The sequence below is a fragment of the Rhinolophus sinicus genome, chromosome 3, assembly GCF_057876585.1.
Source record: "Rhinolophus sinicus isolate RSI-liver-muscle chromosome 3, RSI-T2T, whole genome shotgun sequence".
Classification (NCBI taxonomy): domain Eukaryota; kingdom Metazoa; phylum Chordata; class Mammalia; order Chiroptera; family Rhinolophidae; genus Rhinolophus; species Rhinolophus sinicus.
Genome location: NC_142503.1, coordinates 117,328,152 through 117,400,240, shown reverse-complemented (window position 1 = coordinate 117,400,240; position 72,089 = coordinate 117,328,152). Strand labels below are relative to the sequence as shown.

Below are 72,089 nucleotides of genomic sequence, written 5' to 3'. Positions count from 1 at the left end.
CCAGAGAAGTAGTAAATTGAAAAGAAACTACATAGAACTTTCTAAATATAGAATATGTATAAGCTTTTAAATCCATAGTCCTTCAAGTGTTGCATGCATACACACACACACACACACACACACACAAACACACACACACACACACACGTGTAAGTTGTTCATGTAAATCTAAAGGGTTTGCAAGAGAGTTCGCTCCCAAAAGTAGTTTTCTACTGTAGTAATTAAGAGAAAATAGTGAAAGGAGGAAAATGAATTCTGAAATGCAAAAAGCTTTTGTTAAATGGCAGGTTTAATCAGTAAGAATGCATAAGTCAGTTTTTAGATGGTGTGTCTTAGCAAACTTGATTGGATTCAGGCTGGTAAGTTCCGGCTGTGAATTCTGCACGAGTTGAAGGATGTGCAAAAACTGCAGCATCAACAGTTCATTTCAAAAAGGTTCCAGGAAAGAAACACACACACACACACACACACACACACACACACACAAAACAACCTGCAGTAACATTTCAGCATTAGTAGATGGGGTTGCCATGGGCACCAGAGAGAAGCTCAGAATAAGGACTGCTGCCTGCGGTTATGGGGGATGGGCATAAGCCGAGACACAGTATATGGGGGCTTGGCATCATCAGCGGAATGGTAGTGTCTTCGTTTCGTGGGGACTCAACAAATGTCGTGTTCAGTGGAAGAGAACAGGTCTATACCCTGGTGCTATGCTGGTGAAGTGAGAAATAACTGATACCCTTGTATTTATAGAGAGATAAGCTGAGGTTCCTTGCCCAGGTAATGTGAGAATCAGTTGGGGACCTGATGCAGTTGCTGGGTCCTAGTCTTGTTCCCGTGTGCTATAGCTTAAGGAAGTTACTGGACAGGTGTTCTTCCTGGTTGCAGGTTAGCGCAGGTCAGAGTTAATCCCAAACTGCAAAGACGGACAGAATTTGATTAGCTTATGTGGCCCTGGGCCATAACAGCAAAAGAGTGAGGAAATTACTTAGTTCCTTCCAGAGTCAAATCTGGAATTTAAGTTTATTAAGTTTTGGAATCCCTCCTCCTGATGGCTGGGACTTCCCACAGCAGCCTGGGCAGACCCCAAAGGACCAGAAGGAAAATGTGTCCTCAGGTTAGTACTGCAACCCTGGGATTGTAAAGAGCAATTCAACTTATATTCCATTTCATGAACATATAGAAGGAGCTTTATTGACTAATGATAAATTCGTAGTATAGAGTCTGTTAGTTGATCATTATAAGGAGTGTCTTAAAGACAATGAAAATGGTGGCTGTCACAAGTACAGTAGAGAAAATGAGCAAATCCCCAAACGTTGATGAATAAAATATTACCCTCTTTCCTAACCTTGGGACAAGAGAGTAGGCAAGGATCTGATTTTTATTCCTTTCTTTTAGCCAATAAGGAGAACTTTAAAGAAAAAGAAATCCATGGAATAAACTAGAAATGTGCCTCAAGACAGACAAAGGGAATGCAAAATTAAATTCTTGATGTGAAAGGGAAGGTACAATGAAGCCGTCTAGATGAGATACCTTTGGAGAAAATTTCAATTTCACTGTTTCTTTTCTTTCCTGCTTGCTTTATTTTTTTTTTTTCACAGATATGCTCTGTGGAATGCCTAAAAGCCTTTTTTTATTATTTCTTATTTTCTTTTTCCTTTTACTATGTGGTATACTTTTTTCTTAATCTCCCTTCCAATGTTGAAGCAGTTCCCATTTTTGTCGTTTTGTTTCTGACACCTAGCTGTAACCAACAATACCTTTCATTGAATCCATTCTTTCTTCTGCTCAGTTTCTCTTATTTCCTTCATCTCTCCTTTCCCTTACATCCTCCTTACCTGTTATTAACCTTTACAGTTCCAGGTGCATTGTGACTCTCATAAAGATACACTTTTCTTTTTTTTAAGCCTAACCTATTTTTTTTAATATACGAACTCAAGTTTCTATCCATGATTCTATCTAACTAAATTCATGGACTCAGTCTTTTTAGCAAACAGGAAACTCTTACATTAATTTATTATATATTATATAATTTTGCCTTTTTTTGAGAGTGTAAGATGGTATTTTCCTTAGTAGAATAAAATATATTTTAGCCTGGGTATAGAACAACTCTACAAACATCTTTAGATTGTATTAACCTGCTAAGTCTCTGACTTCCGATGGTCTCTAACACTAGTTTATGACATGATTTGACATGACATGAATTCCTTCGTCAAATTTTCGTATGGTTTTTCTTATAGAAGGGTGATGAATATTCCACTGAGTGGCACAAATATCTTTGTGAAGCTGAACTTGAGAGACGAACTAAAATTTAAAATTGCCAGATAATTTCAATATCTTAAACTTTTTCCAGATACTACATGGCCATGATATTTGGGTGCATGCATAATTTTTCATCATAAAAACCCAAATTTATGAAGAGTTATTTCATTTACCGTCCCTGTTCGTGAATATTTGCTTTTTGCTGTATTCTTCCATAAGTTTATATTTTGATGTTGTATTTCTCTATATAATACTCTTAAACATAAGGAAAAAATATTCTTGAAGAACTGAGGTTATGTTTGCTTGTGGATATGGAAGTTGTAAGCTTTTCTTTAAATAATATAAAATAAAGTCAGAGAAGATATAAAATCCAAATGTGCTTATTTTTAGAAAAAAGTCTTCCTTTAAATCTAACCAGAGAGGGATTTTTAAAAACTGACTAAATATTCAAAATTTATACCGTACAGAGTCTCTGTAAGTTAGGGAAGTTACTGGAAAATTGACGAATGTGGCAATATATTTTGCATTAATCAACAGTGAAATAGATTTTTTTTACAAACTTAATCAAATTGGAAATGTTTTTGGTGGTCTTTTCTACTTCAGAAATAGGCTTAAAGAAAGCACTTTTATTTTTTCTCTTCCAAGGAGAAGTTCACTTTTTATTTTTTAATATCAAATTCCTCAAAGGCTTTTTTTTAAATTTATTGGGGTGACAATTGTTAGTAAAATTACATAGATTTCAGGTGTACAATTCTATATTACATCATCTATAAATCCCATTGTGTGTTCACCACCCAGAGTCAGTTCTCCTTCCATCACCATATATTTGAACCCCCTTACCCTCATCTCCCACCCCCTGTCCCCCTTACCCTCTGGTAACCACTAAACTATTGTCTGTGCCTATGAGTTTTTGTGAGAAGTTCACTTTTAATATAACAGAACTAAAGCTTTACTTTTTAAAATTAAAACATTTATAGAAGTAAAGCCTTAAATGAATGGAAACTTTAAAAAACTTAGGGAAAAAACTTTTTGGATGTATCTCAGTGACACAAGAGTGTTATTTTTGTTACAATATAATCATTCATTTCACCCAACTTCCTTTACGTCATTAAGTAGAGCAAATTTTAAAGAAATGAAATAAATCATCTTGAGGAAAAGACTATAGTCAGAATTAAACTGAAATAGGAAATATTTAGGAAATCTTAGAAACCAATGAAATATTTAAAAAACTTTGAAAGTTATGTTTTCCAAATTCAGAAAATGTATTAGGCTCACGTATCCCTAAAAATCATGGAATACAGAACTGATCTTCACCATGCTATTCTAAAGTAGCCACAAAGCTAAAAATAGAGTCAAACATCCAAAATATTTATCCATGTACCACAGATGATTCTTTGATACACGTTATATTTAATGTCAAAATGCATATTTAAAAAACTTAGTAGAAAGATAGTTATGACAAATTATTTTTTTACCTTAAGAACAGTTTTTCTTTTTATTTTAGTATTCTCTTCCTGTATTTTCTTAGTCATCATAAACTTTCATTTTCAGCAGTTGGACTTAAACAATAATATTTTAATTTCCACTGTCTTCTAGGAGAAATTTTTAGCATAAGTGAATTGCAAAGTCTGTGAATTTGGGACATGACATTTCTTTTATTCATGAATTTGGAGGTATTATTCCAGTAAAATATGCTTTCAGGATTGCTGAGGATATCATATTCTTTTAATAGGCAACAGTCATTTTCTCCTACTACATTTTGTCTCTGTGTCAGTCTAATTATATGCTATCCGTTTGTGTCATTTCCTCGGGGATTCCCTGTCTACTATGCACCACTTTTGACTGTTTCACTTCATTCAACATACTCTCTAATTGCCATATCAAAGGTTTGCTTGAATTCATTTTTAAGTATAATGCATTTGACCATAAAATCATGCATTTGCTGTTGAGTATGCATTTATATCAAACTTACAGCTTTAAATTTCACGTGGGAGAAAAGCCTTATATTTTAATGCAGGTTTTGAATGCAGATGTACTATAAAATAAGTGAATAATCATGCCAGGTTATTTTGGAAAGTGTTCTTTTATGCAATCACTGCATTTAATACAATCACAAAATGGTTGCCCAACAGGTGGTCTTTTCAGAGTGTTAAACCACAACAATCAGAACAAAAAGGACACCAGAATCTAATGTTCTTCAGAATTTAAAAGGCTGTTCACTTTCTTTTGTTAATTTTCAGATTTAGCCATGTTCATTATTGTTGAGCCCCAAATGCAGGACATTCTTTTTTGACATTTTGCCCTAAATAGACACTGACCGAGGCTGACTCTCCAACTAGCTGTTTTGTCACACGCAAGCGGAAACTAGTTGTGAACAATGAGTGTGCATTCTTGGAACTTAAATGGCTAAGGAAAAGACCAGTTTTGACATGCTGCAAATCTGGCAAAGTCTGGGTTAACAAAAGTGTGTTTAACAAAAGATGAAGTTTCTTTTCCTATATTTTCCCCAAAAGTAAGTATTTAATTATGTCTTAACATATTTTCTTCTTTGCCTGGAGGATTATATGCCCTAATGACAAGCTCATTCACTCGCTGAGGTTATCGGGTGGCATTATGGACCCTACCATTCAAAAGCCTTCTTAGGAAGAAACTATTCTTTAACCAATAATTATTCACTTAAGGGAGAAGGATTACAAAAAATATATAATTTCATTGTAGACTTACCATTACACTGTGGCGCTAGCATTTTATAAGGTAACGCTGTTTAAGAGACTTCTCAGAAAATTAATAAATATGACAATATATTTTTCTAAATAAAAGATCAAGCGACATTAAATACAAGAAGGAAAACATTACAAAGAATTTGAATTTATAAACACTCAAATGAATAAGAGAAGAAAATATCTTTTATGCCTAAATGCCAGACTTAAAGTTCACATTAGAGTGAGTTGTTTAATGTCTTAGCATTCACTGTAAAATATGTTGCCTTTTAAACGGAGATTTTAAATATTAATATGTACAATGCATGCCATTTCTTGTATTTCTATAAAGCTAAATAACCTTCACTTAGAGAAAGAGGCCAGTGGTAGGTGTTGTGAGAAGGACATAAATGTACATCTTATGACATGAAAAAATTGAATTAGTATATGTATAATAAATTCCCATTCCTCAGCAATAAACAAATAGGAAAGTTAAAGTAACTGAAGTGTTTTTGTCTGGGTGGTGTCGCAGAAAGAAAAAACAATGAAAAAATCTTGCATTTTAGGATTTTATTTAAAAATATAAGCTAGGGAATGTCATGGGCTACTCTGGATTCAGCCAAGTCACCCTTACCTTCTGCATCAACTCTACTGTTCAAGGAACACTGATGCTCAGAATGATGAACCTGAAGATTTTGGAATTCTGATTTGTCTGCACAATCATCAAAACAAAATTGCATTACATCTGGTTGAGTTTTTAAAAACCTCTCTATATTATTGTATCTTAATCCTTCACACTCACTAATGTATGTACTATAAGTGACACTTCCAGTTTCCAAGACACACAGTCTTCAAAAAACGGAATATATTGCAATGCTCATATTAGACTGGCCTAAACAACTTTCATTCTTCAAGGATTCCAAAGCTTTCTGGTTTAGAGAATTTCAGCCTAATCATCTGAATTTCTATCTGATTGTTAAAATAGACTTCAGGGAGTGGCCAGTTGGCTCAGTTGGTTAGCGTGCAGTGCTAATAACACCAAGGTCGCCAGTTCGGTTCACACGTGGGCCAGTGAGCTGTGCCCTCCACAACTAGATTGAAACAAAACAAAACAAAACAAAAAAAACGACAACTTGACTTGGAGCTGATGGTTCCTGGAAAAACACACTGTTCCCCAATATTCCCCAATTTAAAAAAAATGTTTTTAAAATGTCCATTAAAATGAGTATGTTAAAAAATAAAAATAAAAAGTAGACTTCAGTTTCCCTTTGTAAATTTGGACTGACCTCAAAGAAATTCTGGTATGAAGAGACCAGGGAGGGGTTATGGCCAAGCCGGAAAATGGCTTATATCATGTCTGTGACTTATATCACGTCCATCCAAAGAAAAAGGTATTAGCGAATCTCTCACAGATCTCAGCCACAATGATCTTTAGCAAAAGATTAGAGATCATTTGCTTTTCCTCTCAGTTACCGAGGTGTACACATTTCCATACACATGGCCTTCTTCTGCACACATCTTAAGTATCTTCTTGACATCTCCGATCTGCTTTGTAGACTGAGTTGATCATTAGCACTTGAGGAGAAAAATTGAAACTCCCTGCCAGTCCTTCCAAAGCATTTTTAACTGATCTACGTTTTAGGGAAATAGCTTTAATTAGCTTCTGGTGGCATAAAGAAAAAGTTCCCTGCTATTTGCCTAATAAACACTGGCCTTTAAACTTGTTTATATTCAGCCAAATGTCAAATTTAAACATAGAAAAAAAATTATAAATTTGTATAGGAAATTTCCAGAAAAGAAAGCTGAAAGGTTCTGTATAGACATTGTGTTATTTCGGTGGTACTAATTATAATTCAAAGCAAGACTATAAAGTTGTGATATTTAACATAGCATATTTCTAAAGTAGAAAAAAGCCATTCATTGAAAAAAATAGGATCAGTGATATCTGTGAATTATTTGAGTAGACTATGGCTCTCTGGATTGTCAAACATATCTCTTCACTTATTTTTAACAAATGATTATAATTTTTTTATCCTCTGGTTCAAAAGTGTGAGGAGAAGTATAAGTCTTCAATGTGAAAGTAACATCAAGTAGCATCGGAGATGACTGTTCTTTTATTATGCTCTTGGAGAGTTTGCAATATATTGTGGAACTAGAAGACTGTACCGTAATTAATTTGGGTAGCTAGTCCAGCCACGTGGACAGAAGCAATTCACTTGCACTTATGAAACTGATTGGTAGAGAGAACCTATTTTACTGCTGAGACCAAATAGATTTTTCATGATATTGTTATGCTAAGTTGAACATCACACCTTTTATGTTCTCTCCATTTGTCCTTGAATAAACATCAGTACAATAATAATCTAAATGGCTTGCAAGTGGTCATGAGCAGTTGCCCATCTGCTTTGGACAGAATTATACAAATCAATTACATGAGCATAAAAGCCAAACAAATGTGGGTGAATCAACAACAGAAATGAAATGGATGATCTCTTAAGTTTTGTTCATCATATATCACCCCTTTAGTTACCAAAAATGGGTAAATTACACTCATTAACCTTGAAAAATTAGATGATTTGTACATAATAGGTTTGAAACAATACCTTTCAATTCCTGGTCATGATGAGTATTTTGTCCATCACACAGCATAGTTTAATTGAAGATCTACAAAGGGAATTGTTTTGATACGGTAGTTTCTTCCTAGAGATTATTCCATAAAATTAGCTTGTATTTGTTTTCCACTCTGTAAGTCAGTCTATAAAATCCAATTGCTCAGTTATGCTCAGGTAAAAATGAACACTGACCATCCTTCAGTACTGATTAAAGAAATCAGTACTGAACCTGTGGGCAAGAGTTTACCTTGAGGGAAGGCAAATAAAGCACTATTTAAGCTTTCTATTGGGCATTTGTCAAGAAAGTCTTAAATTATTTATCACTGACATGAAAAACCTATCAATGAAGAAAACTTGCATGTTGGAATAAAGTTAATCAAAATCTGAAACAGTTAGCTTTTCTGAAGTTGTTCTTCTTCCATAAAAGTAAGACTTATTGAGATTACTTTTCTAGTCCTGAGACAGTCGGGGAGATCATTACTGGGAAGCCCTGAGGGACGCGTTTTGGATCCTGGTTCACTGTTTCTGGTAAATTGAGGCACTTCAATATCACTACATGTTGGTTGCTTCCTTCCCTGTCAGGGAAGCCTCCAATTTACAGGATCTGGGTGGAAAATTCCAGTGGCCATCCTCTCAGAATGGCTTTGGAGAAAACCATTGGCCACCATTTCTCCAAACTGAGAAAAACCTATGCATGAAGAAACAGGCTTATATCACAGAATGACAGTATTATGTTGGCATAGAAAGAATGGTTTGGTTGCTTGATTGATTGAACTGAAATAGGCTTTGTAAGTTGATAGTTATACTGTGATGGTTAATTTTATGCATCAATTTGACTGAGCTAAGGGATGCCCAAATAGCTGGTAAAACATTTCTGGGTGTGTCTGTGAGGGTGTTTCCAGAAAAGATTAGCATTTGAATAGGTAGACTGAGTAAAGAAGATCACCTTTATTTACCATTGTGGGTTGGCATCATCCAATCTGTTGAGAGTCTGAATAGAACAAATTGGTGGAGGGAGGGCAAATTTGTTCTCTGTTGAGCTGGGACATCCATTTTCTCTTGCTCTTGGATTTTGGTGCTCGTAGTTCTAAGATTTTGGGGTTTGAACTGGAGCTACACCACTGCCTTTCCTGGCCTCTAGCTTACAGATGGCAGACATTCAGTGGACTTCAGTGTCCATAATTATGTGAGCCAATCTCATAATGTAGCTTTCTCTATCTCTATATCTATCTATCTATCTATCTATCTATCTATCTATCTATCTATCTATCTATCTATCATCTATCTATCTATCTATCTATCTATCTATCTATCTATCTATCTATCTATCATCATCTCTTATCCATCCATCCATCCATCCATCCATCCATCCATCCATCCATCCATCCATCCATCCATCCATCCATGTATCCTACTGGCTCTGTTTCTCTGGAGCACCCTGACTAATGCACATACTCAGACTGAAAATTAAGTTCGCGAACTCATCCTAGAAAAAGTACTACATATCTCGTTGCTGAATATCACTATGGTCACCTTCGAAGTACTCCCCTTGGGAAGCTATGCACTGGACACCAGCGTCTAGTACACCCTTCAAAGCAATTTTGGAACTCTTTCTGGAACGGTTGTCAGAGTTGTTGTCGTATTACCCCTGATGTCCTGTATGTCATCAAAATGTCTTCCTTTCAATATTTCCCTTATCTTCAGGTAAAGAAAGAAGTCATTGGGAACCAGATCAGGTGAGTAGGGAGGGTGTTCCAATACAGTTATTTGTTTACTGGCTAAAATCTCCCTCATAGACAGTGTCCTGTGAGCTGGTGCATTGTCGTGATGCAAGAGCCATGAATTGGCAAAAAGTTCAGGTTGTCTAACTTTTTCACACAGCTTTTTCAGCACTTCCAAATAATAAACTTGGTTAACTGTTTGTCCAGTTGGTACAAATTCTTAATGAATAATCCCTCTGATATAAAAAAGGTTAGCAACTGCGTTGCAACAAGCTCGCGAACTTAATTGTCCAATCTCATACCTAGGATAGCTCATCAGATGTTGCTAGCTTGGACAAAAGATGCCTTAGTCCCCTTTCTGTGCTGCAAATCTACTTAAAAGGACCATAGAAAAATTATTTTCTTTCTATCCCTATCTTTTTTCACTGTTTTTTGTCTCATGCTAATTTTGAGTACTTACACTGAGCTAGGCCCTCTGCTAACAGCTTTGTGTCTTCAATATTCTTCATACCCTCCCACAGTTTCTTCTATAGAGAGATATGATATAAACCTAGCATATTGGAAGCCTTGAGGTATTAGCTTGTTCTGACAGTATGTCTGGGCAATCTTTCTAATTTCCATTTTCCATCTTTCTGCATATTTTTTTTACTAGCACCTGCACACATCTTGATTTCTTAATCACTCTGGGTTGTTGCTTACCATTGTTATGTTTCCAAAGCTCTTCATGCATTAGGATTAATCCAAAGGACTTAAGCTTGGCACTGGGGGAGTTAAAACACTTGAAGAGTAGTGTACGTCCTTAATTAATACAGAAAGAAGAATCACTTATAATTTATTAAAAAATATCCAATGCTGATCCAAATAACATTTTTGGAGTAAATGGGTATGTAGTGAACAGTCTTCCACGGTTCCTCATTCACCGATTCTTCCTGCTGGTGTGAGGGCTGTTCAAAATAGCACTTCACTTTTTGGTTTATTTATTAAGATCCTGCACTCAACTATAAGAAATTAGCCTCCTAGAGGTGAATCACTTCCTACACTGCAAAGAAGAAATCTGTTCCTATAGCAAAGAAAATCCTGCACACATTCCTGAGACAGACAATAAAGAAAAGATCAAATAGGTTTATTGAGTAGCCTATGCTAAGTGTGAAATGGGACAGCTGGATATTTAAGTAATGTGGACTGTAGTGTCTGAAAGAGTGATCTCGTTACTACTCATTAGACAAGGGGTATGTCCAAGATGGGAGCATGATGGGTTTTTTTGGTGAACTTTTAAACTCAAAGCTCTTTAGTAATTGAAAAATGGAATAGCTTGAAGAAAAGTGTTTTCCCTCATATAGGATATTCTGAAAGCTAATAACATAACTGCACTGGGAGAGACATGAGAGAGCTCTAGTCAAGCCCTGTGTCAGGTATGTTAAAATCATCCTGCTGTGAATCCAAGTCTTTGCTTTAATTATCTGCAAAATGCTCTGGCAGCAGGAATGTTTCTCTTCCCTCCTGTTCTCATTTAGTGGCTGCTGGTTTATTGCATCAGAATTTTCAAAGACTGCCCCCACTCCCATTTCCGGGAAGCTAATGCCAGTTAGGCTTTAAGTCTCTCAGTAAAAATATATTCCTCCATAAAGGCCACCTTGGGGACAAAGGTGTACTGATTTATAGTTGATCTGCCTGCCTAAAGTGATGCTGTCTGAAAGCCCAAAGAGGCCAGACAGGAGCTAAGAGAATTACCTACTAAATTTGGTTTTGCCTCTCTCCCCTTCCTTCTCGTCCATCTTTTTTCTTTGCTGCTTTAACAAGTAGAAAGCCACCCATAGTTAGAAGAGTGTCATGCGGGGTTTCTGGTCCCGCTCCCCACATAAGAACGCAGGATATGGTGAGGCCAAAAAGGAACACCAACGGAGCTATGGATAGGGGGTTCATACCACTATAGTCTTGCTGGCGGCTGGGTTGGAGACACAGGAAGCAGGAGCAACACAATCGGCAATCCGCAGTCCACTTCTCTGCCACCCAACCAACCAACTTGCTAGCTGCAATCCACACTTGCTAGCTTAGCCATGACAGTTATATTAGTGGCTAATGCTAACCGATTACAGCTGATGGCCAACTGGTCACAGCTAATGGCTGTCTACTACCCGAGCCAGCATCTTTCCATGTGAGGCCGAGAGCCTGGAAACTGCTCTCTGGGACTCTGTCCCCACAAAGAGAAAGGTGCATACGTGGCTCCCACCATGTCCCATGGAGACGATATATATGCTTTCACTTCACCATCACTGCTCAACTAAGCAGTGGGGGGTTTTGTTTGTTTGTTTGTTTGTTGGCCTGCTCATATATAGTCAGTGAAAAACCTGTTAAATAAGCATTAGTTTGGATGCTGACCCCTGACCCCTAGTTTTCATAACACCTCAACAATTATTCAAAAAATACTGAGCACGTACACAATACTTTGTGGAATGTCGGATATACAGCTCTTGTTTTCTTTACCTACATAGATTCACCTGCTTCTTGACTAGCTGGCCTTCTCTGTGAGGCAGATTAACCTGCGCCAGCATTCTTCCCTCACACCCTTCCAAATCTGTGTTCCATTTCGTGAAGTTTTTGGTAGCTGATGGGCCGTTTAATGAGATGTGTCAGGTAATGCCACCACGCATATTAACCTAAAATCTCTCTGCCAGGTAGTAAGGAAGTTGGTTTCAGGACGAAGATATTTCCTGTGCCCCTCAAATCTCAGTATGTGGGTGACCATTAACTGGCCCTGGATTAACCTGTATCTTTGAAAGGGCTTGAAGTAATCATTCTGAGTGACTGGATCTTCCTCCAGAGAGAGTCTGTATGCTAGAATTGTGGGCAGAAACTTGGATGAAAGTTTCTTTGGGGGAGGGGAGACCCACTGTTCCTGTAGCAAGCAATGTTACCTTGCAGGCAGCCAACTCTACTAAAAGCAGCTGGAATTCAGAGGATTTGAATGCTGATCAAATCTCCTTGGCCAATGACAAAGATCAGGCTATGTGAAAGGGGTTGTGTTAAATCAATTAATAAGTGGACTTTTTCCTGTAACATTTTATCTTTCATATTAGTACCTCAGCAAGAAGGCCATCTCTTGAATTCTGTAGTTAATAGAAGCTATGTTTATGGCTGTACTTGTGGTATTCCAAAAAATTCAAAGTTTTTCATCTCCAAGCTCCATCTCTCTTCATTTGAGAAGCAAATTGCCTCTTTTGCTCCTATCAAAAGGGTAATTCCTCTTAATTTTATTTTTCTAATTAATTTTTCCCTTTTCCTTTAGCTGACCATTTCCCCCTTTATTCTGTTTTTATTCACCATTATCCCAGCATTTCCCCTTCTCGTCTGCTGCCTAATTTAGCTGTACTATAAATGTATTTACAGGATTTTGTCCTGGCGAGAATATGGGCTTCAGAGAAGGTGGTGAAGGCAGGGTAACCAACCCTGCCCCTCAGAGAGGACAGGACTCGCCTTTCTGAATCTGAAATCTCTTATCTGCAAATAGGAATAATAATATATAACCTCTCTGTTTATTGTAAGGATTAAAAGAGATAATGCATGAGAAGACCTTCATCCTTATCTGGTTTGAGTGAGAGTATTCACAATTATTAGTTCATGCCAGTGCTTTCTTTCTTTTTCTCCATTAAACTCTCACCTCCAGTTTAAGGTTGAGGTAAAGTATAGGGTTAGTATTAGGCTTAGTGTGGGAGTTTAGTGTTTGGTTTAGGTTTGTGATAGAGTTAGGGTTACTGTTAGGTATAGGGTCAGGGTTACAAGTTAGGTTAGGTGTTGAGTTAGGGTGAGGCATAGGGATACATTTAGGCTTAGAGTTAAGGTTATGGTTAAAAAGTTAAGGTTAGGTTTAGAATTAGAGTTAGTAGAAATTCACAATTGAATAAAATTGCAGATGTTTGCTATACATATACCTTTAAAAACTACATTTAAACAGACCATATCAGGGTATTTAAAACAGATTTACTGTGGTTTCTTCAAAAGGGCCCTTTTCTGAAATATTTACTTTGAGACCTAGAGTTTAAAGATAAGACCTTGTTTGTAATAATAACTTCTTAATAAAGTGAAATGTACTTGAGGATAGTAATCTATTCACACTGTAGCCAGAAGCCAGAGTAATTTTTCTACCTTGCAAGTCTGATCGAAACATCCCCTTCTCCTCCAACCTGCTCCTTAAGCTGATTTACAGGTTCCTTCGGACCTGGGCCCTTCTTCCCTCCCTCTCAAGGGTGTCTCTCTCCCACTACTTTCCTCCCCAATACTTGACAGAGGGCCTATGTGTTGAATGATAAGTAGATGAATCAATCAACATAGAACAAGGTGGTTACATATTCCGTACATTGAATTGAACTCTAGAAATCCACAGATGGCCTTGTTGCTGCTGCAGAAAAGTTCGTTTATTAATTCACAACACACATTTATGTTTGGCTGTTATCAAAGAAAGGTCATAATTGGGAAACTGAATCACAGTGTTTGGATTTTTTTTTAAAGGTAATTCTTCCTCCAATGGGAATTTTCTATTTTGTGAGTTATGTGTCTGGTGTATTTTTTGGAAGACAAACTTCTTTCCTATAGTTTACAGTAAATGGTTAGCTTTGAATGGAAATCAGTTATATTAACATACGTGCATGTGTGTTAAATGTGTAAGAACAGCAAGGGTGGAGAGATACAAGTGCCTATGTTTCCCCAGCTGTTTTCATGAAAACCTTCCAAACCCTTCAAACCAGTGGAAAATAAATATGCTGAAAAATAAAATTCTTTAACCACAAAATAAATCATGCTTTTATGCTGGAATTGCTCACATGGAGATGATTTTCCAGATGAGGTAGACAGGCAATAAACGTGATATTTAAGTAAGTTGTGTCGTTTGTTAGAAGAAACTGGATGTTATGAGGAATGAAAAAAATAGAGCAAGGGAGAGGAATCAGAATCTGGGGGTTGAAGGAAAGTGGAATGTACTTGCACAGGGGTAGAACCCACTGTAGTGTTGCCAGATTTAGAAAGCAAAACAACAGGATGCCCAGTAAAATGTGAATTTCAGATAAACAATGAATAATTGTTTTAGTATATACGTGTGTTCTGTGCAGTATTTGGTACATACTTACACTAAGCTGCTATGCATTGCTTATCTGAAATCCAGTTGAACTGGTGCCACCTCTAATGGCACTGAGAGTGAGATCTGAGCAAAGATAGGAAGGGGATGTATGACAGTAATCTAGGGGGAGAGTATTCCAGGCTGAGAGGTGAAGTGTGGCAGGTGCCTTCCAGACAGCAAGGAGGCCAGTATGGCTGGGGCTGAAGAGTAAAGAGATTCCCAGAGAAGTACCGGGGAAGATCATGTAGGGCCCTGTAGGCCTTTGGAGGGATTTTGTTTTCCTCTTGCGCGAACTAAGAATCCATTGTAGGGTTGTGAGCAAAGAAGTGACGTGAACTGACTTCCGATTTTAAGGGATCACTTTGGCTGCTGTGTTGAAAATAGGGAACAGATGGACAAGAGCAGAGGCAGGGGGACCCCAGGAGGATCTTGTGGTAATCCAGGGGGTTAGTGTGATGGTGGCTTAAATTGGGGTGCTAGCAGTGAAGCCGAGACATGGTTCAATTTTGAATGTATTTTTAAGAGACAACAGATTTTTCTGACAAATTGAATGTGGGTTGTGAAAGACAGGAGTTAAAGATAGAAATTAAAAGTGTTTTTTTTTGTTTGTTTGTTTTTTTTGTTTTGTTTTGTTTTTTTGTTTGTTTTTATCTGAGGGCCTGGAAAGAAGGGAGGTGCCAGCCACTGAGATGAGAAAGATGTGACTGGAACATGTCATAGGAAAAGATCAGGAGTTTAGTTTTAGAAGTGCTGAGTTTGATATGACTCAAGACATTTAAGCAGTGACTTTGAGTGTCCACTTGATATCGGAGTCTGGTGCTGGCAGGAGATGGAAATTTTGCGCTCTCTATAATCTCCAATTAGGTCAGCATTCCCCAAGAGAAATGGCTTGCCACAATCCTTTTAAGGAAAGTTTTGCTCCATCCTTTTAGTTCTAGTTAGAAACTACCTTCCTACAAACCTGTTGTTTTGTTTTGTTTCCTATTACCCTTCCAACACTCTTGAAAGATAGGGATGAGGGTTGACATTTAAAACATTTCTTCACTTTTTACCCTCTGAAATTCAGGAAAGTGGGAAGAGTCGTTTTCTCTACACAAGGCCCCTGATAGAGAGATTTATCTCAAATTTGTCTTTGAGGATCCCATTTTAGGTAATCTTGTTTCTTTTAAATTTGACTTTTGGCTGTTTCACAGTAAGGATGTAAATAGGATTTAAAGGCACATAAGTGTCTAGGCCAAAGCTTGCTGGATTCTGAGTTTATATGGAATATGTAGCCATTCCTAAGAGTGGATTATGGTCAGGACATTTGGGAAACAAACATTTTGAAACAAATATATCTAAGATCCTTACATTTCAGAGACCTAAAATCTAGGGCAAGGTTGGAAAAGGTAAGAACTAAAAGAAGACATCATATTTTAATTTACTCACAAGGGAGATTCTGATTTTATTTTATAGTATTTTGCAGTATCAAATAATTTTAAGTTACATGAAACTTTGTTAAATAACTCTAAAAGCATTGGATTAGGAATGAAGTAATTTGGTTTTAATCCTGATTCATTAACTACTTAGCCATGAAGTCCTTGGGTAAATTTTTTTTTTTTTTTTTAGGATTGTATTGGGGAAGGGGAACAGGACTTTATTGGGGAACAATGTGTACTTCCGGGACTTTTCCAAGTCAAGTTGTTGTCCTTTTCAGTCTTAGTTGGGGAGGGCATAGCTCAGCTCCGGGTCCAGTGCCGTTGTTAGTTGTTAGTTGCAGGGGGTGCAGCCCACCATCCCTTGTGGGAGTGGAACCTGCAACCTTGTGGTTGAGAGCCCACGCTCCAACCAACTGAGCCATCTGGCCACCCGGGGGCTGAGCAGCAGCTCATTGACTTCATTCTAGTTGTGGAGAGCGCAGCTCGCTGGCCCGTGTGGGAATCGAACCAGCAGTCCCGTTACCCAGAGCTCACGCTCTAACCAATTGAGCCACCTGTCCGGCCAAATCTTTTAACTTTTGATATGTCCCAATTCTGACATCTAAAAAATGAGGAATTGATGTAGCTGTTTACCCCTTTTTAGAGTAAGAATGAGATATAATTCAGATTAATGTATGAGAAATCACTTTGAAAACATAAAGTACTCTGCAAATTCAAGGGATTATGTCCCTATTGTCAGCAGTATTGTTGAATCCACGAAAAATGTCTTTGAATCATTAACATAAAACATACAATTTGGCTTATTAGCAAAATATAAAACAGAGCCAGGGACATACTTTTATTTCTTGAAAGAAGGATGTTCTTCCAGTAATGGTGTTTCATCACTGAAATGAACAATAATTTAAATGTTGAGTAAGTCTTGATTTCTATAATATTTCCCATTTGAAGTTTCAGATTTGTGATTATTTTGCTGAGAGCAAGAAATTATCAGGGAAACTTTATGGGGGAATAGGCACCTCCCAATGTTGATCTTGTCTCCCTATAGCAGAGAGCTAGTGTAGTCAGAGGGAAACATTAAAAACAAATCAGTCGATCAATTTATTTAACACATATTTTAATTTCCCATCTATATCATTATCTATATATCCCTGAGTTTTGCACAATACTTGTTCTCGATCCAGTTTGTTTGTTCGCGTTTGTTTTTTCAGTTAAAAGTAGAGAACATTTGGCATGTGGGTGCTCAATATTTTTAATTGAGCTGAAGTAGTCTAAGCCAATCATGGAAATGTAATTCCCTTGCCAGTGATTGGCTTAGGAAGGTACATGTGATGCAGTTCTAGCCAATGAGATGTAAGAGGATGTCTCATAAAAAATGAGACAGCTGAAAGAAAATACTGCTTTTTATGCTGTCCTACATTGTTTTATCTGGATGTGACACTTGGAAGTGTGGCAGTCCTTTTGGCACCATAAAGGCCTAAAGTGACAGCAAAAAGATGGGCTGAACCTGGGTCTTCAGCAATAATATTACTGAACTAATTAATTAACCAAAGTTGGATTTCTCCTTATATGTAATAGTAAGCCTTCTCATGTTTAAGCCAGTTGAGTAGGAGTTTTCTGGGATTTTTATACAATTTGATACACAAACTCTAATAATGTTTAGCTCTTCAGGTTATTTTTATTCATATGTTCTCTTGATCATGTTAGTTATGCTTCTTGGGCATTTCCAAATCCCCCTAGTTTTCTTGAAAAGAAGCAACTGGGGCTATTGTCAATGCTGAGGATAAAGACGTACACTGATTAAGCATTCTGAGTGCAGAGATTCTGTTTTATGGATGTATCAGTGTATACACAGCCCCATCATAGTGCTTAATATTCAATAAATGTCGAATGGATAAATCAGTTTTCCATAATTATTTTTTATCATAGTGGTATATGGGGCTGATAGCCTCAGGCAACAGACTAAGGTTAACAGAATGCCCTTTCAATTCCCTTGTTTCAATACTTTATAAAGGTCAGAGGCCATGACTTTTCAAGCATCAGCCATATTTTTTTCCCTCCAGATTTGTTTATTGGCATGAGAATTCATCTGTGCTTATTTTTCTGTTGAGACAGAAAAATGAAATAGGATTCCAAGAGCAAGGGGGAAAAAGGCAGTGAATAGCACCTATTTAATAGGCTGCCACGTGAAAGTGAAGTTCTCTTACAACCGTGAATTTCAGAGCACACTTCTCATGCTTTTAAGCCCTAAATGTTTAAATCAACTGAGATGATACAGGAAAGAAACAGAATCGTCACAGTAAAAAAATGAACATATATTTTAGGCTAGGTTATACTTTTCTATCTACCACTTGCTATATCTGGTTCTATCTGTGATAAATAAATAACTTGTTAATTTGCATCTCTGTTTTCAAATTACATTTCAGTAACTCTCTGGGGTAGCTTGTTTGCCAAGGTTGGAACCTACATGCTTGGAAACTACCCACTCCAGAGGCTACCACACACAGTTCAGGTTACCATCCAAGATACAGAGTGGAAACAACTTAGGTGTCCCTCATTTGGGGAATAGACACATAAAATCTAGTTCATCCATACATTTGAAATATTAAATAGCATTTAAAATATATAAAGTAGAGCTACATAAATCAGTATGGTTAAAACTCAAAAACAAAGGTTCGGTGAAAAGTAGCAAGTATCAAGTGTGATACAATTAATGTAATGTGTTAAAAACAAAACAATATTTAAAAATGCATGAGAACAATGCATACCAATTTCAGGATTGTGGTTCCCTTTTTGGGGGGGAGAGGGAGAGGAGAAGAGAGGGGACCGGTGGGGAAAATTGATTTTCACTGTATCTATACTTGGCCTATTTCTTTAAAAATAAAAATTTGGAGTAAATACGGCAAATGATAACATTTGTTAAAGCTGGATGGTGAGACATGGTTGTCTCATATACATTGTCTATACTTTTCTGTGTTTTTGAAATAGTTCATACTTTTTTTTTAATGGCGGGGCTGGGGTGACCAGATGGCTCAGTTGGTTAGAGAGCGAGCTCTCTCAACAATAAGGTTACCAGTTCAATTCCAGCATGGGATGGTGGGCTGCGCCCCCTGCAACTAAAGATTGAAAACAGCCACAGGACTTTGGAGCTGAGCTGCTCCCTTCACAACTAGACTGAAGGACAACTTGACTTGGAGCTGATGGGTCCTGGAAAAACACACTGTTCCCCAACATTCCCCAGTTAAAAAAATCAATAAAGGGGGGGCTAATTTCACAATCCTAGAATGGCAAAAATCTATTATTACTTAACCCCTTCTGTTTGATAGTCTTTACTTATATCAATATTCAAATTCCATTTTAAGATAACTTGGAAAAAAATTCTATTTCCTAGTGATTTATAGTAGTGTACATAAAGGTCATCCTAACAAGGCCATTTAAAGACAAGAAATTAGTACTTATAATAAATTTCTCAGGCAAATTATAAGAAATAAGTAACATTTGAAGCATTTTGTCCTATAAGGATGGGTTGTGTTTGAAACTATCCCAACTTTTTACACAGAGAAAGCAGTTTGCCAGCTACTTAAATTATGTTTTTCAAAAAGCAGAAATGTCAACATTTTATAATTCAAGGATTTTCTCACAGTTTTATCCATTTGTCTTGACTGAAGTTTCCTAGAGGAAGTGTGTGGGGAAGTGATCTCACATGTCTAAATTTCTTGGAACCATTTAAAAAAGAAACCTTTGAAAGTGACTTTATGTTTAAAATATAAAATACATCAACTCTTAATATAACAGGAAAAACAGTCATCATTTACCATCTGGGTCCAATGAATCTTAAAATTTTAAAATATACATACATATTAAGTAATTTATGGATAATTTACAGAAGTATAAAGGGATAGTTTAATTAGAAACTTTAAGAAGAATTTAAGCTTAGTAAACAATTTCTTTATTTCACATTTTTTAGACTTTGAAGTTATATCCTTGAAATGGGCAGTGTCAGTTGAATGTAACTAACTGCTCATCACTTGTTATGAATGAACCTGGAACATATTCATCTTATAAACAGTGACTCCCGATATCAAATACATTTCTCTTGGGTTCTAGCTTATCATTACTTCTGGTTCTTCTTGTACTTGCATCACCAAAATGTAATACTTTAAAAATACTTTGGTGACATAATTTTGTTAAAAAAGGGTGGCAATTATTGGAAAACATTTTAATTTTTTCGTTTATAAGCACCGATTAGAATGACCAGTCCAATATTTTTTTTTCATTTCTACATCATTTATTTCCTTTCATTCACCTTTGTATACATATCTGTTTTCAGAGTTTTTCAACTTAGGAACTATATCAAGAAAATTTTGGTGGCTAAACATAAATAGTGAATGAATACAGCCACACTTTCCATTTAGCATAATTAGATGACCCAGCTGCTTGTCGTAAAATATTGTATGATGAACCCCTTCCTATTGAGTAAGTGGATGAGAACACTGTATTTCCTTGTTGTCCTTAGAAATATATGGTTCACTTATCCGTTCTTAAGTTTGAGAAAGCTCATCTGAATGCATCTGAAGACTCACGTTTTGCTTACATGGCCAATTTCATCAACATCATTAAGATCTAGAGTATTGTCTTCTGTCTCTTTGCATTCACTTTTAATAATTGTAAAAATTCATTCCTTTCATACTTGTAAAAATTCTTGTGGCATTTTCTTCTACTTTCCATTATAGTTAAAATGAAAGTTTCTACACGCTCAATTGTGTTCACTGAAAGCCTAAAACAAAAGACTCTTATCGGTGGTGTCTCTCCAGACTTTTATACCTTCTTGAAAGATGATGCAATACTTTGGGCAATGCTATATGAAAACTAAAGGACTGTGTAATAGTGATCATTTTTTTTACTATTACTTTCTTCTTCTAGGTGATTCTATCATTGTTCCATTTCCTTATTTTAGTCTTTTAAAGCATAGCTGGGAATAATTGATTAGGCATGGATAAATAATTCCTGGGATGGTGAAATAGCAAAATATTTCAGAAGATGTAGGAAAAATTAAATGACTGAGATCCCATAATGTATCTTAAGAGTTATAAAAGGGTCTAATGGACCTATGTGGGAATTGAAAGATAAGAGTTTTATTCTATTTTTAGAAAGTAAATTTTCTGTTTACTTCTTAGAGAATATTAGGAAAGACTAAAAGTCCCGAAATAGCAATTCTTATAGCCCAGAACTGCTCAAAAAAGAAACCCGAAACGAAAATCTTGTCTATTTGACCCGGATGGCATCTCTAGGGTTAAAGGATCATAAGATGTTTTCAGTTAAAGTCACGGAAAAAATAAAAGTATTTCTTATAGAACTTCATAAAGGCCAACTGTTCATCAGTCTAGATCACAGGGTCAGAATTCCCAATCCATGTGTTTTTGGAAGTGCCCCTCATTCCACAAAGGGCTCAGGGAGTGTTCTTGGAGAGCTGAACACTTAAGCCACAGATCATTGGTCCAGGGGTGGACAGTTGACCTAAGTTGAGAATACAAATCTCCCCTTTTCCAGATTTTGAACCATAAGAAACAAATACCATGTTTCACGGAAAATAAGACCTAGCTGGACCATCAGTTCTAATGTGTCTTTTGGAGCAAAAATTAATATAAGACCCGGTATCATTATATTATTATATTATATTATAAAGACCTGGTCTTATAGTATATTAAAATAAGACCAGGACTTATATTAATTTTTGCTCCAAAAGACGCATTAGAGCTGATGGTCTGGCTAGGTCTCATTTTCGGGGAAACAGTACGGAATACTGGAGCCAGAGCTAGGTCAGAGCTGGCAGCACAATGGAGCCTGAAGTCTAGAGCAGGACTAAGTTGCAAAGAAGCAGGAACAGAAGACATGGTCAGAGAAGCCAAGCTACAAATGGGTGAAGCAGGTGTGCAGAATCCAGACAACATAGTTCAGGGATGGGGAAAGGGGGACAAAACCTGACTGAACTGCCCTCCATTTGAAATATTCACATTCTTTGTAACAACACCCCTCTACTTAAATTAGAATTGGGTTTCTGTTTCTTGAAAACAAATCCCTAAAACAGAAATTAGTGCCAGGAATGGGACAGAGAGTAACAGGCTCTGAGTGAAAACGTTCCATAAAACTAGCTGTGGAGTCAAGGCCCAGGGATAGAATAAAGGCAGGGGTGAGAGACAGGATCCCCTAGTCCGTGGAAAACGGCTAGTATGGAGGTAAGGGATGGCAAAATAGGTAGACAACCGTCTAAAATCTCTTGGGACCCAAACCACATATCACTGAAGGCAAAGCTTCAGATTTAAAACTTGTCCAATATTGAAACCTAGGAATGTGTTGAACATAATTAAAATTCAGTGTGGCAGAGAGTTTTCTATACCAGGTTGTTTGGCTAAAAGCAGCTAAGGAAAAACAGGAAATTACAGATTTGTTTCATAAAGGGAAATCTTTTCTGCTGAGATTGTTAAAAGTTGGGTCCAGAGAGTGAATTGGGGCTCAGGAGCCTAGCAAGGGAACGAAGGGAAAGAAGGTATCTAGCAATAGCCCAAATAGTTTGGGAAGCCCAACCTTTTTCCATAAACACGTTAATGCCCATCACCTCCCCCCGGCTGCCCCGTCCCCAACTCGCAAGCCCTAGTCACACTCATCCCTAGACTGGAATGTAACCTGTGGAAGGGAGGGATTTTTAGGGGCAGACCAGGAAAGAAGTGCTTCCTGTCCTGCTAACCTCTTTCCAGTCCCTTTTCCTTCTCTATTTTCTGGAGGACAGGCCATTAAGAACAATGGGTTTACAATGGGTTTACATTTAAGAGAGCTGAGTAACAAAAATCCTGAAGGAATGGTCATTAGGCAGCCTGGTGATTAAGGGAGCAAGCTTATCCCCACAGAAATTCCTGGCATGCCTTAGTCAATGATGTACTCCAGAATGATTGAAAGCCCACTGAAGTTCTGGAGTAATAATCACCAGAAGAAACTTATTCTTGAACAAGTACTTGTACAAACTCATACCAACATGGTGTTGAGTCCCAGCCTCTTTGGGAGGCTCTGCCTCAAGTAGAAAAGGATGCTGGCACCAGACAATATTCATTGGAGAGAGGACGCTGATATCCTTTGGAAGAGCAGGCTTGAAAGATAATGGAAAAAGGAAATCCTTCTAAGGCCAGATCCCAGGACATGACTTCGAATTTGTCTACTGCCAAGTGAGGCAAAAAACAGATCATGGCATTTATTTAGGGGCGGACAAGTGACCTGTGTACAATCCTATTTCCTAGGTTTCTTGCCTACCTCAATGTCATCCTCTTTTTCTAAGTGATCATTTTAATTGATGTTTTTCCTATTGTGTTGCTGGTGTGATGGTAGTCAAGTGTGTCAATAAATCCAGACGGGGTCATTGTGGCAGGATGGTGATTACAAGGACCAGCCATAGTGGCAGACATTTGTCGCTCTACCTAAAATACTGGAGCATGTTAGGCAAGACTATCTTGAAGGATGAGTTTCTTCTAAAGAAACAGAGCTGTTAGTGGAATCGACCTAGTCCACATCCACTTCTTGTGAATGACTCCAAGGCCATTTTTTACCAGGTGACTCCACTTGCAAGGCTTCCGCAAATGGTTGTGCAAGGTGTGTGTACACGGCATAGCCCGATGAAGACGTTCCTGCCTCATCACCCTGGTCACAGCTGACTGAGACCCCTGATCACACTGAGTGGCATTCAGTCTCTGATGGACTTGAAGTAAGAGATACAAAGAAAGGTAAGCAGCAGAGTTCAATGGACTTGTGAAGTTGGTTCTACAGAGTTGGGTTCAGTTTGCACCATGGCAGCTCCAAGGCATGAACAAGCCAAGGCTATGGAGACAGGGCTAACATGTCGCCCTGTGTGGGGAAGCAGAAATGAAGAGGCCTTCAGAGAAACCAGTTCAGAAAGAGAATAAAGCCAATACATAGATAATTATGTGTAAAAGAATGAGGAAGAAGGAGAGGGAAAGACAGGAGGACAGCAGAAAATAAAGAGAATAGAGGGCAGAGACGACTAGACATAAAGAGAAACAGAGCCAGATGCAGCAAGACACAGAGAAATGAACTGCTAATGACTTTCTAGATACCACATGTCCAGCTATGCAATTCAATTCCAGATTTCTGATTCTTTTTAACAACTCCTCTTTTACAGACTACTTTAGGTTGACTTGATTCTTGCAACCAAACAATTCTGGACCTAAACATCTGTTCCTTGACTGTAGCTGTATCTTTTAAATGTTTAATTTGCAACTATGGAAATATATGTACTGCCTAACATAACCGGGCATTGTAAAAAGGTGAGGCTCTCAAGGGAGAGGGGCTGTAATTGGCTTGTAACATCTTAACTATACTTTCCAAAGACAGACTGGACTTTATACAATAATAGCTAACATTTACTGAGCACTTCCATTGGGCCACTTCCAAAAGCCATGATCTCACCTATTCTTCATGACAACCGTAGGTTCTATTATTATCATTCCCATTTTACAGATAAGGAAATTAAGGCAAAGAGAGATTCATAAGTAACTTGCTCAAGGTCACACAGTCAATAAGGTTATAAAGGTGGAATCTGTTTATTTACATTAAAATTGACATTTGAAAAAAAGTGTATGCATTCATCTCAAATTCGTTTCAGTCAATAAATTTTTGTTGAATGCCTATTATGTACAAAGGACTGACTTAAACTAATAAACGGGTTAACATCGTTGCTACAAATATAAAGTCCTTTTAAATATCATTACTCAAAACAAATCTTCCTTCTGTGGTACACACATACACACAAAGATGTACTTTCAAGTTTTTTAATTTCCAAAACACCTCCTTTAAAACAGAAGGAAATAAATTATGACAATGCTATTTTCAATGCATTAACTATTTCAAAATTCACTGGAATGAATATCTGAAGATTACTTGCTGCCAGCTAGACTCACGTGAAAATAAAGCTTGACCTCAGAGGGAAGTCTACGTTGATAAATATATATCTGTGTAATTAACTGCAGCGTAAGTTACACACATGTATGTACAAAACGGAAAATGACAAGGATGAGAGGAGTTTTTCATGGGAGGTGGTGAGTTGCCATGGATTCTGCTTCTCTTGATTTTCGGAGCAGGGCTTGCTTGAGAGCACTGATTTTCTCATCAAGTTCAGCTAGTGAATAGTTCTGCTGTAAACAATAAGAACAATAAGCAAACAATACGCAAATTGCCGAATGAGATTCTGAAGTATCTTAATATAGATAAAGTGCTAAATGAACTATAAATATTTAAAATATCCAAAAGCATGGTAAATGTCTTTTTTCCTCATGCAAATAATTTAAAAACTGAACTATGTATGTTGACTATATCATAAATTTAAAGGTATAAAATAGCAAGGTTTAAATATGTCTTTCTTTCTCTTTCCTAATGACTAAGCTCTCCTGGAACTTTTATACTTTGAAAGGATGGTAAAAATTTTTTTTTAAAAACTGACTATTCTCATAATTGATAGCTTGAAAAAAAAATTAAACTTTAGGATTGGCTTAAGTGCTTAAAATACCTGGACATTCTCCTTTGTTGTATCAACTGCAACCAACTACCTTTCCTGGAAACAATGGATACTCTCAAAAATTTACAATAAAAAAATAAGTAACATGCTACTCTTAAAAACACAGACAAACCAAAATATTTTTAAAGTTCTTCCCAACTTGAAGTTTATATTACCACCACTGAAGGCAGGCAAAGCCTTATTAATTATGATCCAACTAACTAAGGTAGTAGGACCGGGGATAAGAGTGGGCTGAGTCAGCCTTTGCCAAACGGTCGCTTCTGACTTAGACTCTGCTACTTAGTGGTGTCTGCAAAAGGGGGAGGGGTGAGATTTAAATTACTTAGGCATTTATTATTTTTCAGCATGTTGTAACTGATATATCCTTCTACTATTAACTTTGAATACAGACTTTTATATTTATTAGGCCCATCTGAGTCATCCCATGCCCCTGATATAAAATTATTTCTCTAATTCAAGTACATTTCATTTATGCTGCCCTTTTTTTAGTCCTAAATCCCAGGGAATGACCTAAAAAACCACGACAGGAGAAACTTTTATTAAGATATACAACTGATCAAATTATTTCAGAAGCTAAAATGAAAATACAGTAACTTACTTGAGGCAGTTGAACTTTTCTTCTCTTTCCAGAAAAGTTCTAGATTAAAAGTAAAAAAAAAAAAAAAGTTAAGTAATCAATGCTTAGCAAATGTAAACAATTTTCCTTTATAGAATACTGAACACAATATAAAGAACCCTGGCAGAAACAAAGCCCACAAACGCACCGAGCACTGTCGGAAACCAACGTGCACCTTCTAGTATTTTGGAAGTTATCCTCCGCCGACGAGATTAACAGTGTAGTAACATCACAGCAACATGCTGGTCCCTCGCTATACACACCTGCCCATTAAGTCTCAGCTTCTAAAGAGGCTGAGTGTTTGTGGAAAGAGGTGCTCGGGGATTTTCTTAGTTTCTTTTTTTATAATCTTTCCATCCCAGGATACAGAACAAACGAAAACAGCATTTGGAACAGCAGGCCAAGGGGTGAAAACACACACATACACACCCTTGCCTGACTACACCGGACACTGGTTGTACAAACACCTATGTACTGCTCCACTATGTCCCTCGGGAATGCAGCGCCCACCCCACTGGTCTTATCAGTGACTGGAAAGGGCATGGACCCAGTTCTGGTCAATGAGTAAGGCGAGATCTGCTGGAAGTTAGGGGCGGAGCTGCTGAAAACACTTCCTCACTCCTAAGAGAAAACCCTCCAAGGAGGCAGTTCCTCCCGCCTCTGCTGTATCTGGATAGGACACCTGAAAGCACTACCGGCGTCCTGCCATCTGCCTGAGGAAAAAGCCAACACCAAGCAGAGCCGAGAGGGGAAAGAGCCCGATTCTTTATGACAATCATGATTTAGCTGATGAATCAATTAACCTTGACGGCTGCACTTCCACTGAACGTCCTCTTTTATAAGATAATTCTGTACTATTTAAGCCACATTGAGTTTAAATTCCCACTATGTGAAGCTGACAACATTCTCACTGACACGCTGCTGAACCTTTTAAACCTTGACCTAGTGAATTCTTTCTAGATTTTGTTCTTTGTTTCCCAGAACCACAAGCTTTCAAAAGGCAAATGAGTGTATTAGTACATTTGACAAAGAAACTGTCAACGTAGGAGTCAAAATTTTCTCATGAACATTTCTGATGACTGACATTTAGAAGAGAAAGTGAAAATTCCCATTTTCCTTTATGTCAAAGCTATTTCGAAGAATATTGAGGTATGCCTCTTTATCAGTAGCAGGAAATCATCCAAATGTTGAAATTATTCAATATGGGGGAAAAACTGCTTATATAAATAAACATACGCCTTCCTTTGCCACACTGAGCTGGGTACCTGTGATGGGGCCCCAGGGCAGGTAAGGGCTTAACGTTTAATTTGGTCACTGCTCAGTCTCTCACCTTCCCCAAGAGGTGGCTTTTCAAACACCAAATGAAAATACACTTCCCCTTCTTTTCCAAACAGTTTAATCTACAAAATATTGATGGCTTCCATGTCATTGAGCAATCAGATCTTATTGTATCATGAAACTAAAGTGAGAAGTACCAGAATGAGGAAAATAAGGACAGCAGGGGTTCAACGACTTAGAAACAGCGAAACATGGTCTTTATGGGCTTATGTGAGATCTGAGCAGAATCTCTCACAAGTAGAACACTTGCACATCTATTGTGGATACACTGGACTAGCTTTAAAATTTCCTTTTTGAGGCATAAGGAAATCTCACTATAAAACATGGAAATTTTAACAAGTTTTGGTACCGGAGAGAAAATATTTGAGAGCACAGTGTACTAAATAAACAGATGGACAGATAATTTTAAAATTGTGTCTTCTCTCCTATGATTTTACCTTAGCAGGTGCATTTATAAAACTCATGTCCTGATGAAAAGATGATTAAACATACACACGTCCAGAAAACCCATGCTCTAAGGAAATTCAGTGGTAAGAGGCCTCCTGCTGGAAAGGGCTACTGATTTTACAGGTGCAGTGTCTTAAAAGCTTCCTCTTCTAGTCCCACTGGCCTGATTCAGACCTTCATTTCTACCTGGTATGGACAATGATGTATTTCCTAAACTACTTTCCTTGACTCCACTCTCTCCAACTCACACTTCATAACCACCACCAGATAGGAACCTAAATTACAGGTTTCTTTCTCAGTAACTTAATTGTGCTCCAAGCACACTGGAATTGCAAACTGGTTACTGTGACCTCCCAAGCCCTCCAAAATGTGTTTGCAATTTAATTTTCCAGCTGCATCCAGCTGCTCAGCTCACATTTTCGGCCAACTGTGCATGGCTGTGGCATGCAGCTGATTTAGCCTTCAGCACTCTCCTCTCCCGATACTTCCCTTTAAAACTAGTTGCCATTACAGATCAGAGTTAAGACTCCCCCTAGTCCGTGCTTTGGAACAAAGTTAACATGCCTTCAAAAGTCCAATAATTAACTATCAGCCAAGTCCTATCCCTTCATTTGCAATACTACATTCTATGTGTTCAAACATGAACGAGACAGTTCCTGCCCTTCAGAGGATCAAAAAATATGGTGTGAAAACTAGATGTGTAAACATACCATTATAAGTGATAAATGCTATAAAATGAACAAAGTGCTGTGGAAATACACTTGTGAAACATGTTATACTTACTGTTTTCAAGGGTCATAATTTAAAATCAGTAATTCTTTGGAAGTACACATAAGGACTGTATCTTTTAAATGGCCTGTTAAGCGGTGCCCTTAAAAACGTTACTACCCAATCTTTCCATGTTGAATGTGCAAGGTAAAGATCTTTAGAACTATTAGTGCAACAAATATGAATCTTTCTTGTAATTCCTGCTTTACATACGTTAACTATTTTTAGTTTTATGTCTGTTTCATAAATGAAAAGAACTTTACATAATACGGTTTTGTTTCATGAACAAAATAAGTTTACATCTTTTTTTCCTATTATGTTTTCCTTTTCATGTTCTGTGTTTCAGTGTTACCCACAATAATCAATCTCTACCCAATTGTAAGAGGTTTCTGTGTTTAGAATCCATTATGTGACTCTGGATTAAACACATTTCAACTAAAATCTTTTCAGAATATAGAACCATTTCTAATGAAAGTTCAATCCTTAGAAATGTAACGGGCTCAACTATTCCTTATTTTCTAAACTTCGGAAGCTTGACTGTGCTACATATGTAGTCTTTTCTGTTCACTGTTGACAGATACGTAGAAGTATGCAATCGCCACGTGTGCTCCCAGCACGAGAGTGGTGAGAGTCATGAATAACGTGCTATGTCTTTTGCAAGAATGTGTTCAATTCCTCTCACGTGCGAGGACAATCCTAGAGCTGGTTCGATTCCAAGCGAGGAGTCGGGCTCCTAAAGATGGCACATTCATTCTATTATGGAAGCGTGAGTATGAAATCTTTCTCTCTGGGCCTGCGCCATATATATTCATAGGCCTTGAGGCAGAGTCAATCTGAATGTTTAAACCTTTTCAGTGTTTTGCGCTTCCTTGCAGCTCACTATTAATGTGGACATGTCATTTCCAATACTGCTCCATAAGTGATCCTTCTACTCAAACATACGTTTAATAGATTTGAGAATATTTTTTAAAAGCACTAGATTTATCACAGGAATGGCAACCTGACACATGCAGGCCCATCCTGTTTACGTTTGTAATGCTTCCTACCCCTGCAGTTAGGTAGTCAGTCAGTTTCAGACCTCAGGCCTTGGGACAGTCTCAGTGTTCTTACCCACTCTGTTTTAACTATCTCCTCTACACAAACTCTCCCAATTGTCCATCTTGAAAAGCTTACCTCCTATTTCTATCTGTATATGACTTCAAATTCAGATTTCCCCCCAAATCTCTCTCCCTCCACATTTTCTTATTTTTATCAATGATAGTTATCATTTTTCCAACCAGAAACTGGACTCACTCTTGCTCTGCATCTCTCGTTCCACATACAATCGATTATCAATACGTAAACATTTCTTTCCTACTGTCTCTTGCATTTATCTTTTCCAGCCTCACGCACATGTCCTTAGTTCAGGATCTCACTTCACATCTAAGCTAGTATCACAGTTTCATTATTCTTAGTCTCTCCCTTTTCATCCATTTCCCATGACAGTACTGATCAATCTTCTAAATATCACTTGCACAAGTCACTTCATTGCTCAAATGCTTTCAACAGCATTTAAACTTTAGATACTTTAAACTCCTGGGGATAGCATTTAAGGTCCTCTATAATCTGATTACTTCTACCTCTTTAACTGAACCCTAAACATTCTATCCTGTGTACAATAGATCCCCTAAACAAGATAATGATTGAAGGGCTTGTTCGTTTGTTAACCAAGTTTAATAACAGGTATACGTTAAGCTTCTATAAATCAGAGACAAGAGACAAATAAATGATGGGGCAAAGTCTCACTGGAGACATCTAACACTATGACACACTCTACTGTAAGATCAGTTCTATTGTGAACAAGAATTATATTAACAAGGTATGAAATTGAATTAGGAAAATAACCTGCCTAGGGATTACTTAATGAAGGCAGCTTGAATGGGAAAAACTTATGGTAGATTGTGAAAAGGCATAACACCTCTATGAAGTTTTCTAGGAAGATACACTCAAACATTAATCATAGAAGTGGAAAGACCTTTGTAATTTTAGTTCAACCAACAAATTTCTCAAATTAAGACAAATGAAAGCTAAAGGAACTGTGTGACTTATCCACATTTACACAGCTACTTCATAGATGGTTTCTGAAACGAAATGATTGCTGACATTTACTGAGCTTTTACCATGGACTAGGTGGGTGCTAAGCGCTTTGCTGGACTGGTGTTCTCTCATTTAATCCTTGCTTTAGTCCTTAGTACCTTAGTAAACCCCATTTTACATTTGAGGAAGTAAATCACTAAAACTCTTCCTCTAAATTTCTGATCTTCAGGAATTCACTGCTTACTTTTATTATGTGACCTGCCTTCATCTGAAAATACTTCTTTCTTTTCTGTACCTCACACTTTGATATCAATTTAAGACGTTAGAAAGACTGCTGCTATACCTAAAATAATTTTATTTTCACCACTGACTTATAATGATCCACGCTAATATGAGCTATTTTATATAAGTTTCCAGAAACAGGAGTTTTAGAAAAATTTCACCAAAAATTTAGTGAACTTAAATTTTTGTTCACTTTTACATTATTTTAATTCCTTAGATGGCTCTGCTTTAAAAAAAAAACCCACAAAAAACAAGAAAACAGACCTCAGAAAAGGCAGGTGTTATGTATAATCACCCCAGAAGACTGAGGAAAATAACAAACACAACGAACTCAGGGTCACCTGTCCAAAACATGCTGATGTGACAAAGAAGATACATATCAGCACAACATTGTTTCTTATTCTCCTGGGAAAAGAGCTAAGAATGAATGAATGAGTGAATAAATAAATGCTAGAGTTGGGTAATTAGATAAATATAGACTAGTCTTTCCAATATTCTGATGGTTAAGGTAAAGGAAAAGGCAGGGTGGCAGACTGAAGTGTTTGTTTGTTTGTTTGTTTGTATGGGGGAAGAAATGTAAAAGTGTACAGACTGAGGGAAAGTACGTATGTATGAGGAGTGAGCGAGAGGATTAGAGAGACAGAGGGAAAACTGACAGCAAGGTCCCAGAAGAAGCCTGTTTCACAGGACAGCAAGGTCAGTGACAGGATGGACCACTATCCAGACTGACTTATTATGCCGTGAAAATGGCTTAAGTTTGAGAATCTGGGTAATGTACAATAAAAGTATCCCTTTTAAAAAAATTGTAAGTCTATAATACAATATTCAGAATCAGAATTTTTAAAGAACTAGGTAAGCCCCTACATATGTGCATTCATCTGACTTATTGTTTCGCATATAGCAGATCAAAGAGTAAATTGTTATATGATGAAGAATCTTAAAATAACATTTACTTATTTTTAAAAGATACTTATACTTACTACAGATTGAAAATACTCAGGAGAGATGCCTTCCAATTCAAGGATTTTATCCTCAAGTTTTTTAATCCTCTGATAAATGTCTCTTGGCACTGGACCACCTGAACAAATTAAAAACATTCTGAGATACTACTGAATAATTCTTACAATTTTTATTCTTAAAATACCAATTAAAAGATACTTATGCAAAGGAGTGGGTAATATTTAAACTTAAAAAAATAAATGAATAAGAGTACATTAGAATGAAATCCTTACCTCACATTTTCATATTATACACTATGGGACATATTATTATACTACACCTCTCCCCAAGCCCCATTTACGCTTCCTATATTGTCAGGAGTTGTAAGTTAAATTCACTTCACAAGATATTGAATAGTTCCTGCATAGAAAAATTTGTATTTCTGATAGACTTTAACAGTTACTTAGGAGAAAAATACAGTTACAATTGGCAGTTCAATTTGGTGGTTACAGTATGTCATATCATTTTCAATTTATATTTCTCCTTATATGTTATGTTTTCTCTTTTAACCTAGGACATTAAAGAGGAACTTTACCATGTTTCTTAGCTAACAAACTTTCTAGAGCAGGGGATGGGATATTAAGGTTACTCAAATGTCAAGGTTATGATCATATCCCCAATCCTTTCATTTCTTAGCACCTCCAATGCGCGCATTCTGGCCCGGACCATCACCATCTCTCCCTGGATTATCTCAACTTCCAAACTCATCTCGTTTCTGCCTTGCTCCCATAGTCTATTCCCGACACAGCAGCCAGCGATCCTTTTAAAATGTAAGTCAGATGGCATCACTTCTCTGCTCACAACCTTCCAATACCTTCACAGCAGACTCAGATTCAAACCCAAAGCCTTTCTCATTGTCTACAAGGTCCTACACAATTCGGACATTCTTTCCACATTCACATCATTCCAGCCACTCGTTCCTTTCTTCTGTTACTCAACGAGGCCAAATACCGTCAGTTTTACAACTGCTGATTCCCTCTACCTCCACATCCACAAGGCCTGCTCTCACCAACTTCAGTTCTTGGCTCAAAAGTTACCTTATCTTTAAGGCCTTTTCTAACCACGCTTTAAAAAACACCAGTGCTACCACCTTCCGATACCCGGTACTCTCCATCCTCTTGCTCTTATTTTTCTCCAAAGCATCACTACCACCCGACATCCTGTATATTTTATTTATTGCCTATTTCTCTTCTCTAAGCTCCAAAGGGCACAATCTGTTTCATTCACTGGGTCTGGCTGTACAGCCTGTGCACTGCACAAGCCTGGGAAGCAGCGCTTCATCGACTACACAGGTGCTCGGTATTTACTGACTTAATGAACATATGATAAGACAATCATTTATGCAATTAAAGACTATGACAAATTTTCATATAAAAAGTATTAACCTGTTAAATATAAAAACTAGAAATAGTTTAGAATGATTTTATCTCAGGATCCTGGTTGTTCTTGCTCTTGAATAAGGTAAAATGAATGTTATTCATTTGACTTTGCTCTTGCTCTCCATTGACCTAGAATGTCCTCTGCTTCACTACTGTACTTTTCAAGAGCAAATTCAAGTTTCACTGGGTCAATAAAGCATGGCCTGAATCTCTTCCTATGGAGGCTCCCTGTGCCCCCACCATGCCCTTCCTCTACAGCCCCTTTAACAATCCATCAACAATCCATCTTCTCCCAAATGGATCATAAAGTCCTTGAAGCCAGGGACTAGGACCACATCATCTCAGTATCCCATGTGTCTAAAACAGTGGTGGCACACAGCAGGCATTGACAGATATTTTTCAAAATTAACTACTTGATACTACCATGTTTCCCCAAAAATAAGACTTAGCCAGACCATCAGCTCTAATGCGTCTTTTGGAGCAAAAATTAATTTAAGAATGGGTCTTATACTATATAAGACCCAGTCTTATATTATAGTAAAATAAGACCGGGTCTTATAATTAGCATGAAATCCTTACCTCACATTATATAAGACCCGGTCTTATTTTTTGCTCCAAAAGACGCATTAGAGCTGAAGGTCCGGCTAGGTCTTATTTTCGGGGAAACACAGTATTAGAGTTAATAAACCTGTCAATCCTTTTATACAGCTGTACTTTAAATTCATCTAGTTCTGGGGGAGGGGATTAATTTTAATTCTAATCTCTGTCTCCTCTGGAAGATTTACTCCTTCTCTTATTTTCTTCTACCTCCATCCAACAAATACTTCAGCTAGAATGGGCTCAGAAATTCCCTGAACTATATTTATTTTGTGACTCTGTGCTTTTTGCAGACGTTGTTCCCTTTTTTTGGAATGCTTTGCTCCTGCCTACTGAAAAATTCCTACCAACCCTTCAAGGGCTCCAATTCACCAGAGCATCCCTTGACCTCCCCTGAGAGAGTTGAACACTAACTTTGTGTCCCCAACTGTATTTTGCACATGTCTGAAAAGAAAATGAGCAATCGTTCCTTCAATGAACACGAGAATACCTGTTTTGTGCCAGGTACTGCACTAGGTACACAGTAATGAACATGGCAGTTTGCTCTCCTAGACCTTACTATCTAGCAGGGGAGACAGATATTAAACAAACCTAAAGGAGAGCAGGAAGTACCAGGTGCTATGATGAGACTATATAAAAGGGAAATCCACACCAGTGTGAGATCAGGAGGGGAACCCATGGGCGGGAGAAAAAGCCTGGGAAAAGGCCCTAGGACAGCAAAATGAGTGGGAAGTGTGGGAAGCCCAGAGATGCGGCTGAAACTATAGATGAAGGTCATGCTATTTAATATTACAACCTTTCCCATCCCAATATCGTTTCCCCTCTCTTGATCAAGCTGCTTTTATCCACAGCCCTTCTCTCCTGGTGTGGCATATAATTTATGTAGTAGAATTTTTGTTCACATATATTCTCAGTGCCTAGAACAGTACCTGGCTTATAGTAGGAACTTAATACCTATTCGTGAAATGAATGAATAAGTACTAAGTTTGGAATGCATATAAGGACAACAGAAAACCACTGACGAATTTTCAGCTGGGGAGTAGCAAGCTCAAATATGAGCTTTAGAAACAGCAATTTAGCTGCAGGATAGAGAATTGGTCTCAAGGGGGAAGTCCAGTGCCAAAGTGACTAGTTAACATCCTTCCATCAGTCTAAGGCAGATAACAGTGACTTAAACTAGAGCAGGAGCTGTGCAGGTAGACAGAAGGGGATAGATTTAAGAGATATTTTGAAGACAGAATCAACAGGATCTGATGACTAAATGGGGAAGGAGACTCAGGTTTTGCAATGTAGTTAAGATTTAGGTTTATTTCTAGTTGTCACTTACTACCTTGGGCATGCTGCTTCAGCTATCTGAACTTCAGTTTCTTTCTATAACAACAATAAGACCGCCAACACCTCACAAGGGCATTATTAAATATTAAGGGAGCTGACATAGGCATAATACTTTCAGAGTGACTGACACTTAGTGTTATTCCGTAAATGCTAGTTCACGTCCCCTGTGGCATTTATTTATACATATGCTTATCCTTACTGCAAGATCCTTGAGGACTATGATCCCATTTATCAATACCTTTTACCTGGCACAGTGGGTGATAAGAATGAGAGATGGTCATGGTTACATTATGAAACTGATGGCAGGAAAAAGACTACATTAGTTTTCAGCTCTGACTTAAATAAACTGAGAGAGTCAGGACCTATTTGGAACCTGTTCCCATTCAACTAACACTCTCAAATTGGTGAGAAGTGTAAAAGGAAGAAGAGCATAAACACATGAACTATAAATTCCTTGAGAGCAGGGACTCTATTTTTTCACTTTTGTACCAACCAGGACAATGTTTTGTACATGACAGGTGCTCAATGACAATTGGGCGATGGCATGAATGGGAATTTCTTTAACCACCTGCAAAGGTACATTATGGGGCACTGCCAAGCTTACCTGTCTGCAGTCGCAAGTGAGCCTCGATATTCTGTAGTCGTTCTTCTACGGCCTGATTACCACAATCTCGGAGCATGCTGTTAGCTTTATGAGCGGACCCTGGAATTCCTTCAGGTCTAGTCTGCGGTCCATATGTATTCACAACTCTAGAAACTAAGTTAAGAGACTTTTGAGCCTATTAAACTTTTTCTAAAACCAGAAATTCTCTGTCCTTAACAGTGCTTTATATATTTTCATAAAGACCGTCTAACTACAAACACAAGTATGAAGAAAGGCAAGATGTTTCATTTTAAAATAAACAAAATTTAGATAGGAAAATGATTTCTATTCCATTTTGTTTACAATCTAGAATAAACTTCTGTCAGTGATAAAGATATTATGTAGTGGATACTTACCTTTTACATGACTTTTAAATCCGGGGTAAGGGGTAAAAACGGCATCAGTTCTTGCACAACTATTTTCTAAGGAGAATTTAGATGAGTATAAGTATATTCTTAACTTCAAATGTATGAGATTTTGATAAACTTCCAATAATTCATATGAGTTAACATGTTACTCATAATGAGAATATAATTTTAAGTAATAGTAATTAAATTACCATCCCATATAGAATAAAACTTGTGATCTTTACCCTCTAAAATTAATAACATCTAATCTTATCTAATTTTCAGATTTATAAGTAGAAAAGTCAACATTCAGTGGCAAAACTTAATATAATTTTTAAAGAATACCAACCAATATTGTTAAAAACGGTCTGGGCCTTTGCAGAAAAAATTTATATAGTATAGAGAATATTTTAATTCTACGTCAGAGACATTATTCACTTTATTTCATCATAGAGATAGAACTCATTACTTTTACTGAAACATCTTTTTAAAAAAATACAGCATTTTTTATATTACTGATCAAATTAGTGAACATCTAATAAAAAGGATTATACATTTAAAACCTATTTATTTCAGAACTCTACATAAAAAAGACCTTGAAACCTCAAGTATAACACATACTTTTCCACTTTACCTAGATTTCCAATGCTCATGTAAAAAAATTCCTAATCACAAAAGCCATCTATTTCTTTTTAGACTGCCCCTTTTGAAAAATGCAATTTTAGGAAAGATACCTTGTGAAAATTTGTTCCCATTTTTTTAAGCTGAAAAGCATAGTTTCTTACAAATTAGGTATCAACAAATAAATTAAAAATGAAAGGGGAATATTGGAAAGATGTTAACATAATAAACATTTCAAATATTATAAATTAATATTTTAAATGACATTAAGTAAAACCATGCATTGCAGTAAATTTCCTGAAAAATTCCCCTTATAATAAAAAATGGATAGTAAAAGAGATACTGAAAATTCTTTTTCTTGATAGAATTTGATTTAAAAATCCAGTTTATATTTAAATCAAATTTAAATCAAATTGAACTAACACATTACAATAATACATTTGCATTTTTTTAGCCTAAGTTTCCTTAATAGTTCTGCTGATAAATCGAACTGTGTGAATAAAATACCAAATTCACTTATCTTTTATATAGATACTAGACAGTCATTTTCTTTTTTTCTTTTTGTTTTGAGACACCTCAAAATATGTTTAAAGGGCCATCACTTCTCCATTCCCTTTCTACCATTTGATGGGGCAAAGGGTTAAAAAAAGAAGCTATCATCCATTTTGGAGCTCTATTCCAAATATATAGATTAACTGACCCATTCAGCATGGTGTGAAGACACTGAATGTGTGAGTGCTAGTCACTCTCCACTGCAATTCTTGCTAGCACTGTTTTGAGTCGCCAAGGAGTTGAATGGGGCCAAGGAATCCTGCTGAGCATTTGAATTCTTGTCAATTTCTATCCCCTGGTGGTTTATAATAATAGAGTTAGCAGGGAGAGCAGAGGAATAACATTAGTGACACATGTGCTTGCTCCCTCAACAAACCCTTTCTCATGGGCTGCTTGCAGCTGGATTGTAGTACCTGAGATTTGCCGCTGTTGCACCTGTTTTGAGAAGCTGATAGGAAAATATACCAAATCTAGAGATATGCATATATAATGTTAATGGTAAAAGAGGATAACTAGGACCCAACTTGAGCCTGTATTATTTCTTTATTAAAATAATCAGTGTACTAATGTGATAAGAGTCAATTATAAGTTCATCTGACAATTTTATATTCATAAAAATTAGCCACGAGATATTAGTTCATTCTAACCAGGAACTCTTCTCCATAATTTTTATAAAACTACTTGTTCTGATTATTACTATAATGCCCGAGTGATTGATGCCAGTGCTTTGCGATAGTTTGTATTCTGCAGCATACCTGCAGATCTGTAAATGTACTATAGCATCAAGTGGGGAGGAAAGAAGAATCAAGTGAAAAACAGCAAATGTATGCACTCTGAGAGAAAGGGAAAAGCATACGCACCATAGCCTTCGTGACAAATTGGTTTTATCATGACATAAAACATTTCAAATAGCCCAGAAGTAGAGAGAAAACTGCTCCCTCTTGAGGAGTATTAACTTTACTAAGTTCACTTTATGTATTAACACCATAATTTTATAAGTACATTTACAGGCATGGAATATAGTTTAGATTCCTTTATTAGTGAGACCGTACAACCTTACCCCCACACTTCATTCCCTAAAAGAACTTTAAAACAATCTTTTCACCTGTGGTAAACATTAGTCTTTTATGTTAACATTTATTTGATATCTGTGTAACCAAAATGAAAACCATTTTACAATACAGTCTATTATTAAACAGGAAATTCTGCTGCCTTAGTTTCTAAATAAATCTGTGAAATAAATTGTGTTCTTAATGTTATTAATTTTAAAAAACAAATGAAAGATCAGAGCAACTGTAAAAACTCTTATTAAAATCCTATGAAATTAACTTCTTCAGTAGTTACCTTGATTACAATCAATAACATTGCAAAATTCCCTGACGTTGTTTTCATTGATTTCAGCTTGTTTTCTTTCAATAAATGCAGATATTCGTCTGTCAATCTACAAACAATAAGTTTAAATGCATGTTTAAACAATTCAAACATAATATTTTGAAAATAATAACCCTCCCTCCCCCCCAAAAAAAACTTCTTACTTCTGCTTTTCCAGCCTTTATCTGAACTACTTCTGGATCAAAATGGATCTGTGTCTTTTTCACATCTCCTAAATCACAATCTTTGTGCTTTTCTTCCTCTTGTAGGTCTCCAACTGGAAATTTGGCATTTACTTCATTCTTGTTCCCTGTTTCTGCTTTTCCTATGTCTTCAACAACAGCTGTGTTCTCCTCTTTAATCAGAGGCTGAAGTTTTGCTAAAAAAGGCTAAGAAGAACACAATTCCATCTGCTGGGGTTCAAACTGATCAAAATTGATTACGCATTTAACATATTTATATAAATTTCTGCTAAGTAAATGCAACATTTATTATCAATTAGCTAAATATAAAAAGTTGGCATATCAGGATGCATAGATCGGCCCACACGTGTTTGCTATTCGCTGCTACTGTGACCATTATCTTTTGTTATAAATCTGGTGTGGTTTTTTTTTAAAAAAAAGCAAGAGAAAGAAAACCTGAGGAAATTTTAAATTTTCTTTGAGGGAGTCATTCTGTCACTCATCTTTTATTTTGTTCCAAATCAAAGCCTTAGCCTCTGGCACCAATGCCACTTAATTAACATGTCATTCAAATGCCTCCTCAGAACACTAAGGCTTAGTATTTTTCCTCCTTAACATGAGAGCCAGTGCTCTCACTCAGCAAAGCCCTGCATTATCACTATATCACCGGAGAATCTCCACTTGAAACTGCAGTTGGCCAAAGTGAATGAGAGAGCATAGACATGAAATATATAGGTGTTATGCTGAATGAACACTCAGGCTTTTCCTGACATGGCAGGATATCTCCTTGGGTTATGAAATCAAAATTTTAAAAAGAAAATGAATAAGGAAAAAAAAAACCTATCAAGATCCATAGCTGAAAAGAGAGAGATACCTATCACTATACTAGAGGGGCAAAAACCCTGCAGTATAATATAAATTATATTACCCATTTCCCCATCACAATTAGGCCTCAATTGAGTTCCATAGCTCATTGCTTCTGCCCTTTAAAACTAGGGATAACTACACTTTTAACATGAAACAGAGTTAAAATTTCCCAAAGTCACTGAACAGAGGGCTAAAAATTAATATCTACTCCATTAGTCAAAACACACCAACACTTGTCAATGTTTCAATTATTTTTCATACCTACTATTTTGCTTCCATTGCTTGCTATACCAAATACTCGTCTGAAAACCCTTACATCTTAATAGGAATAAAGTGACCAATCCAAACAGTTCTTCCAGTTACTTTTTTGACACGTCATATTTTATATTTCAATTAGAGATAAACTGCAAACTAACATAAATTAGACATGACAATTGGAAACAAGAAGGTCATACTGTTCAGTTATTGAACTGAATATACTTAAAAAATAGCAATACTATTAATAAAAATTCAATGTTAACTTCTAATATAAAGTATGAGTTATTCAAACTGTTAAGACAAAGATAAAATAGTGACTGGCTACTTACTAAGATGAGACATTAATGTCACAGAAATTACTTTCTTTTTAAAAACTATGCTGAAACTGTTTAATTGCAATAGACACTCCAGGATGTGTCATGCTGGGATAATGCCACTTCTTGAACCACTGAAAGCACTCCATGAGCCTCCAAACTCACCCAAGGCATGGAATCATTATCATAGCATGACACACACCTGCCGTGTCTTATTGCTTAATTATAACCCACCATAGATGCAACTGTATTGAATTTTCAGTGCAAGTCGAGAATTGAATTGCATTCATTCAATCTTCATACTCTCATCGGCCTGTATTCTCATAACTGTCCTGATCTCTATGCAAATTGACAGATTTGGATCCAATCTGGCTGAAGTAATCTTTTATTAATACTATTAATACTATTAATAGTGTTAAGATAGAACTGACAAATACTCCAGCTTATAATTTCAACTATAATTAATAACTATTCTCAGTACCAAGTTAACATTTTTAACAAGAATTTACCTGTAAATATAAAACGTGTTGCTCAAGTGCACTAAAGAGCAAAGCAGGCTGGAATGCCGAGAGGCTCTGGAGCTTGTTCCAATCGATTGTAATTTTCACCACATCGTCTCTGAGGTTAAGCTTCAAAGGAGCAAACCAGCAACATCACAAAAATTACACGATTAAGCTGTATATATGGGATTGTCACCAAAAAAAAAAAAAGATTTCTACAGAGTAACATGCCTACTTAGCTTATCACGTTTTTAATGATATATTAAAATGGTTTACCTGGCTACCATTTTAAAAGGCCAAGAAAGGTGCAATTTTCATTAAAAAATAATAGAATGACATCTCATTCTAATTCTATTCTTGGGTCTGTGTAATGGGACCATCTTAGAGATGAAACCACCCACAAAAGATGAAAAGGTGAGGCTTTTCTGATACTTCAATATCTAAAAACCTTTCATGGAGGCCAAGATAGGCTTGCCCTATTCAGAATCCTACTTTTAGCTCAGAGCATTAAACAGTGGGGGCAGGCACATTTATGTAAGTTGTGATATACACATTTCTTTTTGTTAACATGTACACTGATATATAACTGAAATAGATCATTACTTTGATGTTTTCTGAATCACATTTTATTGTTTTCAACTTTAGTCAATTAAAAATAATTTAAAAATCAATATTATCATACATATGATAAAGTTTAGGGGTAAGTGGCAACATGTTTATTAAACTATTATTTAGCTGTGGAAATCTGAAATTGGAAAACAAACAAATATTTTTCCACAATAGTGAAATAAATGGCCAGAGACTGGATGAAATAGCCAGATCTTTTGCTAAATAGTAGTTTCTAGTCAAGTGTGAGGGCTCATTATATGAAAATCTCTCAGAAGATAGCTATATGTGACCTATTTTAATAAAAATCATATAAACTATCAAGAACCTGAATATAAAATGTCAAAATCAATGAAAATTTTAGAAGGAAACCCTCTATCTCTAGTGTTTCGAGTGAATAAAAGTGAACCACCATAAACTTTTCTAGGGACATGTGTTTATGACATACTATAAGGATAAATACTGCGTAGTCCAATCAAGTTAACAACTATATTATTTTTTTAGAAATCATTTATTAAAAATTAGTCATGTTTTCTACAAAACAAAGTGTTACATTAGTTCAAATACAGATCTTATGAGTTGTGATTATATTAAAAGAAAAAAATGAATAACTGTACAAAGAACCAAAGAGATCCAAAGTTACCCAAAAAAAAGGCACTAAACTGAATAAATACTATATGACAGCAATTTACCACTCTTTGAACATGAGACCAGAAACATTTAAAGTCCATATTAGACGAGTGTAAAGAAAAAGGGAGTTTTGTGTTGGCTGCACTGGCAAAGATTAGTTTGTAGTAACTATGGTTTTACATTAAGATTGCCACATTAATCTTAATTTATGTTATTTAACGACTATAAAGCCTTTGAAAGACAATTTATGTTATGTATGGAAGTAAACTATTATTATACTTTTACAATCCTCAAAGAGATCTATAGTGGATTACACAAATTTATGAATATGGTTTGGGAATAAAGCAGGCAAATCCAGAAGCAAAGCAAAGCATCAAATTTTCTAGAGAAAACAGTACTTTACGGAAAATAAATCTGTGTTTGGATCATAATCTCACTTCAACTCAGGAGAATCATGTAAGCTTTCAAGTGCCAGTAAAGATACTTGGTCTTTTAAGAAAACCATACAATAATGTCACAGATTAACTTTAAAACTATCCCAATACATCCAACTAGTCATTCAACAAATTCCCTACTAGTAATACGAATTCTATGCATTTTTACCCTATAGAACTTGTAATTGTAAATCACTCACTCAAAAATGTATTAGTCTGCCAATAATATGGACCATTTAAATATGCACTTTCAGTAAAAATTTTATTAAATTAATATGAAAATCCAAGCTAAAAATAAATAATTCTTTAGCTTGGTAAAATGGGCCATCCATCCAGAGGCAAGCAAAAAGGTTAACATCAGTACATTTGAAATCGGGATAGAAAATACTTTTTAACATTTAATTTTATATCTGCTACGAAAGAGAGCTAATAATACAATGATACTTACTATACAGAATAAACTTAGGTGTATTAGAACATACATTTTTAAAAACTTGTTGCAAAAGGAAACAGTGATTTCCTCTGGTTTCCGTTCTTATCTTTAAACAATACATCTCAAGATATAAAGAATATTATCAAAACCATTAGCATTTAATTGATGAGACACTCTTTTTTATACCTTATAGATGGTCCCTTCACTGTGTCAAGTAAACTTGCCAAATATTTACTCTAAAAACTTTTGACAGTTGACAAGTAAATCTTACTTCTACGTATAGAATATTCGAATGTTTAAAAAATTTAAATGACTTAAAAATTTAGTATGCAAAATATTTCAAAAGGAATGTTTAAATTATTTATTTACATTTCTTTTTTAAATCTCATCACTAAAAAAAAAAAAAAACCTGTAAATTAGACATGAGCATAAACTTTTTCATCTTGACATTAGACTGTAAGTTCCAATGTCCATGCCACAAAACGGTCTCCAACTTTTAAACCATTTATAATTTCGGGTCTTAAGACTGAAGTCTTTAAAAATAATTTTTTTTTTAGGTCCATGGCAAACAACTGAGTTACAACTTTTAGCTGATTCTATTGGTAATCATCTCATTACACTAAACTTAAAGTAATGCTCTTTGTTAAGTCATGATAAACATAACAGGATTTTTAAAAAATTTATTTCCCATCCACCCAAGGCTTTTAAAAATAATTTTCACAAATCAGACAAACGCTCTATTTTCATAAAGGAAGTTAATATTATCTTAGACACAAATGCCTGCTGTACCTTCTACATGCACTAGTACCAGCCCCATAACAAACTATAGCTAGAAAATATTTCGTCTGAGATAGAAAATATTTCCTTTTTAAAAGCAGACAAATTTATTTTCAAGTTGTTTCTCATTTAAAATTTGCTTTGCATTTTACATCATGAAACGAAACAGTAACTTGATTGGAATAGTGTACGCAGTACTTTTACTTAAACTCAATTTTATCACATTTTTGCAAAAGCGACTTAACAGCCAGTTAAACTAGTTAATAGTTAAACAAGAGTTCTGAGATCAACAGTATACACCATGAATAACTCATCAAACTTTTTGCTAGAGGTATGTTAGATTAATTTTATTTTCCTCCCCGTTTGAAGGGTAGAAGATGCACACAACGGCCGAAAGGAAAAAAGAAATAAACAAAATCAAGTGACTCATAAGAGCAAATTACCCAAAAGAGGCGGAGAGAGAGTTTTCCAGAAATCTGAGGCCGTACTAACCTATGAATTTCGATAATGACTGAACTGGAGGAAACGGGATCGTAAGCGCCAGGCGCCTCCCAACCCTCAAAGAAGCTTTTCCGCATTCATTCTCTCCAAGCCTCCTCCTCTTGGAGCCAGGTTTTGACTTACACTATCCTCACTCACTCCTGGGGAGATTTGCAAGGAAATCTAGTCTGCAACCGGTCCTGAACTAAGTCTGTGCGGCCATCGTCACTCCGAACGCAGGCGGCCGAGCGCGGGCTCCTCCCCCGGCCTCAGCTACTGGGGCCGGGGTCCCAGCTAGGCCTCCACTGCCCCCGCCTCCGCTAGAGGAAAGAGGCGGAGAAGGGCCGGATGGTTCCCATACCCACACTCCCACAGGCCATCACTCACTTGTCCAGCCAGGGTATGCAGGGAGCGAAAGATTTCACAGAGCACCTCTTGGGAGAGGTTGGGGCTGCAGCTCTGTTCCAGGCTCCTGTCACCGATGCTCGGGCGACTAAGCTCAGCGGCAGCAGCCATGACACCTTCGCAGGCCGCCCCCACCACCGCCACCGAGCTGAGCTCAAAACCCCACCCCCTCCCTCTTCTGCTTTTGGTCGCTCCGGGATGATGTAAAAAGACTGCGTCTAGTTTAGAGCGGAACTTTGAGGTCCCACCCTTTCCATGTGACTGACAAGCACATGCACCAATCAGATGCAGCTATAGCTTTACGCCGCGGACTGGGAGCTGGTAATTAATTGCCCACCTGCCAAGGCAAGGATGGACACACTCTTTGGGGATGGTGATTGCAATCGTGGTCCGTTGAGTGCATCGTGAAGTCTTTCTTGACTCTTACATGTTGCTTATGAGTGTTGGTAAGAGGAAACTTACAGTTAAATGGCAGAATTTTAGTCCCAAATTATAAATTGAAATTTTAACATGGCGCTGTGGAGTGGTCGGGGGAAAGATCGCTGGTCAGGGATGCAGTGGTGCCCCACACGTATTTCTAAACATTGAAAAACTCTTTCACACAGAATTGGCGTATTTTGAGAGAACGTTTTCATCACTACAAGATTTTTAAAAACTTACACAAATTAACGTCACTACTTTTTCGAGTGAGAGGAGGATGTAAAAACAATGCTCTATTATGCCTCATTCACTATCAAGGGAATGATAGTTTAAATCTGCGAAGTAATTATGTAAAGTTTTAAAACGTGCATCAGTTGCTATTCTCTGGCTGTTATGATAGAGATGTTCACCCTAAAACTTTCAAAGAAGTGAAACACTGTCAAGATAATTCCAACAGGATTTCAACCCAAATAATTGCATGCAATACAATCTTTGATAGTAGAAGGAAGACAAATCCGAACTGAAATTTGACAAAGTATTATTTATTGGGTAGCTTTATTAAAAGATATTTGAAGGACTTTGTATCCCATAATCAGTCTAACATATTATTTAAATTTAGTTGTCCAATTGAAAAAAACAAGTTTTAGAAGAAGTTCTAGTGGTCAGCTGTATTCAAAAACAGTTAAAAATAAACATTAACAGTTTAGAGATAAGGGACGAGGCATTTAAAATTCTTAATTCTAATAGTCTAATGAATTTACAGTAGAGGAAGCAAAGGTGGAAACTTGCACAATGTGTAGTCTTCAGTTTTAGAGTATGGTGAATGAAAGGGGAGGAATAAGGCATCGGGGAACTGGGATAAGGGCAGGAGGGATAAAAGAACTCCCTTGACCTGTCTCTAGGGAGCCTCTTAATTAGGCTTTCATTTCTAAAGATCTCTGGGCTTGACAGGATCTTGAGAAATCTTGTCTGTTCCCTTGTTCGTAGTGAGATAGACAGTTTATTATCCAGCCTGTGTCTAGAGACATCCAGAAAAAGATTTCACAAGACTATCTAATCCCAAATTGAGCAACCTTATATCATTCAAGCCACCCATCCCCATATCTAACCTAAAGTCATGGTTCCTTGCACAGTTAGTATATTTTCTTTGCCTCTGCTTCCCTTTAGTTAGGGAGAATAATTGTCATGGGTTAACAAGAAGTTTTTGTTTTTATAACAAATTAGCAACCAGTTTCAGATTTGTTTTCGTCTAGGTGTAAAGTTTTGTGGGTTTCCTCTTCCCTAATATTCAGCACACTGTATGAAATCCATTTGAGAACACGTTTTGTAAATTACAAGAATACTTTCTTTAATAAATAAGGTACTGCTCATTCTTTTCTTTGCCATCACTGAGTTTGAAATTTCAAGTTTTACTTCCTTTAACTCCTAATATAGAATTAATTGATGGCTATTTGACTTCTACACAGGTTTATCCCGATATCCAAAAGTGGAATGTGACACCTTTCATAAGCCGAAGTAGTATGAAAAAAAAAAAAAAAAAAGCAAAGACGCAATTAACATTAATTTATTTGGATTTTTTTTTTGAGGCGAAAAATAACCAACTAAATCATACTACACATGCTTAATTACATCCAGTTTTATACTAAGCAAAACGCCCTTACTAGCTCTCTTAGGTTTTCTGATACCTTAGGACATATCTTGCTAACAGATGCACAAAATAATTGTTTTGCTATCCAGATCCACTTATATCTTAGTATTAATAATACTTAGTATAGATAATACTTGAATTTTAATTCTTTTGTGCATATTTCTTCTTTCCAGGGACCTTTTTTACTCCTTCCTGATGCCCATTACCTTCATTTTGGAAAACATTTTTAAATTTCTTGTTTATTTTAAACAAGAGTTTGTAAGATGAAAAGATGTGGATTTCCTTGGACTAACGTTACATAGAAATATGTAGATAATAATGTATAATAATATATGATGAAAGCTATGAAGTTTAGAAAGAGAATAAAGGAAATAATTCGCCCTTTATAGAAGGCTAATTACAGTTTATAAAATGGGCTGCTGAAAAATCTGCTGCTTGGCAGAAATGATTCAAAGTGTTGGTCTTGGCATTAGCAGCAGAATTAAAAATACTGTCTTGCAAGTTTATGCTAAGAATCAATTGGGAGGATAGAAACGGTCATTGAAATCTAGGCTATGTACTTTATCAATAAAAATGTCCTTTATGAAGAGCTTTAAAGGCACAACTCTATTAAATAATCCAGTGCCCAGAAAAATGTCTGAGATATTATATGTGCTCAAAAGATGTTTGTTTAATGTATGGTAATACAATTTTTTCCTAATGCAGAAAATTTGCCTTCTCTGGCTCCCTATTGCCCATTGGATAAGTCCAATTTCCTTAATATGGCAACTAAGGCTCTTCTCATGACTGGCCTTTACCTAAATTCCCAGCCTCATTTTTTTCCACAAACCATCTGGTGCTTAATGCTCCTGAAACTGTTTTTATTTCTTCAAAGCTTTACTATTTTTTGCCTCCATGTTTTTATTTATGCCCCTGCCTTTTGTCCGCTTGGGAACTCCTGTTCCTCCTTCAAACTCCAGCTCAAAAATCCCTGGGAAGTCTTGCCTCATATTCCTTCTCATCATGATCATATCTTCTTTACTAAATGACTCCTACAACTCATGTATACTTCCATTATTGTACTTATCACATTGATACTGAAATTATTTGACTGGGAATCTGTCTCCCTATTGAACTGTGAGCATTTATGTGTATCATATTTGTGTACTTAAGGCTTCGCAGGGTTCCTGGCAGAGTAATTGCTCAGTATATGCTTGTTGAGCTGAACTTATTTGCCTATCTTAGATGAACAGATTTGTAAAATGGAAAAAAAAGAAAGAAAGAAAAAAAGAAAGAAAGAATCAAACAAACAAACAAACAAGTTTCTACTCTTGAGAGGGAAATTGTAACACATAGTAAGAATGCTATAAACAAATTTATTTCAAATAATGAAGCATGTCTATTTATCTTCTTCTGGAATAACAAATTCAAAGTGCGCAAATTTTTCTTAATGAATGAATATAGCTAGCCTCCATAACCATTCTCATGAATGATATGCATGCAAATTAGTTATACTTACTATATGCCAGCCACTCTGATCAGCATTGGAGGTACAAAGATGAAGCAGACAAGGTCTCTATCTCTAAGAGCTCCAATTCTAGTGGGCTAGACATGTATGTAAACAAATAACTATGATGTAATGTGACATATTAGAGACATGTATAAAGTAATAGAACTAATTAGTTCCTTTGAGGAGGTATTTGTGTTCAGTATTAGGAAAAAGCTCTAAACACTTGATGTAAAACATGGCTTGAGGCTCAGATGATGAGTACAGATTCTCAGTTTAGATGAAACATGAGCGGCAATGTGATTGATGTGTTTAGGGAGGATACATTCAATAGAGAAGTATGGCTAAGCCAGCATTTCCAAAGTTTGTTGTGCTGAATACTAGTCCTATAAGATGCTTCTTTCAACAAAAATTTCCATGATTAAGTAAGTTGGAGTAATATTGACTAATTGTATTGCCATGTCATGCACAACATTCCACTTTCTGTTAGCAAGGCGCTCAGCACTACAGTCAAGTCCAAGGACACAACTAAACCAATCTCAAAATTCCAACTTTGAGGATTTGTTTACTGGGACTCTGTACCAGTTTCCAAATCCGTCAAGGTTTATTCAGGAGACAGAAACCATACCTGTTATTTTAACAGAGAAAATTTTAATACAAATTATTAATTAGGATAAGTTGTTAACTGAAAAAATAGCAAGGAACAGTAATATATCACAGAAATAGCAAATTCAGGAAGCGGCTAACCCCTCTAGGGCTGGGGGAACAAAGGGAAGAGTTTGGAATTATTAAAATTTAGGACCTTTGAAGAACATCTCTGTGGAGTCCCTCAGAAAACGGGGTGCTGTTCAGTTGGGATTGGTGTCTTTAAGGGGGGCATGATGAGGCTGATTAACAGGTATTTAAAATTGCAGATAGAGTATACGAGCACTACAGGACAACACCACGCAGTCTAACATACGTGTAATTGGAATCCCTAAAAGGGAACAGAGAGGGTTTGGGGCAGAAGAAACATTTCAAGAGATAAGGACAGAGACATTTCCAACAATAATGAAAGCATCAAACCACAGATCCAAGAAACCCAGGCAACTCCAATAACAAATTACCCCAAAATTTAGTGGCTTAAATCAACAAACATTTCTTCATGGTCCTATCACCCACTGTGGAGGAAGACAGAAGCCACTCTGCCTTAGTCTCTCAAGTCACATTGTCACTTCCATCTGATTCTGTTTGTTAGTAGCAAGTTACTGTGTCTGGCCCACACTCAAGGAAAGGAAAATTAGTTTCCACATCTCCCTTTCAAATGTGAAGGAGAAATAAAGATGTTTTTAAGTAACCAAAATGAAGATAATTCATTACCAGCAAACCTGCACTATAAGAAATATTAAAGGAAGTTTTTCGGGCAAAAGGACTGTGATACCAGAAAGAACTGTATATCTACACAGTGAAATGAAGATCTTAAGAAACGGTTAAAATAAAGTGATATATAGAAAACATGTTTTCTTTATTTGTCCTAAAGATATTACCTGTTCAAGCAAAAATAGTGGCAAATTTTGGGGTTTATAGCATATACAAAAAATTGAATGTGTGACAACAATCGCCTAAAAATTGGGAGGGAGAATTGTAAGCATATAGTTATACTGTATACTTGAACATGAAGCAATATAATATTATTTGAAGATAGATGGTGATAAATTAAAGATGAAAATTATAAGCCCTAAGGAAACTACTAAAACATTTTTAAAAGAAATATGAATAATAAGCTAATAATGGAGATATGAAGGAATCATAACAATAATTCAAAGGTGTCAGAAAAAGAAGAGAGAAACAAAGACAGGGCAAATAGAAAATAACTATCAAGGTAATAGATTTTAATCAACCATATCAATAATTACATTAAAGGTGAATGATCTAAACACAGCTTGACAGATTGATTACAAATTAAGATCTATCTATATGCTGACTAAAGGAACCCATTTTAAATATAAAGATGAAGATAAAAAACGATGGAAAAATATACTATACAAATACCAATAAAAATAAAGCCAGAGTGACTATTTTAATACGAGACAATGTAAATATCATAAGAGAAGTTTGTAATGTTAAAAAGGTCAATTCACTTAGGAGACATAACAATGCTGTTTGTGCACCAAAAACAGATCTTCAAAATATTCGAAGCAAAACTAATACAACTGAAAAAAAGATACAAATTTACAATTTGGAGACCTCAACACCCTTCTCTCAGCAGTTGGTAGAAGAAGTAGAAAAACTATGTGAACTATTAATTTTAGTAGAAGATAGACTAACTAAAGAAAATGGCTCATCCAAGGGAATAAAGGCACATTTTTCATTTCTTCTTGTATTTTTTATAGTTATTAATCACCCTTATTTATTTTTTAAATGCTTACCTTATATTAAAAATACATTTTCTTTGGAAAATCATATAAATCAAGCTTTACAAATTAAGTCCCACTTTACCTGACTTATATTTTAATTTCAGAGGTAGTTTTGTCTTCATTTCCAATTCATTTTCACAAGTCAGTGGTTCTTAATATTTAATGTTTAAGTTTCCCAATAAATGTACAAAATCTATATGAAGAAAACTGTAAAATACCTCTGAGACACTCAAAGTAGACTTGAACAAATTGAAAGACCTTCCACATTCTTGGCTAAGAATTAAATATCATGAAGTTGACAGTTGTAACCATATTAGTGTATAAAGTTAGTGCAATTTCAATAAAAATATCAACAAATATTGTTTCTGGAACTGGAAAGTTCATTTTAAAGTTAATACAGAAAAATAAACAAGAATAGTTAAGAAAATCTACATGTTATATCCTCCCACACAAAATGGTTATTTAGCTGTGTATAATTCTTTTAAAGAAACCAAAGAATGAAAAAAATGTATTTTTTTGTTAACCCACATATTCGTCATTTCTGGTGCTTTTCATTTCTTTGTGTGGAATTTCCATCTGGTATCATTTCCCCTTTGCTTGAAGAGCTTTTTTAAACTTTTCCTGTAGTGAAGCTCTGTTGGCAATGACTTCCCTTTGTTTTTTGTTTTTCTGAAAAATTATTTTGCTTTCCATTTTAATATATTTTCTGGGCAAAGAAAACTGCAGTCTTTTTCTCTCAGTACTTTAGAGATGTGTCTCCATTATCTTTTGGCTTGCATTGTGTCTCAAGAAGTCTGCTGTAATTCCTATCTTTGGTCCTCTATGCGTCTTTTTTCCTCTAGCTGCTTTTAACATTTTTCTTTTTATTGTTTTCAGCCATTTTGATTATGTTGTGCCTTGGCATAATTTTCTTATTTTTATTCCACTTGGGGCACATTGAGCTTCCTGGATTGGGTTTGTACTTCTCATAAATTTTGGAAAGTTTTAACTTTCATTCAAATATTTTTTTCTATCACCTCCTCTCTTTACCTTTGGGCACTCCAATTACACATATGTTAAGTAAGCTACTTGATAGTGTCTCAGATGTTTAGTCATTTTTTTTCCATTCTTTTTTCTCTCGGTTCTTCATTTTGGATAGTTTCTGTTGCTATGTCTTCAAGTTCACTGGCTTTGTCTTCTGAAGTGTTTAATTTGTTCTAATTCTCATCCAGTGCATTTTTTATTTCTTATATTGTAAGAACTCTAGAAGTTCCATTTGAATCTTGATTATATCCTCCATATCCTCATCATGGTCATGATTCCTCGTGTTTTCTTGAACATACATAGCATATTTATATTAACTATTTTAATATCTTTGTTAGTCACAAAATCTTTTATTTCTGGGTCTGTTTCTACTGAATGATTTTTCTTACAATCACATTTTTTATGAGTCATATTTTCCTAACTTTTTGGATTGCCAGATATTGTAAATTTTACAATATTTGTTTCTGAATTTTGAAGCATTAATTTAAATAGGATTTTATTTTGATATGCAATTAAGTTACATATAATCAGTTATATGCTTTTGAGGCTTATTTTTAAGCTTTGTCTTGGCATTTCCAGAGCAATCTTAGGTCAGGGCTAATTTAGCCCCACAACTAAAGTGATACCCATTCTGAGTGTTCTATGTAATGCCCCTTGCATTGCAAGAGCTTTCTATGGTTGTTGGTGAGAACACAATTTTCATCTCTGTGTGAGCACTGGGAATTGTTCTGCCTATTACTTTCCAGGCTTGGATAGTTTCCTCTCACACATACCTAGATTGGTACTCAACCACAGACTTGGGAGGACCCTGCTGCAAATCTTCAGAACTTGTTTTTTCTGCAGAACTCCCTTTTCTCTAGTACTCTGTCCCATAAACTCTAGCTGCATTGGCTTCTCAAACTCTGATTCACTGTCTCCTCAATCCAGTGAGACGACTAGGTTTATTTGCATTCTGTCTCTCTGAGTTGCAGACTGGAAACTGTCTATAGGCAATAAACTGGTGCAATTGTAGGGTTAAACTTATTTTGTTCTTTTTCTCAGGGATCACAGTCCTATGCTTCCTGTTATCCAATGTCTGAAAACAGTTGCCCTTTTTTTCTGTTTTTGCTTTTTTCCCCTAGTTGTTTAAGTGGAAGGATAAATCTGGACCCTGTTACTTCATCTTGCTCAGAGGTAGAGGTCTATCACTGCTTTTATTAGGCCTTTTGATTCCCTTATGGGTCATGCATTGATTTTAACACTACCACAGGTAACATCCTCCAGATTTGAGAAAGCCAAATTTGTGCTTAGCCAGCAGGAAAGCCAAACTTGTGTTATACCAGCAGGGCTACATTTTCATAAGGGTAGGGAAAGTGAGTTGGGCAAGGCACAGACAGTTTCCAGGTGTCCTTCACAATGGCTCTACCTCTTAATTTTCTACTATTCTGAAAAGTTTACCTCCTGACTTTGATTTAACACCATTTAAATGAGTGGTTCTGATACCAAATTTGCTTCAAGAGCTACAATTACAAGTTCACTTCTCTAAACATCTTAAAGCAAAGATCTGTGGGTGTTAAGCTTTCTATATTCTTTTATGTCTGAAAAGATTTTGTCATCACTCTTGTGTAATAGTTGGACTTGTCAAAGATTTCAAGGTTCAGGTTTTGTTATTTTATCTCAATAACTTGGAAGTTTTTTGTTTTGTTTTGTTTTGTTTTCTAGTGTTACTGATGAAAAATTTAATGACAACATTTTTCTCATTCCTTAACGTAGTACGTGTTTTCTCTACAGAAGCTTGATGATTTACTTTACTTTTCACAAGTTTCCTCATGAGCTTAGATGTGAGGTTTTTAAAAATTAATTTTGATTAGCATTTGATCAGTGTTTAAAATCTGAAGATAAGTCTTTTTAAAAATTTTCTGCCAAATTGTTAAGATATTGCCCACCCACCATTCTCTTTATTCCTTCCTCCTGAAAATATGTATCCTAAATGTCCCTTAACGTTTCTTTCATATTTTGTCATTTTATATCCCGGTGCTGGGAGCGTTTCTCAGTTCCATCTTCCTGCTCATGAATTTGCTTTTCATCTGTGTTTTCTCTGATATCTTGCCTATCTTCTGAGTTCTTTATTTTAAATATAGTTTTTTTTATTTCTAAGATGTTTAATTGGTTTTTTTCTTAACTGTTAGGATAATGTGTATGTTTTATCACCTATTTTTGTTTGCTTGTTGATTTCCTCCTTTATCTCTTTGAAAATATTACATGTAACCCAGACTTCTATATTCTGTCAAACATGTGCTGGCCAATATCTCCCTTGGATTGTATGGGGATGATTCCACCTACTTCATAGAGTTGTGAATATGAAATTACATTTAAAAAGTCTTTTTTCTCAGAAGAGTGATTAAACATACAATAAGCCTACCATTCTTTTTAACCACATTTCTCAAGTTATTTGATTATATTCCTTTCTTTGATTCTTATTGATATTCCCATCCTTACCTCTTCTATTTTCAGCCATCTATTACTTTAAAATGCAAGAAATGAAAAGTGAACCTACAAGGTCTGACAACTAGGTCCGTGAACCTTGTTGCAACGATGTTACTAATGTTTTCTGATATCACAGGGATTATTCATTATGAATTTGTACTAACAGGACAACACAGTTAACCAAGTTTACTATTTGGAAATGCTGAAAAGGCTGCGTTAAAAAGACGACCTGAACTTGTCACCAATAATTCATGGCTCTTGCATCACGACAATGCACAAGCTCACAGGACACTGTCTGTGAGGGAATTATTAGCCAGTAAACAAATAACTGTGTTGGAACACCTTCCCTATTCACCTGATCTGGCCCTCAATCACTTTTTTCTTTACCCAAAGATAAAGGAAATATTGAAAGGAAGACATTTTGATGACATTCAGGACATCAAGGGTAATACAATGACAGCTCTGATGGCCATTCCAGAAATAGTTCCAAAATTGCTTTGAAGTATGAACTAGACACTGGAATCAGTGCATGGCTTCCCAAAGGGAGTACTTTGAAGGTGACTGTAGTGATATTCAGCAATGAGGTAGTAGAACTTTTTCAAAGATGAGTTCATGAACTCAATTTTCCTATCTTGTATCATTCATTCCTTTTCGCAATTGTTTTCCTCTCCCATTTTTAATGGTTTCTAACTAGAGATTATACAACATCCTCCCAGATCAGAAGGGGGTCTCTTGGTGTATCTCCCTGTTGACTAGCAGCAGTTTTTCTTATACTCTACATTTATTTAAGGGAAGTCTAAACCTATATCCTGTGTTAATAAACTGGCTCATTACACCTAGTTGTTCAGGTGATTACTCTTCATCTCTTTTCTCAATTATGCAATACCTTTATTGAGTTAATGCAGCTAAAATGCTAGCATGCTGTCCCACGCACCTAGTGAGTTTGAGAACTCACTCAGTAAAGTTGTTTGCTACTATTATTATTACTATCTTTATCTTTTTGAGAAGAGAATGATAAAGTTGATGATATTCTTTAAATATCTCATTATACTACGATAGCAACTACGTACATGTTTTCTTTCTTCACCGGAAAACATAATAAGAGAGAACGCAAACTGATTTGAGGGCTTCTATGTTTAAAATTTAAGAGAGATGCAAGGAAAACGTTGTATAGATTTTTAAGGACTGTAAAAATAAGATTTTCTCAAAAGTAATTAGAGTGCCTATATAAAATAAAATCCCTTCTGATCCTGTGCCTTCTTCTAGTATTTCATAAATGTAGTCTTTTAATCTATCCGAAGAAAGGATTCTGAAATACACACAAAAACGTTTTGAACATGAAGATATCTAAAATGTCTTTCTATTTATACATGTTAAAACCATAAGTATCTTATGTTGTTATTCAAATAATATTTAAAGTGGGAAAATGCTTGTTCTAATATTAGAAGAAAAAAATGGGATAATAAAATGTATGTGGAGTGTTAATTCAAATACTGGAATAGATTAATAGCAAAAAGACTGAAAGGAAATTCAGCAAAATATTAACTGTGATTGGTTTAGAGTGATCTTTGTATGTTTTCCTGTATTTTAATTTTCTGCAGTGACCATGAATTGCTTGAATAATCAAGGAAATAGAAAAAAATCCATGGGCTAATATTAGCTGCATGACTTAACGTACAAGTTGTTCAAATAAATTGTGATAGATCACGTGAAATCATGTTGTAAACTATAAACTGAAGTAGCAAGACAAATTATTGTTATTATCAATAACTGAAGGGTCATAGAATTCATCTTTTGAACTCTCAGATGGAGAGCTCTCTTTTCGGCCCATTTCATCTAATTTATTTTTGTCACTACAAATGGGGTTCCAAAACACTTGGAAAATCTCCCTGAAGATAATAAACTGTATTATCTATTTTGTTATTACTTTAAGTTATTACAGTGATGATAATAAACAAAACGCTTCAAGCTGGGTTTACCTTCTGTCCTTACACCCAGGCAGCAGCAACATCTGTCTCAGAAATCAATTAAACAAGCAAACAAATAAATAAATAAATATTGGAATTTAAAATACAGTTTTACAAACAACTTTTTCCAAAAGGTGAGTTATATCATGGGCCAAAAAAAACCAAAAAAAACAACAACCGCAATTTACATGAACAAATGTATGCCTATTAAGCAACACATTAACTGCAAGTGATTTCATATGTAGATTACCTGTAATTTGAATGCAATTTTCTAAATTTTTTTAATGTGAGTAGTTCCAAAAGTTCTTTGGTGTTTAATAACATGTGCTATTATTAAGACAGTTGTTAAAGTGCAGGTATTTTGTTCAGTGCATGACCCTTTCAAGATACTGCCGAAGAGAATGCTGTTACTTACAATTGACGATAACTATTTCTGGACTTCCTGGCTTCCTCCTCTGACACTTTGGAAGGCAATGGAGATCCAGCCATGAACAGGCCAGGTACAGACCCATCCTTGGGTTGTATGGAGTCTAACCACACAAGTAGTGAACCCCGTCCTATCCTGAGACATTTGGAGTTCCCAAAGGAAAAGATATTCTACATGCTTAAAGAGCTTTAGAGTTCTTATCCTCTTCAATGGTGTTTTCCTGACAACTACATAACAGCTCCTATTGACCATTTAACCTGGGTTCCTAAAGAGAGGAATTGAGAACAACCAGAGTCTGTCAGCTTCTTTCCATCTAAGACTAGGAACCCATCTAAACTGAGGAAAATCCAAGTGTCAGAAAATTGATTTAAAATAAAAGATACTAATTCTGCCATAGAGTTTTAGAATTGTGATATATTCAATTATATCATTTTTGAATAAGCTAATGCTGTTTGCCATATTTTCTTGTAGTCATTTCAAATAGGTAGATACAAGGGCTGTGCAAATTCTGACTAGATGAGCAGCATAAGTGAACATGGTAGTAGCTCAATCAGTGGAGACTATTCTTTAACTTGTGTAGATTTAATGTCCTCTGAAAGGGTCTTCCATTTATTCAAAAAAAGAATTTATAGATTTTATGGGATTTTCAAATCTCACATTAGAAAAATAACTATATTTAATATTAATTTTATAACATTGTATTTAACCTTTGTATAGTTTTATGAAAATTTGTGATAGGAGTTTATCATTAGAGGACTCTTCTGTGAATATTCTGATATAAATGAAACAATTCTAAAACAGGTTTATTAATGACACAACTATTTCACAAGTCATGTTGGAATGCGATTTTAGAAAAGGACATGAATATACTAATTCATTTTTTATGGGTTTAAGAATATGGGGGAAATATGAAACACCACATTATTTGGGGGAGAGATGGCTTACCTTTAGTAAAATGAGAAACTCCATTTTACATTTATTAAATCCCTACCTCTCTGCCATGCCAATCCTCACCGTCAATCATAACCCTACCCTTATGTGTTTCCCTGATCCTTTTCCTGTACTATAGAGAACTTTGTTAAAATAGTATTCTTGGAGAAAGTCATACCACTATGTGTACTGTGGCCTACTGCGAAATCAATCTATCCTACTCCACCTGGGTTCTCATTCCTGCTTGACAGTCTTGCTATTGATCTCCCATTTATTCCCTAACACACTTCCCTTCACAGGTACTTCAGGTCTCTCTGCTTACACATCTAATTCACTACTTACCCTTTCCATTCTCACCAGATAATAATCATCCTACTTTACTGAGAAATTCAGATAACTAGTTGTGCTTTCTCATTTTTCCTTTTCTCTACCTTAAAGCAGCAAACTTTTGTTAAGTATCAACCATGTGCCAGGCACCATGCTTGTGTCAAAAGTGATAGAGCTGATTGAGCTTTGCATGCACCACATCTAGTACAATCCCTGGCACACAGTGGGTGCTCAATAAATGTTGAAATGAATGTATGTATTCACGAAAAGATAGGTCTGGAGGCTGAGATACTTTAGAGAGAGAAGGGAGAAAGCATGGAAACACACACAATAGATTTTGTGACCTTAGATGTTCTTTTTTAGTAAAGAGGATTGGTCCTATCGCTAAGGAAGAGGTACTTTTTATTTCCAAGGCTAAACTCATAGCATTCCTTTCTGCTTCCTCTGTGAATTTGATTTGATTCTCTCCAAGGAGGGAAACTTCACTACAACTACGCTCCCCTCAAAGAAAACCCATCATCACCATCAACAACTAAAATTCTGACTCTGCCGACTATAAACATCCTATTTTTATACTTCCCTTTTGCATAAGTGGTCTGCAAATTACTACAGTATACTCATTTCTTTGGTACCCATGTTGCCCCCCTCCCCTTGCATTCATTTTGTCTGTTTTATTACTCTCACCTACACCAACTGAAATCTTACCTATTTCTTAAGACTCAGCTTAAGAGTCACCTATCCCACCAAGCCTTCTCTGGCCCATGTAACTGGAAGCTTCCATGAGAGAGCCAGCATAGTCTGTGCTGCTCCTATGACATACAGCCTAATCTGCCTTCTATGCAATGCCATGGATTTCATTTTCATAACACAATCACGGTTCAATAAATATTGGTTAAACGAGCATTGATAAATTAAATATCTTAAATGGGGATGGCAAAAAAAAAGCTAAAGTTATCTTTTTACAAAATGAACTTTTTTCTATAATCACTCTAATGAACAATTCATTTCAAATGCTATTTCTGTTCATGTCTTGCTACTAGAATGAATGAAATTATCAGCAACTTGGCTAGCTTTTGTCTTTAGCTAGGAGGATATTATTAGAAATGGTGATATTAGTGATGATAATATAACCTTAGTTCCCTCCCTCTATTGTGGGAGGATACTAATGCCTTAATATTACATGTGTTATTAAAGTCTCAGTTTTTCCAATGAAATTTCAAGGGAATTGCAGGTCACTTCAGAAAGACTGGTTTCTGAACCAATTCCAAAGTGGATTACTTAAGACTACAAATGGGGATTTCTGGTTTGCTTTCAAATGGTTCTGATAGTCTTCATTTTGTCATGTTTTGCAGATGGTACTGGTTATCACTGTACTTTATCAAATAGCATCCCCATCCAACTGAGAATGAAGAGGTTCTTGGATAAAGAACTTGCAAAAATCAGGTACAATAATAAAGTCATGAATGGTTCTTGGAATTTGCTTAAATGAAATGCTGCATCTAAGTGCAACGTAAGTGCAAATCTTAGCCATATAAGATCATTATCATAAAGTAATCATCACAATTAAAAAAACTCTAATTGAATCATTATTCTTTCCAAAAGATCAGAATTCTAAGAATACTTCTCAGAAGCTCTCAAACTTAATATGGAGCAGGAAATATTGCAATGAGTCCTCAAGAGTGACAAATAAAAAACAGTTGTGCTGTTCTTTCATTATGCTTTTTAATCATTTCATTATTCATAACTGTATAATACTTATGTGTGGTGAATAATGTAGTCATAGGGGAATGTATCTGTCAGCATATTGGTATATAAAAATGAATAAAAATAAAAACAAAATAAGCATACTCAGTAGGTTCTCATATTTGCAACTTTAGATATATAGTATTTTTTAAACAAATACTGGTATAAGAAAAATAAATTTTAAAACTGTATATTTATGCCATAACTATATAAAATAATAAATAAAGTTTTAAATAATGTATATTTACGCCATAAGTAGGTAAAAGCTTAAGTAGATTAGTAAAGTCAGATCTCTGATTTCTTATTCTGACTCCCTGGAAAATACCAACAGCAAAATGATACCCAAAATATGCATATCATTTAGCAGCTTCACCTACAAGGACACCAATGATATTTTAATATTCAATTAGAAATTAAATTTAATATTCAATTAGAAATTAAATTTCTAATTGAATATTCAATTCGAAATATTATACATAATATTTCTAATTGAACAATAAAATATCATATATATAAATATATATATCATATATATATAAAGGTATCATATATATATGAAAGTTATGGAAATTTACCCCTAAACTTAGCGGTGGTTAAGATTTTAGTGGAGTTTGTGATCAGTATAATTCCAAAATAATATGCAGACTTTGAAGGTATGATGGATACCAAAGAGGAGAAAGATAAGGAATTGCAAACAGCAAGAAGCTATTTGAAGGATCTATTGAGTTTGATTCTTCACCAAGAAAGGAAATGCCTAACCTTATATACTTCTGGATCATATTTGAAGATGCTTTAATTTAGCCAGTCATTCTGCTTATCAGTCTTCTCTTGATATTCTCTTGATATCTTCATATTCTGAGTCCTATCTTGACCTTAGTAAGCTATTATATCAGGCAGCTAGGACAGGCTATGTTGCAGTAATAAATCTTAGTGTCTTAAAACAAGACAAGTTTGTCTCTTGCTCCTGTTACATGTCCATCTTGAATTGCGGGGGACTCTGCTATCCTCATTTACAGACCCTGGCTGAGGAAGGTGCTCCACCTCCGTTCTTCCACAATTACTGCAGAAAGAAAAAAGTAAAATGGCAAATAGCAAAACTATTAAAGCTTCTCCCTAGAAGTGATGTTTGTCACTTCTGATCACATTAATTGACTAAAGCAAATCAGATGGCCGTGCTAACTTCAGATGGAGTCAAGAACGGCAATCCCCTTATTTGCTCAGGGAGAGGAAAACCAGAAATCTTTAGTGCACTAATGAGTTCCACAGCGACCTAAAAAATATTGGAGATGGCAACTCTTCTAATTCATTGTCTGTTCAAGCCATATTTGAGTATGCGTTTCTTTTCTAGCTGTAGAACTAGAGGGATATCAATGGATGAAAGCTTTCTTCAAAGACTGAATGTGAGAGAATATTATATGGAGCATTAGGATAAACTGTTCTATTCTTCACTCATTTGTTTATGGATTCGTGGTTTTCTATTGCCCCCATGGAGGCTATAATTTGTGATTATAGGTCTGGGCTTCATGAAATAGCTGGAGGATGAGGCAGACTATCATATCATTCAAGTAAATGGTGATAGGCCACATGACAAAGTAACAAGGGCAGATGAAATTAGGTGAAAGGTCAGTGTTGAATAGCGTGAGTTAAGTAAATTTCCTTGAAAAAGGTATACCATTAGATGAACACGAAATATTAGATTTATATTGGTAGAAAGAAGGAAAGAGAGTATTTCTAGTAAAAAGACAAAACAACTAAGAGGCTAGAAATGGGAATGAGCAAGGAAGAAGCAGAGATGAAGTTTGCTCAGCTGGTGTAAAGGGTGAGCTTCGAGGTTGAAGTGGCACATTATGATCACTTTTCTATGAACTTGAACACAAGGCTAAAACACAAGACCTGATGGGCAACAGTGAGAAACTGTGGATTCAACCAAAGCCAGAATAAAAGAGCGTTTTAAGTTGTAGGAGTTTTTAGGATACACTTAAAGAAGAAATTCCTAAGAGATTATGTGTTGCCACAAAAAATCTTGAGAAAGCTGAAGACGGGATTCTTCTTAGACCTTAAGGGGCTTTAATCTGATTGAGGAGATAGACTACGCTTTTGAGCTATAAGTAGTCTTTAGTCAAAACTTTCAAGTATAAATTAGGTCACTGGTGGAAACTCTTTCCCTAGAAATAGTAATGAAAAATAGAACTCTAATTCAACTATCCAAAAAAGTTTTGGTTATTCTATGTGGAGATAAGAGGTTGATTTAACTGTTACAGTGATAAAACACATGCATATATCATAAAATATAAATATGTACATATGCTATCTAACAAAAGAGCATATTGTGTTTTCAAATCATGAATTAATGAAAATTTATTTTGTTCATAGGAAAAGCATGGTCTTTAGAAGGAGACAGATCTGGGTTCAAATCCAATCTCTACAACTTAGAGGAGTAGGGAAGGTTAAACTACTCTATACTCCAGCACCTCAGTTTCCTTATCTGTAAAATGGTGATAATAATTGTATCTACCTCAGAGAGTTGTTCTGAAGATTAAACAATAAAACATATATAAAGTACCTAGCATATCATAGACATGGTAGCAATAATGGCAATGATTATATATATAAGCAATTACTAAATATTATCAAATTGAACCAAATTTAAGAAATGGTTCCTGTCTTTATATTTGTAGGGATTATAAATTAATAAATCCTAATTTACTAAAGTTTTATTAACTAAAGTAAGCCTCAAGTTTTGTTTTTATTCTAAAAATAATAAAATAAGTAATAAAGAAGAAAACATTTAAGTCAGAGAATGCAGTGTTATCCTTCTAAAGTGTTCATGACCCTTGATTGGTTTTGTTCCACTTAGCAGATGTTCTCTCTTCCCACTCCAAGTGCCAAAACTTTCAGGAGTGACTACTTCCCAAAACTCTTTGTGGTAAACAATGCAGTTGTATTTTACAGATGAGGAAACTATACAAAATAAGTAGCATTCAAGAAGTTAGTTGAAAAAGTAGAAATTTAACTCATGGCATTTGGTTTATACACTGTGTTGATTTTGTTGTTCTCCAATCACCTGGTCTTATAGAGAAAAAGTTAGTTATGAGTACATCAATCTTCAAATTGTATCTCATGGACCATATTTAGACAATCTAAGGTCCCTGAGGATTTAATCACTTTCCAAAACTGTGTTCCTGGTTCTTTCCTCAGGTCTGCCCCATACTTTGAGTATAAGGGCTCTGAAAGTATGGTAATTTGTAAAACGGAAATGAAGAAATAATATGGAAATTTATATTTAACAACCTTAAAGTAGTAATCATGAAATTTTAGTTTGAAAATATCTAATTAAATTTTAATTTAATTTTTAATTTGAAAATGTCCATGTATATACTAATGGGGCCATTGGCTTCCTGGACTATTGATGTCTGGTATTTCCTCTGACTGGGTAGATCAGTACAATGTTCTTAGTCTAAGCAAATATGAAGAAATGAACAGTGGTAATTATGCTTCTAAAGTGTTTTGGTGGTTCCTCAAGAGATGGTCCAGAGTTCCAGCTCTACTGGAGAATCATTCACCCCATCACCACTTTGATATTATTGATCGCCAATCTTGAAATGGACATCTGCTAAGTGGAACAAGGTGTGTGTGTGTGTGTGTGTGTGTGTAGAAAAAAATCAAAGGTGGCCAAGTAAATTCTTTGTGGCTCAGTTGGACCAGGTAAGTATTTTAGCATTAGTGTATGAAGGGGCTTTGGGGCAAATGCATTTGACAAGCCACTGAGGAAAAAAAAAGACCTTTATTATTAGACATGACTGATGTTATGTCATACAAACAAACAAAATCCACCCCCTGAAAAAATAAAGAGAAAGGGAAAGGAAAAAATTACCACAGCTAAAATCATAGGTTTTGTAAATGTTCTGCTGTTTTATAATTTTTCAGTTGAAACTACAGTTTCCTTTTTCTTCTTTCTACTTTTATACACACAGCCCAGAAGATGGACATTTGGCAAGCCATAATAGACTGCTCCTTTCCCAGGTATCTCGTGCTTGTTTCCTTTATCTGTGAATAGGAAATGGCTTAAAGGCACCTGTGTGACGAAGGTCCCAGGGGCAGCTGCCTGACTAGTGAATGCCTGATTATGTGTTAACACGCTTTGTCAGATATTGGCAGAATCTGTTCTCTTCTTTTGCCTTTTCAGCAAGGGTACCATTGACAGGCTGGCTACCCATTTATAGAAATGTTGTCCATCAAACTGTGAGGAAGGACAATAGTGTTTTTCTGTGACCAGTGACTGTGGGAAACTTTTCTTTGGCTATTCAGGCAATTTTTGTAGCTTGCTCTGAAGAGGAGAGACCGATGAGTGCAAAAAGTACAATTAAGCAAAGCCAGACTTCAATTGAAGGCTCTCGTGTAGTCTGCTGTTCTCATTTTTTTTTTTTTTTTTAATTTAGAGGGGGGAAAAAACCCTATGGGTTTTCACATTTCTGTGTGGCATTCAGCAGGGGGCTATTACAATCCTAAATTTTTTTTTCTAGACCACCTAATTCTAAGTTAAAATTAAATGTAATGAGAGCCACTTGGAGTTCTGAATATTTTAAAGCATAATTCCCACAGAAGGGATTCGACCTAAACTGCAGTGAGCATCAGTTGGCTAATTATAGCTGCATTTTATATTACAGCAGGTGTCAGATGCAGTCATCTCAATAAAGTCCACATAATACTCTGGGAAATAACAAAGACTTTTCTTTGAATGTGGGTACTAATTTCTGCTAGGTGTCATATGAGCCTTGATACTTCTCACTGGCATTAACAAGAGCACTGCAGCACTCAGAAATGCTTTTTGCTTGGGATGAATTGATACTGTAAAGCACTTACCAGTCAGACTTGGCAGATGTCAGTAGTTAATACTAATGTTGCAGAGGTTGGAATATAATGCAAAGAGTCTTATGTAAATACTCTTAGATGATGGGCTGGTTTTGAGAAGGCGCCTGAGCACTGCCCCAACTCACTTAATGAAAGTTAAATAGATAGCAGTGGGATATCTGCATTTACTTTGGCTCCTGCTTTCTTGCAAGTCCTCCAGAAGTGAAGGGCAGATGGTAAGGCAGTAAACTAGGTGAACAAAATACACTGGACTTAGATAAGTAAGGACTTGTTATGCTCACTGTACTCGTACTTTTCGTGAACTTGTTGGGTGATTCAAATTACTAAAGTGATAGAGAGGGCAAAAGCACGCCTGAAGATAATGACTCCTGTGCATATCCAACAGATAAAAAATAAATTTAATTTAGAAAATATGTCTGCAGTTGAAATATATTTGGACAATGGGCTAGGCAAAAGGCATGGCACTTTAAAATCATGACAGTTGTTCTGCACTGCTCCATTCTTCTAGGAGATTTACAGTTTATCCAGCCTATTGTAGTCACATTGGATCATAGCAAATGAGATCAAAATGGAGTACCTATTAAAATCTTATTACAAAATACCAACTGAGGTATGACAAATGTGAACTCTTTACACACATCCCACTCCGGCATCAACACTGTTTATTTTTAAATCTACTTCAGAGCTAACAAAGCAAAGGCAGTTGTCCTTAATTATAATCCCCCAAATCAGCTTTGGGTTCTCATTTTGGCAAGTTACAGTGTATGTACATCTCATAGCAAACCCTGTAGGGTGCTGTCAGCAATTAGGCAGGACTTCAAGGAGTTTTCACATTCATTGAGCATTGATTTAACCCTGACTGAGCACTGGTACGAGCAAAGCACTGTTACGCCCAGCAGTGAAATCTCAGATGAGAAAGAGGACGTGATGTTTGTCTTCAGTGTGCTCACTATCTGTTCACGAAAGTTACGTCCCTCATAGCTCTTTTGAAGATTTCTGTTAATTTTCATTTAGGTCAGATATGTCTGTGGATTTTGATAAAGTCCAGGATTTATTGTGGAATAGTGTGAAAAGTCACAGAGAAGTTACTACAAAGGAACACAGGTAATCTAATAACAATTGCTTGCTTAGAGTACTCAATAATGTTCAAGTGTTTTTAATACTTAAAGACTCAGTGGTGGATAATAATTTTTATTTCTTATTTTTATTACATGAATGATATCTTTATTTATTATAGAAAATTTAGGAAACACATATAAGATACAAAAAACTAATCCATAATTTTACTACCAAGACTCAGATGACATTATTAATATTTTGGTATGTATGGTGTTTATTCTTTCTTCATATATGAGTGTGTGTGTGCGTGTGTGTATTTAGTGTTTAATACATTAAATATATATAAATGTATATTTACATTTTAAATAATGGGATGATACTATTTTGTAACTATCTTTTAAAACAAACCTTATAAGCTTAGAATATCATTTTATAGTTTTATATATTCTTCCACAACATAATTTTTACTGATTACATAACATAGTGCATGGATATGCCATATTTTATTTTTAAATTTACTGTTATTGTACATTTAACTTATTTTCAAATTTTTGTTGCTATAAACCACACTGTAATGAACACTCTAGTAGCTAGATTTTTTTCTAAGTTCATAATAATTTGCTTATTACTGGTAGTGGACATGTTGGCTCTAAGGACATGTGCAATTTTTAGTTAAAGCTACAGATTTTAAGACATTTTTCATAAAGAAGAAATATATCTTTAGTAGGAGATTCTTTAGTGTTTTCCATCTAGATGTGAGATTTTAATTGTTGAAAGATTTTAAATAAAAGTCAAGAGTTTAGTTTAAAATGCTAAACTGTGAATAAAATAAGATTTTTCTGTCTAACTAGGAAATTTATCAGGTATTATTAGTAAACAGGTGGCTTCTGTAGTCATGAGATTTCAATAAAACAGGATCTATCCAATGAACTGCAAACATGCGGTGCCTGGCAGCACACTGTGAATATCCGAGGTACTGTGGCCATTATTTATGTGGAAAGGTATGTATTTAAACATTCCATATGTAAAGAGTTCTGGTGCACATCGAAATATTATGTATGTATGTGTTGATTAGTATTGTGCCATTAATATTTAAATTGAGTGAAAAGGCTATTATTCTTGGACTTCCTCCACTTTAAACCATCCAGTTTCAACTGGCCTTCACTGTGGCTTATACATCCTTTGGTACATCAATACTTACCGTGTTTCACGTAATCATTCTGAGCCTTCTTCATTCTCCCCCAGGCTAATCCAAGAAGATTCTTAAGAACCAGAGAAAGATTAAAGCTGCTAATTTCTATGTTTTGCATTGATAGCAAAATAATGTGTATTTTGATTTAATAGAAAATTAGGGGTAGTGAGAGATTTTGGTAATATTAGGCTTTAACTTCTTTCCAAGTAGAGTACTGCGACTATAATCATTGAACTGAAAGACGTGGGAGAGGTTAGCTGATCGTATTAATCCTGCAACTAACCCTCATAGAGAGCTGAGACATTCCTACTTTGAAATACTTTTAGTTAAGTATCTATGTCATATGTTAGTAATGCATTCCATAATTTAATATAGTCTCTCAAATCCCTTAAGTTATTTCATGTAGTAGACACATGTTAAGATAGTGGCCGGATATTTGGCCATCCTACCGTAGCCTGTCTGGGCTACCTGTCTACTTGCTTTTAGGGAAACCACCTCTCCCCTCACCTCTAGACGTTAGTGAGTTTTCACAGCTTGGTCTGCTCATGGAATGAGTAACATACCCTGAGATACACTCCCTGAGGAGCAACGTCAGAGGCTTAGCACTGTGGGGGAATATAGAATTCACTAAAGTAATCCAACCAGTCCAAATAAACAAATAACAAAAACAAACCCCAGAGGGGGAGGTAAGTTTTATGTAATCCTTCTCCCTAGACATGATCATTGATCCAGGGGTGGGTAAAATACCCAAGCAGGGCCTAAGAAAGCCTTCCCTGGCATGTTTTATAATGGGAGATACTGGGTAAGATTTCTCTCTTCTTTATTTGAGAAGATCTGAGGAGGTGAACTTAGGGCTGCTGGAAGCCATGTCCCCTACCCCACACAGAATCTGCCTGCAATGGGAGAGAACAAAGCTACATGGGAGAGAGGGACAGAACAGGAGGCAAAGAGTGAGATGGGAAACCAAGAGAGAGAATGCATGCAGGAAACAACTGACCCATCTGATTCTAGGTGTCACAAAGGCCAGTTCAGCACCTCTATTCTTGTGTTATGGGTATATATAAGCCACTTACATATTTTTTTTCTTTATGAACTAATTAGAATTGGGGTTCTTTTACTTTCATAGAGAGTCTTGGATAATAACATTTTAAATTTGTTTCTTATTTGTGTACCCTCAGTGAAAAATCTCTAGCGTTTACAGTGAAAAATTAAAAGTGGGTACTTCCTCCCAGAGCTCTTAGTAGAGAACCAAAGAAAAATATCGACAGAATTCACACTTGAGAGTTCACACATGACAGTCCATAAAACCTTCTAATTTTTGTTTTAGTGACTATGTAGTTCTCATTTTAATTTCAGCTTTCAGGTTAATTAATCCTGTCATTTATTCTATAATCATTTGTTGATGTTTTCCTATATGCAAGGGACAGTAGTAAGTACTGTAGAGGAGTAAATAAAATAGCCCTCCTACTTTGAAGAGGCTTCCAACTTGGTAATAATCATGATAGCAAATACTCATGTATCTGGGGCATTCATTGTTCTAAGTGTTTAATACATTTAATCCTCACCACAACCCTATGAAACAGAAGTTATTATTGCCTCCATTGTATGAATGAGGAGATTGAACCACAAAGGTTATGAGTAGCTTGTCCATTGTCCCACAGCTAGTTGATGGAGCTGGGATTTAAATCTGAGCCCAGGCTTTTAACCTCTACTCTGCTGACTCCTCTGGTAGTAAAGACTGCAAGTATAACGAGAAGTCTTCATATAAGAAAGTAAAGTGTAGTCATCCATTCAAATTAAGCTTTTTATATAGCAAGTTTCAGAAGCAGCAGATCTTAATTGTACCTGTATAAAATGAATCTATAAGTTGTTCAAGTATTTACATATGCAGAAACACAACATGGAGATAAATAGCTTTATTTACATGTTTAGCAATTAAAGCGTCTCCTCATGAACACAAACTTCTGTAGTGTTTTCTGACATTTAACCACTTTTTCCCTGATTCCAAAAATGATATTTATTTTTAATATATAGAAAATGTAGGAAATCTTAAAAATCCCCCATAATTTCAGCATCAATATATACCCATTGATAATATTTATTATTTAGTTCATGGTATAATCTTATAATTTTTATTTTTGTTAGGTAGGACAATAATACCAGTAAATCCTATTTCTCTATTTCACCAGGTATGAAAATGTTGATTTTAATACATCTTATAAAGTTTCTATTCTAATTTAGCTTTAAAGGTAAGCTTTTCAGTATTGGTTTTTTTGATCATTTACATTGAAATTGGTTGATGTAATGTCTAGCTGAATTAACGTAATTACTGTAAACTAAGAGTATGCACTAATTGTACACCTCACAGCTATCACACCTCATTTAATTCAGTGCCTATTGCTGGATATCCACAAGCAGGGCAAATAGGCCACTTCTTATTTGATGAGCACCAATCAAATTTCTTTTCTTCAACAAATAATTCTCTCTACCTCCTGTTGGAAATATTTTTTAAAAATTGAAGGTGTTTGAGTTTTAAGAATTCATTATTAAAATGTGAATATTATGGAATCTTAGTAATCCTAACTAGTATCAACCAATGTCATTTTAGCATGTTAACCAGAGTTAGGTGGGCTACTATTCTGGAAAGGAAACAAGTATCTAGGAGTGAGGAGAATGAGAATGAATGGAAGTTTAATAGTCAAGTGGCCTGGTTTCAAATCCTCCCTTGAATACGGCCTGATTGTATTCAACTTCTCTGTACCTCAGTTTCCATATCCAGAGAGGAGGAGATGCCCCGCCCTTATGGTCCCTGAAGGAAGCTGCCATGAAGTAAGTGGCCATGTTGTAGAAGCTCACATTGCAAGGAACTGTGGACAGCCTCTAGGAGCTAAGGGTGGCTTCCAAAAAGAAATGAAAGCCTCGATCCTGAAGCAGCAAAGAAATGAAATCTGCTAACAACCTGAGGGAGCTTGGAAGCAGATATTTCCTAGTATAGCTTCTGATGAGACCACAGCAGTGGCTGACACATTGAATTCAGCCTGGTGAGACCCTGAAGCATAGAACCCACTTAAGCCAGGTTTGGACTCCTGATCCACAGAAACCTTGGAATTATAAATATGTGTTGTTTTAAGCTGATAAACTGTGGCAATTGTTAATCAGTGTAGGAAACTACTGTAGTTATGAAAGTCAATTAAAGACTGAGAAACTGTTCCAGATTAAAGGAGAGTAAAATGGTAGACAACTAAATGCATTGCATGATTCTGAACTGGATTGTTTGGACAACTGGGAAAACTTGAATGGAATCTGAGAATTAGACTGTACAGAGTATCAAAGTTATTTTCCTGATTTTGATGGTTATTTTGCAGTTAAGTAGGAGGAAATGTGGTAGTAAATAAACATTGAAGAATGAAAAAAAGAATTGTTAACAAAGGTGGTGTTTTCTCCACTTTGCCTAACAAGATTGACCACTTTCCTACTTAATTTAAGAAAGGAAGCATTACTTCCTTCTATCTTTCTCCTAATGGTTAAAAAAGGGGATAAAATAGAGGGAATTAATATTTGCTGATTAATTACTGTGTGCCACAACTGTACTATCCACCTCACATGAATTATCTAATCTATCCCTTACAACACATGCTAAAGTAAATATCATTATCCTTAGTTTATAGATCAGGTAGATTGGATTATCATGCCCAATTCTTCACTGCCTGCTTTCAACACCTCCTACAAAAGTAGGTAGAGTATATTTCCTCACCCTATTGATGTTGAGATCAGTCACGCAACTTCCTTTGACCAAAGGTATGTGGGCAGAAGTGATGTGAACGAAGGATTAAATGTGGTTGTGTGAATTGTTTCTTTCTTGTGCTTCTACTAGTTACTATGAAAAGAACCTGCCTGCCTAGCTAGTATTCTGAGGAGAATGGCGAGAAACATAAAGTAGATTTGAAACAAATTCAAAACCTGGAGTCAAGCCATGCCAAGCCAATCCTGGCTGAGCCCATCAGAATCAAATCTGCCCCAAAACTTGGTATACAAGAAATATATGCTTATTGTCATAAACCATTGAAATTTTGGGGTTATTTGTTACATAACTTTATTGCAGGAATAGCTGACTTAAATACTGGCTCAAATTTATACTCTCAGTTAATGGGTCTGTCAAAAACCTATCCTCTTTATTACTTTATACAACTACAACTCAAATAAGACTATATGAGTTTGTGAATTTGCCACCATGCACTTACATTGGCAGCACTGTACAAACAGCTCGGTAAGGTTTCATAACCTTGGTATATCAGTGTCTCACAGCTGTGTTCCTGTCAATGTGTGGCAGTGTCTTGCTGAGTGGCGTTCATTATTGTTGCTGCATGTTTTTGTGTGCCATCGTGAAAATGTCTGAGCTTGAATTAGAGTAACAAACAAACATTAAATTTGTTGTTGAACTTGGCAAGAGTGAAGTGAAATCAGGGACATGTTAGTTCAAGTTTATGGGGATAATGCCATAAAGAAAACGGCAGTGTATAAATGGATTAAACGTTTTTCTGAGGGGAGAGAATGCATCACTGATGAAGAGAGGTCAGGGTGCCCAGTAACAAGCAGAACTGGTGAAAACATTGCAAAAATTCATCAAATTGTGCGTCAAAATCATCGGCTGACTGTGAGAAGCATAGCGGACCAAATAAACAGTGATAGAGAAACAGTAAGGAAAATCTTAACTGAAAATCTTGGCATGAGAAAGGTGTGTGCAAAAATGGTCCCGAAGGAAGGAGCTCACAGATGAACAAAAGCAAAGGAGAGTCGAAGTTTGCCAAAATCATTTGGAGAGGTAAGACGATGTTTTGGGCCATGTTATCACTGGTGATGAAACATGGGTGTACCAATATGACCCTGAAACAAAGCATCAAAGTGCACGACCAAAAAAGTTCTGTCAGTCCAAATCAAGAGTTAAAATGTTGTTGCTAACCTTTTTGGATATCAGAGGGATTATTCATTATGAATTTGTACCAACTGGGTGAACAGTTAACCAAGTTTACTATTTGGAAGTGCTGAAAAGGCTGCATGAAAAAGTTAGATGTGTATGCAATGTCAGAGGGGTAGTAGATTGGGGGAGGGGAGTTTTCACTTTGTGAGGGTATAAATGATAAAGGTCTAACTATTACATTGTTTTGTATACCTGAAACTTAAAAAAAAAAAAAAAAAAAGTTATACTAAAACAACCTGAACTTTTCTCCAACAATTCATGGCTCTTGCATCATGACAATGCACCAGCTCACATGGCACCGTCTGTGAGGGAGTTTTTAGCCAATAAACAAATAACTGGCTAAATAAGCAAATAGCCAGTAAACATATAACCATGTACTCAAATATGTACAGGACCAAGCAGTAGGTACAGAATGTTGGTGGAGGTTTGTAGTTGGGCTGGGCAGGCATGGAGGGATGGTTACTATTTTGATGTATGAAAGTGGGGGTTGAATGTTTTACTT

At 35.9% G+C, this 72,089-nt stretch overlaps 1 protein-coding gene and 1 long non-coding RNA gene across 5 annotated transcripts; one reads left to right on the top strand and one right to left on the bottom strand.

The window, feature by feature from the left end:
• Window positions 1-24,401: 24,401 nt before the first annotated feature.
• On the bottom strand, window positions 24,402-44,824 carry MBIP (MAP3K12 binding inhibitory protein 1). 3 transcript variants are annotated; one of them, XM_019749160.3, is made up of 9 exons: window positions 44,636-44,823; window positions 40,898-41,017; window positions 38,932-39,156; window positions 38,741-38,837; window positions 36,233-36,298; window positions 35,838-35,990; window positions 31,904-32,001; window positions 25,995-26,033; window positions 24,402-25,013 (listed from the first exon to the last, which is right to left on the bottom strand). In XM_019749160.3, the coding sequence occupies exons 1-9, from the start codon at window positions 44,762-44,764 to the stop codon at window positions 24,909-24,911; spliced, it is 1,032 nt and encodes a 343-aa protein (XP_019604719.2). In that variant the 5' UTR covers window positions 44,765-44,823; the 3' UTR covers window positions 24,402-24,908. The 3 variants fall into 3 exon arrangements, with proteins under 3 accessions (XP_019604719.2, XP_019604718.2, XP_074184257.1); XM_019749159.3 differs by having other exon boundaries at window positions 24,402-25,016; window positions 44,636-44,822; XM_074328156.2 differs by lacking the exon at window positions 36,233-36,298 and having other exon boundaries at window positions 24,402-25,016; window positions 44,636-44,824.
• Window positions 44,825-44,949: 125 nt separating this feature from the next.
• On the top strand, window positions 44,950-65,837 carry LOC141570628 (uncharacterized). 2 transcript variants are annotated; one of them, XR_012494847.2, is made up of 5 exons: window positions 44,950-45,099; window positions 56,429-56,559; window positions 59,096-59,186; window positions 63,461-63,509; window positions 65,373-65,837. It is a non-coding gene; the product is annotated as an uncharacterized LOC141570628 (long non-coding RNA). The 2 variants fall into 2 exon arrangements; XR_012494846.2 differs by lacking the exon at window positions 56,429-56,559.
• The last annotated feature ends 6,252 nt before the right edge of the window (window positions 65,838-72,089 follow it).

What these genes read in the sequence shown, in the direction of transcription:
- MBIP (XM_019749159.3), bottom strand. Translation starts at nt 44,764, where the DNA reads ATGGCTGCTGCCGCTGAGCTTAGTCGCCCGAGCATCGGTGACAGGAGC. An exon ending in TAAAGGCTGGAAAAGCAGAA is followed by an intron (nt 38,838 to 38,931) that starts GTAAGAAGTTTT and finishes TATTGTTTGTAG; the next exon opens with ATTGACAGACGAATATCTGC. An exon ending in GAAAAGTTCAACTGCCTCAA is followed by an intron (nt 25,017 to 25,994) that starts GTAAGTTACTGT and finishes TATTGTTTACAG; the next exon opens with CAGAACTATTCACTAGCTGA.